At 33.9% G+C, this 72,089-nt stretch overlaps 1 protein-coding gene and 1 pseudogene across 5 annotated transcripts; both read left to right on the plus strand.

Moving 5' to 3' along the window:
• Nucleotides 1-7,369: 7,369 nt before the first annotated feature.
• Nucleotides 7,370-33,633, plus strand: LOC136226609 (protein DETOXIFICATION 43). 5 transcript variants are annotated; one of them, XM_066015185.1, is made up of 13 exons: nucleotides 7,370-7,525; nucleotides 26,487-26,646; nucleotides 26,735-26,856; nucleotides 26,937-27,253; nucleotides 27,321-27,456; nucleotides 27,538-27,634; nucleotides 27,712-27,812; nucleotides 27,887-28,050; nucleotides 32,164-32,235; nucleotides 32,776-32,892; nucleotides 32,979-33,074; nucleotides 33,150-33,271; nucleotides 33,377-33,633. In XM_066015185.1, exons 2-13 carry the CDS (start codon nucleotides 26,567-26,569, stop codon nucleotides 33,417-33,419), a joined length of 1,467 nt encoding a protein of 488 aa, XP_065871257.1. In that variant the 5' UTR covers nucleotides 7,370-7,525; nucleotides 26,487-26,566; the 3' UTR covers nucleotides 33,420-33,633. The 5 variants fall into 5 exon arrangements, with proteins under 5 accessions (XP_065871257.1, XP_065871260.1, XP_065871259.1 ...); XM_066015188.1 differs by having other exon boundaries at nucleotides 32,776-32,817; XM_066015187.1 differs by having other exon boundaries at nucleotides 26,943-27,253.
• A 29,134-nt stretch (nucleotides 33,634-62,767) lies between these two features.
• On the plus strand, nucleotides 62,768-63,411 carry LOC136227163 (protein FAR-RED IMPAIRED RESPONSE 1-like; annotated as a pseudogene).
• Nucleotides 63,412-72,089: the final 8,678 nt, after the last annotated feature.

The raw sequence follows: 72,089 nt of genomic DNA on the forward strand, positions 1-72,089 counted from the left end.
TATGGATAATCGATTGAATTGGGGAAAAGCAAATCAATACAAAGAATCGAAATGCAATAAAAATAAATTGAAATTCAACGACAAACTCGGAGCCACAATAGATATCTCGGTTGAACGTTGAACTTTGATGTCAGCTTGAAGTCTTCGGCGCACCACGGTCGGTTGATACGTGAAGTGATTTTGGAAATTTCTGACTTATGATAGGCAAAATGGGGCAGATTTAACCTTCAATTTCGGATGGATCGTATGAGTGCTTAAGAACACAGAATTGGATGATTAAAAAGACTAAACTTAATTTCAGAAAGTCAGGAACAAACTTCTATAAGGGATCGAAGGCTAAAAGGATTTGGGTTACAAAGATTAGATTGTAAACGACGTTTCTGAACACGGAATTGGGAAAATTAAAATGCTAGATTGAAATTCAAGAAGTCAGGAACAAATTTTTTGAAGGGATTAAAAGCAAAAAATGACTTTAAATGGATGAAATCTGGCTTTGAAAATAATTGGATGAATCTGAAAAATTAATTTGGAAACAGAATTCTAGCTAAGGATTGAGCAAACTAAAGGCTTAGGAATGCTAAATTGAATTGAAAAAAACTTGGAAAGAGGCTATTGGAACTTGAATTAAAACTAAAGGCAAGCTAAAAGAAGGAATTAAAGCTAAGAAAAATGAAGAACTCAAGAACTAAGAACTAAGAATAGAGAGCATTGGAAGGGACCTTAGGAAGAGGTTTTTGTTGTGTTGAGTCAGTGTTTTATGAGAGTGAGATGGTCTATTTATAGTTTTTTGGAAGGGCAATTAGTGTCATATTTTCACCCCCACTTTCCTTATATTTCTCTCAGAATTTCACCACAAAATGACACTTCATCAACTAATTAACCTTCCATCAACCAATTCCTAACTTCCCTCAACCTCTTCCAACTTCCATCAACTAACTTGCCACATCACTTAATTAAATTGAGGTTAGGGAGAGAATTAAGAATGTCCATAGGTGTGAGGAAGACTTGGGTTTCGTGGGTCAGTTTTGGATGCGGTTCGGTGCGTGTCGGAGAAGGCGGTATGGGACGAACGAAGCCCTGGAAATTAATTCTAAGGGTAGGTCTCGCCGAGACCTACTAAATTTTTTTATTTTATTTTGTTATTATTATTATTATTATTATTATTTAGAAAAATAGAAACTATACCCTAAAATTAAACATAAGCTTTCTATATGCATGAAAATAAAATTTATTCTTTTTTGGGCCAACACATAAACCTTAATATTTATTTTAATTTTATCAAATACAACAGTTATACCCTTTCCTCTTTACAATTTTTCTTTTTCCAATTATCTTATCACTTTTTTTAATCAATTACATGATGAGTTTTATGCAATTAATTAGGAATATTGGATAGTGGTTTATACAAAAATAAAAAGCATAAGGTTATAAATCAATTAGTTAAATCTAAAGAAAATCAATACATGTTAGAGCCCTAATAATAATAATAAAATATTACTTCACATTAAAAAGTTTCTTTCTTTTCTCTCTATCAGTTTCTGTTATTTGCTCTTGAGTTTTGAAATTCCATAACCACCCAGTTTCATTCTCTTCTATCTTCTTCATTTTATAAAATATTAGCAAAAGAAAGAGTCTAAAAAGACTTTTTTATATATCTATACTATATATAATTGCGGAAGTAGAGAGAAATGAAGAGAAGTGTTTTAAAGATCTTTTTGATGAGTTGCCAACGTAGTAAAAAATTAAAATTAAAAAAATTTAATTAATTAAAAAATAACAGATTTATATTTATAATATATCAAACAATTACTAGCCCATTAATTAAAATAATAAAAGAAAGTAAGAGTTACAAATAAAATATAAAACAAAGAAAATCCAAAAGTCACAAATAAACTTCTATATAAAGCATGATAGATAGTATTCCACCATTATATTCATTGGCCATGATAGATACTATTATGTTTCTGAAGGTAATTATTCGATTTTTTTCATATGTTGTAGTTATTTTGTTCTCAATTGTGTTGTTGTTTTATTTTTATTAAACAATAGTTGTTATAGTTTCATCTTTCAGATCCATTTCTGCCGTTACCCAGGTTCTATACCTCTCGCTACCTTATCCATGTTTTTTATTTGTCTTTTTTTTCCAAACTGATAACTCCAATTGAAGAAATCCGATAGAAATAAAAGATGCATGGACAACTAAAATCGGAAAACACAAAAGTGTCAAAAATTATAAGAAATTCTTATGTTTCTCAAGGTAATTATTGGATTTTTTTCATATGTTGTAGTTATTTTTGTTCTCCATTGTGTTGCTGTATTATTTTTTATTAAACAATAGTTATAGTTTCATCTTTCAGAGATGAAATTCCATTTCTGTCGTTATCACCCATGTTCCATACCTCTCGCTACCTTATCCATATTTTCTTTTTTATTTGTCCTTTTTTTCAAAATGACTAAAATTAAGATTTTGTATATTTGCATTCTTTTTAGTATATGTTGCTAGGTCTTATCGTTTCAATTGTTAACTCTAACTAAAATTTAGATTTTCGGCTTTATATGAACTCAGTTGTTAGCTTTAATTGAAGTTAGATTAATTTTTCTAATTCGAAACCTATTGAAATTCACTCATTTTTTTAGTTTGAGTTTATCTAACCGATATGGATTTTATTTTTTACTTTTATGCATTTTGGTATAAATAGATATAAAGTTTCACACAATATTTGTTCATTGAAGTTGGAGACGTATTGAAGAAAATATTAAAGAGGTATTTAAATATTATACTTACAATAAAGTTTATTTTAATTATAAATTATTATTATTATCAAGAAGTTATTTTTTCCAGTTCTCTAGACAAAGAGATTCTAAGCGTCTAATACACTTGATAAGATGTACATTAATTATGGAATATTGAGATAGTTGCTTTTGCAACATTGGCTTATAAAGTTTTTAACTATTATATTGTGGTTTATACAAAATTGTTAGTATTTCAAGAGTTTTTAAGAGATGAAAATGAAACATAATCACATGACAAGTTGTTGGAAAATATTAATTAAAAAATATTATTATTTGAATCTCTTCAGATTCTCAAATGTTGAGCATAATGATTCTAATTAATAGAATTAATTTCACATATTAATTATAAAATGTTTTTTTTGTACTGAGTGGTTACAATTGCGATTTAATTATATCTAACTAAAATTAATTTATGGACTTAATACTTCATTAAGAAAAAATAAATTTTTTAACTAATGGACAAAAAATATTATCACTCTCCTCTTTATATGCTTATATCTTGACATTCTTTCTTATTTTCGAAAAAAACGAGAGGAAGATAGTTCTCTTCTAATTATCTTTTTTGTTCCTTCATTTTTGTTTTCTATTCTTTTGTTTGTTTTTCTTGCTTACGAAATTCAAGAATATATAATTATTAGAAAATATTAATGAAGTCAAATAAGTAATATCTGCGAGCGTGAGTGATATTCTATACAGTGAAAGAATACAAAACAAATTGATTAAATATCTTGATGAGATATTACGAGATGAAAATAGAAGAAATCATCACCTTGATTTAATTGGATATATTGTGTTATTGTTGTAGCATAATGAATAATTGAATTCGAATATTTGGTGATCATGAAATTCCATCAAGCAAAATGGTTATCATCAAGATTAGTTTGTGACTAATTCTTATGAATTTTTTTTTATATGTAACACATTAAATTGATAAAGTTTCTTCATGTGCAATATTAGAAAAGTATTGATTCTAATAATTTATAGCATAATATATTGACGTTGACTTTTATTTTAACATAAATTGTAATTTTTTTGTATAGTAGATATAATATTTAATTTTAATTGTAGTTTAATTCAATTTTTGTTTAACATAGATTGTAATTCTTTTGTATCATTGATATAATATTTAATTTTAATTATAGTTTAATTCAATTTTTGGTTTTCATTATATTTTAATATATTTTTTAATTAATATTATATTTTATTATTATTATTTCACAGAATTCTAGTTATAAAAAATATTAAAATTATTAAAAAGTACAAATCATTGAATTTTATAAAAATAAATAAATCATTTACCTTTAATTAAAATTCTATAAAAAAAATTAATCAATTATTTTCAAAATCAATTTAATTTGATTTGAATTATCAATAAAAAATAGGGATAAGTACAAAAAAATGCCTATTGTTTACACTTTTTACAAACGCGAACCGGTGGTTTTTTTTTTTTTCAAAAAAAGGTCCGTGCTAAACGTCGTTAGCAAACAAAGGCAAAATTGACTATCAGTGTTAAAATTCAAAGAGAAAAGAGTTAATTTGATCCTTATATTTATTTATTTTATAAATTAACCCCAAAATCAAAAATACCATCTTCTACATCTCTTTCTAATTTTTTAATTTTCCTTCTTCTTTCTCTCTCCTCTCTCTCTCCTCTCTTCTTCTTTTCCCTCCTCCCCTCTTCTCCTTTCTTCTTCCTCATCTCTTCTCCTTTCTTCTTCTTTTTTTAAAAAAAATTTAAAATTACCAAACGTTCACATTTGGAATTGCCAGACGTTGAAGAATGTCTGGAATTTCCAAACGTTGAAGAAAAACCTCAAGATTATCCACCCCTTAAATTTATCGAAATCAATTCATAATTTAATCACATCAAATCCAAATGACGAAATTTAAAAAAAAGGAAAAGGGAACAACAAACCTTTTCTTTTATAGCTTCTTCCCGTTTAGAAACAAATTGTTCCTTTCTAGAGATTCCCGGGCTTGCTTCAATTTCATTCCCAAATTGTTGTTTCCACTCGAACTGCGAAGTAAATACAATTAACAATAGCAGAAAAACCAGTACCCACGGTCTCGACATAGTCAAATACACCTCTCTCACATGTATCTGCTCATAGCAATAAATAGACAAAGAGAAGCATATAGAAAAATGAGCATCTGTTCGATTATTCTAGTGAGAATCAATGAAAATAAAGACAATTGTTGTTATGGAAACTCACAGATCAGAGCTAAGTAAGAGCAACATCTGTGAATTGACTTTTTCTGATTCGGTTTCGCTTTCAATTACAAGAGTTGAAATCGCTTGGAAATTTTTTCTGGAAATTCTGTTAATTTTCTTCTGCTTATGTATCGCGGCTAAAATCGGTGATTTCATTTTTGTTTCACTTTTTCTCCTTTATCTTTTTGAAATTTCACTTAGTTTTTTCATTTAAGAGCATTTTTTTTTCTTTTCAAAGATATACTTTTTTAAAGTTGACTCCCTTGATTTAGTTATATTTTAGAATGAGAATAAATTTACCCCTGAACCTCAGGATTATCCACCCGTAACAGGAGGAGCTTCAATCGATTGATTTTAGAGGGAGAAATTAACAGAGCGGAGAGAGAGAAGAGAGAGAAAGAAGAAGGAAAATAAAAAATAAAAAAGAGATGGAGAAGATGGTATTTTTTATTTTGAGGTTTATTTGTGATAATTAGATAATTAGGGAGGTTAATTTATAAAATAAATAAATATAAGGACCAAATTAGCTCTTTTCTCTTTGAATTTTAACACCGTTAGTCAATTTTGCCTTTGTTTGCTAACGGCGTTTAGCACGGACCTCTTTTTGTAAAAAAAACCACATGTTTACATTTGTAAAAAATGTAAACCACATGCATTTTTTTGTACTTATCCCTAAAAAATGTATATTAAGTTCAAATATACATAATATAAAAAAATTCATCGCATGATATAAAATTACTTAAAAGTAAATATGTCAATTTATTTATTTATTTAAATTATATAAAAGTTTAATATCCCGTGCATCGCACGAGCTTTCAACTAGAAATATATTGTTGTTTTGTGTTTTTGTGTCTTTTATGGGCTCTTTTTGCTCTTTGTAGTTATTTTCATCCCTTTGTGGATATTGTATTTGCTTTAGTCTGTAATCATGTGATGTTTTATTCCTTACATTTTGCTTGTTGTACTTCTTTATATTTTATCTAATGAAATTACAAGCATTTTTTAAAAAAAACTAGTTAATATAAATATAAAAACCTAAATAATAGTAAATATTAATATGATCATCCAGGTATAAAAAACATGTGATTATTCAAAATAAAGCAGTGGAGATGTGTTGTTGGTGAATCTATTTTTATGAATATACATTTTTTTCTAAAATTATTAATAGATAAACCCACTTTTCTAAAAAACAAACTAACTAAATTCAATGGTTGTGTCGTTAATGACATATTAAGTATAGGATCTCATAGTATTTATATTTAACATAAAAGAAATAAATATCACCACTTTGAGATATTTGTATTTTTTCTCAAATGAATATGAGTTTCATGTAAAGCCCGTTTATCTGGGGGAAAATATTGTGTTCTAGAAAATTTTATGCAGGGAAAATATTGTGAAGGAAAATAAAATATTTTTCTGTGTTTGGCAACAACACCGGTGTTTGGCTACAACACTGGAAAATATTTTCCAACCACTAAAAACGTGAAAATTTGTTAAAAACATGAAAACTGAAAAAATGCGAAAATCACGAAAAGTAAAAAAAATATTAAAAACATGAAAAAAGTGGAAAAACACGAAAATGTGAAAAAAAAATTAATGTTAAAAACACAAAAAACGTTTTTTCACATTTTTGGCATTTTTGTACGTCTTCTCGTGTTATTAATGTTATTGTGTTTTTTTTTTTTTGCATTTTTTCGTGTTTTCACGTTTAGTTTTTCGGTTTTTCGCGTTTTCTTTTCTTTCGCGTTTTTTTTTAATTTTTCTCACTTTGTTACTTTTTCGTGTTATTCACGTTTTCATGTTTTTCGTCTTTTTCATGTTTTTGTATTTTTTACGTTTCCGTGTTTAGTTTGCATTTTTCGTCTTTTCATGTTTATCGCGTTTTTCAATTATTGTCACGTTTTTTTGTTTTAGCATTTTTCGCGTTTTCGTGTTTTTCGTATATTTTCACGTTTTCGTGTTTTTTTTTTTGTATTTTTCACGTTTTTGTATAATTCGCGTTTTCTCACTTTTTCGCGTTGTTCATGTTTTGTGCTTTTTCAAGTGTTTGATGTTTTTTTGCGTTTTTGTGTTTTTCACGTTTGTTCACCTTTTCATGTTTTTGCAACCCAACAAATGCAAACCAATGCAAGCAACCCGTTAAATCCTAAACAAAGGCAACCAGTTCAGCAGATCAAGCCCAAAGGCCCAAATCATAGCAAGTGGCTCAAGTGAGACAGAAAATCCTATGTGATGAGAAATTATCAAAATGCCCTTAGCTTCATTCTATAAATATAACATCATATTTCAGCACAAGGGTGTGGTTTTTGTTAGGATTTTTCTTAGAGATCAATTTTTGGGGATTTAGACATTTTTCTTAGGAAGATTCTGGAAGGCAATTTTAGACATGTTTCTTAAGAGTACTTTTCATGCATTATCGTGAACTCTTTCACAAGAGAGTTTTCCTTTCATTACCCATTTTACATATTGCAGTAGAGAGAATACTGGATATCAGAAAATCATAGAGAGACTTGTAAAAAGGTTAGTGCAATAAAATCTTTTCACTCCTTTCGTGCACATTTAGCTACTAATTATTATTACCTAAATATATTTATGCATATATGTATATATTTGTTCATATTTAGCCTATACTACATATATAATTCATATTTCTGTTACTAACACTATATTTATATTTCCGTATTAATCCTATATATATATATAAACTGTTATTGGAATTTTCTGTAATTTCGTTTTCCAAACTATACTAACTAACCAGGAAAAAAAAAACAGAGAATGAATCAAAACGGATCCTCATATGTCAATCACTCACGCCCTCACCCGCTATAAATCTTTTTATTTTTACAGATTACCAAGAAAGAAATGAATAAAACCAATTTTCTTTCAAAAAATAAAATCAAAATATATATATATTAAAAAAATCAACATTAATTGGAGTTAATTTTCCTGAATGATTTCAGAAGCCTAAAAATGCAAATTAGCAATCAAATCTATTATCATTTTTTTCATGTAAGAAATTAACACAGAAAAATAACCAGAATCTGAGCAACATAAATCAGTTTCCTCCTTTTCCAATCCATACCCACTCAACAGCAATCTTCTTAAATCTATAAGAAAAGACAAAACAAATAAAGTATCAGGGATAGGGAGGAATGAAATCTTACAGAAACAAACTTGGGAAGGGTTTACCTTATTATAAGTAGAAAAACTCAGATTCGACCTCGCCAATACCGAAATAGCGAAGTCTCACCGGAAGAAGCTGAGGAGAGATATTTTCGTCGTACAATAGATCTTCCACCGTTAGACGGAGAACCGTCGTCGGAGTTGATAGAGGGAGATGGCGCCGGAGACATTCTTAGTGTTGTTTTAAACCGGTCTTTCGAGAGAAAATAGGTGAAAAAGACTCACCGCCGTAGGAGGTCATCGCCGAATTTAACCGAGGAACCAACGCCGGAATTCAAACGAAAAAGGAGAAAGGAGAGAGTTGTAGATAAGCCGTTTGGTTTACATTCTTATTTGGGGTTCACATAAGTAGCACTTTGTTTGGATGAATGGAATTAAAGTAAGTTGAATGAAGTGAGGCGGTGTAAAATAAATTGATGAAAGGTTGGTTTAATAATATAATTATATATAAAATTAATTTTATATTTTTTTTATTTTTATAAATTTATAAAATAGAGTAATTTTGGAAGAAAAATATTCTAATCATGATTCTTTTCCAATTTGGAATGTAAAGAAAATTAGTCAAAATTTATGTCACTTATTATACTTTTTAATTACATTCCAAAACAAATAAGGTTAGTTAATTACATTTATTTTTGCACGTCTACCTTCAAATACCATGATCTAAACAAGAAGTAATGGAATATTAATAAGTTAACCTTGTTTGAGTTATTTTTTTTTTAGAGCAAATGGGTCAATGGAAGTTAAATGATACTTGCTCTAACTTCCAAACTCTAACATCTAATTGTGGGTTAATGAGAATAACGTAAAATTTTTAAGAAAAAGATTTCTTTGCAGAGTAAATTTAACTTTCACTTCTCTCCATATTTAAACCTTCAAACGAAATTAAATATTTAAGCACATTTATAATTTATAAACTTTCAAACAAAATTAATTTTTAACTTTTTTTTTTTCAATCACTTCCCTTCCATTCCCTTTCCATTACATCCTTTAACTCCCATCTCCATTAACCTCCAACCACCTAATCAAAGGCTTGGTGTGTATGTTAACTGTTTGCTTACTTATAGTTATTTTAGTGTTTATGTTAGCTGTTTGCTTGCTTATGGGTACAGATTTTAGTTAAACTTTCTGGTAAAATCAATTGTTTCCAAATTTTACCAAAAAAGAAGGTTCTGTTCAAAAAATAGAAACAGCATAGGATGCTGAGAAGGAATTCTGGAATTAGAGAGGGAAGGCCGAAAATAGAATGGGAGGAGAGAAAAGAAAGTGAGGTTTCTATAGGGTAGAGTTAGGATTTTGATCTCGACCGTTGATTATGGATTGAGATTAACGGCCTTGATATTTCATCCGGGCGAAATTACTAAAGTTTCCCTTTCATTTAAAAAAAAATGGATCCAGGTCCTCAGGCCACTATTTAATGGTAATGTATGTACAGGATTAAAGGCCCAAATAATTTAGAAATGCATACATTCATTATAATTTTGTTGCATTTTAATTTGACATTTGCTAATAAAAAAGTAATTCATAAAGCCTTTACGAATTCATTGTAAATTTGATATCGATCAAAATTCCAATTTTAAAAATATTTGTAAAATTATCATGTTTTTGTTTTATTTTAAATGTGACACTTCAAAAAAAAAAAAACATGTCGAATAAGCATGTTTATAATTATTTATCAAATTTAAATCATTGGATAATGGTTTATATAATTTAAATATTCTCTATTATTGGGTAATGATTTTGAAACCTCTAAAACGATATATAATTTGGAAAATTACATAATTATATGTATTGATTGCATCTATTCTATTATTTTTATTATATTAATAAATATGATAATTAATTAAGAGATGATCAATTTAAAAAGCGACAAGTCTTGAACCGAGAAATCGGATAAATTATAAAAAAAATATGATAATATATATTTTACTTTATGTATTGATTTTTTTTGAAGAAAACAAGCATTCATTAAAACAACTCAGAACAAATGATTTCCTACAACCAGAACGGGGCAGAAAAGGATACAAACTCGCTAGCGCTGGACAGGGCATGCCGTGCAACGGCATGGGCTCCCCTGTTTGCTAGACGTGGGGAAAAGGACACAGTATAATCGTGTCGGTTACTTAAAAGAAGCTTACAATCCTGAATAATTGAACCAAAAACAGAGAAATCCAAAGCAGTAGAAGAAATACTGTTAACCACAATCAAGGAATCACTTTCAAAACAAACATTGATACAGTTCAAGTGAAGACACCATAAGATAGCTTCGCGTAAGGCCAGAGCTTCACTTTCTCTAGTGGCTTCAATTAAAGGGAGGAGACGACTACGGCATGCCATGAAAGAGCCATCGGAAGAGCGGAGTAAGGCCCCAACCCCACTACGGGACTCGGACCTGAAAAGAGCTGCATCACAATTGCATTTTATTGCACCTGGCGGAGGACGGGTCCATCCCCGAGTAGGAAACTGTGCATTCGGTGCAATACTGACGCTGGGCTGGGTAGCGGCGGGAAGAGGGCGGGTGGGAACCGCGGCAGGAGGCCTGTGCGACGACCCCGCCTGAGTGCTAGGGGGCACCATCGACGGTGGCGGAGGGGCGGCAGCAGGCAGGAGCGTTGTCGGCGGTGTTGAAGTAGCAGTTGCATTATGACGGGAGAGGGCCGACGTCGGGTTGACACGGCTATGATTGTTGTTTCGAGTCGGCGCTTTGGCTTGGGATTGATGCCAAGCCGCTAGGTAGGTGGTCGAGAGCGGGATCGCTATCTCCGGTAGCTGTATCTTGCTTTCCCACACCATTTGGTTCCTTTGATTCCAAATAACCCATAGGGTCATTGCCACCTTCGTTAAAAAGTCATCATCATTAGACACCAGAACCTGCAACATAGAACACGTTAGATAATCAAGTTGGAAAACATCCGTATTGATCCCGGATAGGTTCCAACACTCCTGAGCATAGAGACAGTCCACAAAGAGATGGTAGTCATGTTCGACATCGTTGTGACATAGTGGGCAGTGGGTAGGTATAGTCATTCCCCTTCCAGCCAACCTATGCCGTGTGGCTAGACATCCCGAGGCAAGCTTCCAAATAAACATCTTAACTTTCGGTGGGATATGCAATTTCCAGATTCTACACCATCCCCCATCGGGAACGGGTCCATTGTATCCTCCACACTGCACTCTGTAGCCTGATTTGCTCGAGTAAAGCCCATCCTTGGTGAAACTCCACATAATCCCATCCTCCACATCTCTAATGGGCAAGATCATTCTGTTGACCGTAACCGCATCAGCAGTAGTTAGCATGGCCTCTACCTTGCCTCTGTCCCAGATTTTCCTCCCCTGGACTAACAAATCAGCCACCCTTTCCTCCCTCTGCTGCACCCTAGCCTTCTCCTGCACCATAAATGGAGCTACAGTATTCAACCACGGGTCCTTCCACACTGATATGGACTTACCATTCCCAATTCTCCATCTTATCCCACTCTTCAGCACTTCAATAGCTCTCCAAACACTCCCCCAAACAAAACTAGGATTATTGCCCAATTTGGAGGATAGGAAGGGTTCCCTAGGAAAATATCTAGCTTTAAACAACTTCCCTACCAAAGAATCTGGAGTAACCAATAACTTCCATGCCTGTTTTCCTAGCAGAGCTAGGTTGAATTTCTGGAGGCTCCTAAAGCCCATGCCTCCCTCACTCTTACTTCTACAAAGGCGATCCCAACTCTGCCAATGGATCGATCTCCTTCCTTCCGGTTTCATACCCCACCAAAAGGAATTCATTATTTTCTCAAGGTCTAGGCATAGGGACTTAGGCAGTTTAAATATACTCATACAAAAAGTAGGCAAAGCTTGAGCAACAGATTTAATCAGAATCTCCTTACCTGCAGCTGACAGGAACCTGAACGTCCAGTTGCTCAATCTTTTTCGCAGTCTGTCTTTGAGAAAACTAAAGATTGCCACTTTAGACTTCCCAATTAGCGAAGGCAGCCCCAAATATCGACCCGTATCTAGTGGATTAGAGACCTGGAGAGACGTGCAGACATCCCTGCGCAGTCCGTGATCTACGTTCGGGCTAAAGAAGATCCCAGATTTCTGCAAGTTAACAGCCTGACCCGAAGCTACCTCATAATCAGCCAGAATTGCTCCAATTTTTGCGCATTCATCCATGTCTGTCCTGAAAAACAAAAAGCTATCATCTGCAAAGAACAGGTGAGTGATGGTGGGAGCACCCCGGGCAATTTGACAACCATGAATGGAGCCCTCAATTGCCGCTCTATTTATCAGTTTAGATAAGACTTCAGCACACAGTATAAAGAGATATGGAGACAGAGGGTCACCCTGCCTCAGCCCCCTCTTAGGCTTAATTGGGCCGACAAACTTTCCATTAAGAGAAACAGAATACTCCACAGAGGTTATACACAGCATAATCCACTCAACCCATGTCGCAGGGAATCCCAATTTCAGCATAACCAGTTTCAGGAAGGTCCAGTCAACTCTATCATAGGCCTTGCTAATATCAAGCTTCAAGGCTATCTCTCCCAATCTGCCCCTATTCTTCCTTTTCATAAAGTGTAATGACTCAAAGGCCACCATTATGCTGTCAGAGATAGACCTCCCAGGGACAAAAGCCGATTGATTTTCAGAAATCAGAGCCGGTAATACCTTCTTGAGCCTATTGGCCAGAACCTTGGCAATCAATTTATAAAGAACATTGCACAGGGAGATAGGACGAAAGTCCTTCATACCTTCAGGCTTATCAATTTTGGGGATTAAAACGATAATTGTATCATTCAGATGGGCCGGGAATTCCATCCGTTCCAGATACCCCATACAAGCACTAACAACCTCCACACCAATAACCTCCCAGAAGTGCTGGAAAAAACCCGGATTTAACCCATCAGGGCCCAGGGATTTGTCAGGCTGCATTTGGAACATGGCATCTTTGAACTCTTCATGAGTGAATTGGGAGCACAACTCGTTCTGCATATCAAATGTAACTAGCGGGGACAAAACGTTAACCGAATCATAACAAGGGCTTTCAGGACTAGCAAACAGATCAGAGAAGTAAACTCTAGCCAGAGACCCAAGCTCCTGCAAACCCTGCACCCAAAGGCCACTGTTGTCCTTGAGGCGCCTAATGGTATTCCTCTGTTTCCTAGCTTTGACACAAGCATGGAAAAACTTAGTATTCTGATCCCCCTCTTTCAGCCAGAAGTTCTTAGCCCTTTGTTGCCAATGAATAGCTTCAGTTTGAAGGAGGGTGTTCAGCTTCTGCCTAGCCTGCAGGAATCTGACAACATCGGCAGGAGCGTGGCTGTCAACAAGGCGATCCAATCTGCTTTTACAACCCTCAATCTGCTTTCTGAACCGCATACGGTATTTGTTTCCCCATTGTTCCATACTACTAGCACAAGCTGATAACTTGTCTTCCAGATTGCGACATCTACTGCTCAACCACCCTGTACGAACGAATTCCCTAAAATCTGGATCCTGGAGCCACTCTTGTTCGAATCTAAAGTGACGCTGGCCCCCCTCCCTCACCGGGTTTGCGAAATTCATGAAGATCGGTGAGTGATCCGAATACGGTGACACCAGAGTTCGCAGCCTATGATTGGGGAAGCTATCCGCCCAGGTAGAATTGACCAAAGCCCTGTCTAATCTCTCTCTAACCCACAATCTCGTACCCCGGCTTCTCTTCCAAGTAAATTGACTACCCTGAGTTGGAATATCAAGAAGCATATTCTCCTCAACGGCTTCCTGAAACTTCTTCATCAACCCCCTAGGGTAAGGAAGCCCACCCATTTTCTCTGAATCCGAGAGAATGCAGTTAAAATCCCCAATAACCAGTAGGGGAAGAATCGAAATGGAGCATAACTGAGCTAATAAACTCCATGAGCCTCCATGATTAGCCCAGTTAGCGTGACCATAAAAGCCCACCAGCCTCCAATCACCCCTCTCACTATCATGCATCTGAACTTCAATATGGTGGTCCGAGAAAGAAACCACTGAAGCCATGTGCGGCTTCCTCCAAATGAGGGCAAGGCCCCCACTTCTACCTTTACAGTCAACAGAGAACGATTCTTCGAAACCAAACTTTCTTTTCAAACCATCTATAACAGAACTAGTCACCAGAGTTTCAATCAAGAATATCAGATCCGGTTTGCTTGTCTTAACTAGCTCCCCGAATGACCGAACTGCCCGAGAGTTTCCTAACCCCCGGCAGTTCCAGCTCAGGCAATTCATAATCCTCGGCGGACCTGCTCCCCAGGTCGCGCCGTTTCTGTATCAATAGAGGTGGAAGAATCTCCCGGAGAGGAAGAAACTGACACCTTCGGAGTGTTCAAAATTAAATCGGAATCGATGCCCTGTAATTTACTCACTATTGCTTGTACTGAAATTGAAACAGGACCCGCACGTCTGCGCTTACGATCATCTGCCAGTTCTAAGCCTTCCTCATCACTATCCACAGCCATGTTATCTACCACCCCATCCTGAATACTTGGCAAACTCGCACCCCCACTCCCCATCACCTTCTTTCCCTTCTGCTTCTCACTTAACTGACCCGCAGGTATGTTTTCCTTACCTGCCTCTTTTGTTTGAGTTACCTTTCCAGTCATCGACTGTTTAGAACCCGTGCTCTCATTATGACTCCTGCCTGGAGTTGGCACTATAGCCAGGTTCCCCGGCTCCCTCAGCCACTTCACATTCAAAACCTCCCCAACTCTGCGAGACGGGGCCTTCAACCAGTCCCCCCATTCCCGTGTAATCTCCTCAGGCTTCACAGTGAAAATTTTCTCACAGTATTTGTCAGTGTGACCCAGCAGCCCACAGATGTAACAGAAATTACCCAGTCTCTCATACTTAAAGGATATATACGCCCACTCCTCCTTACCCTTCCTAATCTTCTTCATCCTCTTCAATGGTTTTCTCACATCAATAGACACTCTAAGACGCATAAACTGCCTTCTCAGCGCGGCATTGTTATTAGGATCGTACTCCACATACTTTCCGATGAAATCCCCAATCTGTCTACCTACTCCTTCAGACATAGATCCTATCGGCAAATCATATATTTGGACCCAAAAGTTAGCACTGTTCAACTCAACCAGTTCAGGAGAAGGCTCGTCCTTCCACACAGCAAGCACAAGTAGGTGATTGTCAAAGGACCAAGGACCCCCTTCCATCACACGAGACATATCTACCTGATGGTAGAATTCAAATACATACTTATTTGCAGATAGCTCAGAAATTGCTACACCTCTCCCAGGTCTCCAGATAGTTGCCATCCTTGCCTTCATAGCAACAGTATTTATTGATCGATCCGAGAGGAAACGACCAACAAGGGTTAATCCACTATTCTTAGCAATAGGATTGGAAGAGGGACCTGTGAGATCAAGTTCCTCCTCCTCCCCATCAGACAAGGACAAATTGGTTATCGCTTTCTCTACCCCAGCCATAGCAAAGCACAACAGCAAGCCAGTAAGCCAAGAGCAATCAACAAATGCTAAAAACACCACCACAACACCAAACCCAAACTAACCAGAAACAAAATCCCCTGCACTTCTTGAGTTACAAGAACTCCAACAACACCAGACCAACAGAGACACTATCTTGAAGAAACTCAACTAAACACAGACACACCACCAGAGAGGAACACCACAACACAAGAGCAAGCCAATAACCACGCAGTTTATCAAGAAGGGAAGCAAAAGAAACTCACCGGGATCACCCTAATTGGGTACAGCAGATCAGGTTAATCGGTCAGGCTAGCCGGAATCAGGGGAGTCTCATAGGGCGGTTTACCGGGGCCGGAGGATTGAACCTCGCGACACAGTTTGCGCGAATCAACGAACAGGCCGAGGGAGGGAGAAGACGGAATAGCGAAACAACAAGCACTACGGCAGGAACTAACCACTCACAGCGCCGGCGCGGAGGAGGGACGGCCGACTCGCGGCGGCGAGGCGGCAGGAGTTTAGTATACGGTGGGGGCGGCGGTTATTGATTTTTAATCACTCGATAGTGATTATAAAAGATGACTAAACTATTATGTTCGCTGGATAATGAATTTAAAATCATCAGTAGATAAAACGTATTATCATCATTATTTAAATAAAATCCATATTTTCTTTCTTTTCCAAATATAACAATATCACGAGCTCTAGATACTTATCAAGTATGAATCGATGGATAAAAATTTATACATTTAAAAGGTTGGAATCACTGGATGGCGGTTCTTAAGCCACTAGACGATAGGATAGCTAAAAATAGTAAAGTATTTATGTTTATTTATTAAACGTAATAAATTATGTATGAAAGTCTTCACTTTTTTCGTTGTTATATTAACTTGATATATATAATAATAATAATAATATTATGATCTCTAGCTATTTATCGGGTATGAACCGACGGGTAGCAATTTATATGTTTAAACAGTTAAAATCGTTTATATGTTTATACAGTTAAAATCGTTAGATATTGATTCTTAACCACTATAAGGTTATATGACTAGAACTTGTAAATTATTATATTTAGTTAAGAAATATCATACAACTTATATTTTCCTCTCTGTTTTTTCTCGTTGTTATATTAACTTGATAAATATAATAATGTCACAATCTCTAGCTATTTTATCGGGCATGAATCACTAGATAACAATTTATACGTTTAGTCGGTGGGAATCACGGGATGGCGATTCTTAAATCAATTAGACAATGAATAGCTAGAAATCATCTACTATCATATTCGTCCAAATTATATGATTTAAACTTGGGTTAATATACAAATATTCTTTTGTGTTGTCATATATGCCTCTATATCAAATAAACAGTCAAATATACCCTCATATTTTTCAAATGACACCAAAATAGTCAAATATGATCTCGTAATTGTTAAGGACAAACAAGTATACCCTGGTGGTGTGATGACTACACTAACAAATTATGCCAAATAAGCTTACTGTTCGAATAAATGTATATTTGTCTGTCGTTAACAATTACAATTGCATATTTGACTATTTATTTGATACATGGACATATGTGACAAAACAGACAAATAAAAGGACATATATGTGTATGAACCTTTTAAACTTTCCTTTTTCTCATTTTCAAATTTGGAAAAAATATCACATTTAAACAAGTATACTAAACCAACTTCTGATTTTTTAATCATTTTCATAGTAGCATGGAGGGTAAGGTGATTGACTTAGTATTTATTCTCTACATGTAACCGGTAAAATGAACCCAATCTCCAACTCACATACCTTGAGCTATCCATTTTTCATAAATCTTTCGGTGTCCAATCACGTCATATATCTATTGATTGGTGGTGACTGTAAAAAATTCTTGAAGTGTTGTCCCATCACGTAATGATTTTGCACCACACACCGAAAGTAAGACCGCGACAATATCAATTTCGTATTTATAGCTATTTTTAAAATTGCATATTTAATTTTCTACTTACAAATAAGTTTTCTTTTTTTTAAGAAGAAAATCTTTATTTTTTTTAGATTCCTTTATTCTACAAACTCACTTATTGTTTGGACATTTTCAAGTTATTTCGAGGGTCCTAACTCGAGTGAACGAGTTTAGGGCTCGATATGTTAAGGGCGAATGCAAAAGGGGTCGCAGGGGTCGGGTAGGGGTGGGGGAGGCTAAACACCTACTAATCTTTGAAAAATGCTAGAAATTTCATGGAGGCTTTGTAGAGGCCGGACTTTATTTTTATTTGTTTCACAAAACACCCCAGAAATATCAATTAAGAACCTATATCTATTAGAAATTAATTTCAAAAATATGATTCATCTAATTTATTTTACTTCTTTAATGAATTTTTAGTTGGGTCTTAGGCTTGGCTAGTGCCAACTACATGGCTGCATCTCCATTTGGAGAGGATGAAATTTATGTACCCCAATCCACACTCTTTCTTTAGCACACAAATATATTTTTTTTCATTTTTAGCTAATTGGGTTTAAAATGCACTATTTTGTTTGAATATTAAAAACTGTGAGAATGAGAGGAAAGTTGTCCTTAAAAAGGGGACCAGTGGATTGGAATTTGCAAATGCAAGTAAGAGAATAGAAGTTGGCAGAAAGAGAATATTAATTGAAGCCTCTATATGCACGTATATATATACATTTTTGCTTCCTTTTCCATATTCACTTCTTTCCATCTCATGTTTATTCTTCTATTTGTTTCACATCCATCCATAAAAATTTATTATACTTAAAGTAGAACAAACTATTAATGTAAGTAAATAATCTCTTACAACTCCATTAAATAGAGAAGACTCAATATATACACCTCCATGCTTTTTGGAATAATTAGTTGCACATCATGAATAAATTGGTTTTGGTACTAACGTTAACCCTTTTCGTACATAAAGTTAGAATCTTAAGCTAAAAAAAAGATAGATAATTGATTAGGCAACCAATAAAAATATAAGAAGAATTATTGGTAAATAGTGGAGGTCACCTGGTCAGTTTGGTCGGTTAACGTTAGATCTAGGCTTATTAGAATAATCATAAGGTGATATTCTAATAAGTTATTTAACAATGACTAAACAAATTAATTTTATCAATTACTAACCAAATAAACACCATTGTATAGTTAAATTAATGTTAAGGTTTGGTTTTGGATGGTTTTTCATGAATTTATTAATAACTTCCTAATTCCAAACTATAACAATGGAAAATTTTAAATAAAAATAAATCGTAGGCCAAAATCATAGTAGTTTATAATAAAAATGAAAGATTTATATATTCATTATGCACATATTTTGTCAACTACCCATTAAATATAAAAGTTTAAATTTAAGTTATAAGTTGAAGAATGATTTTGTTATCATCTTTGATAATTTTACACACAAATCTTTATATAGCTTGAAACGTGTATAACATAAACTTATCTTACAATGTGTTGTAATTTCATTAATAAATATAGTTGTCAAGATCTGAACCTTCAACAATATTGATTTAAAAGGGTTTGAAACTATTCATATGTTTCTATCTTACCCCCAACAAGCACGTCAATAGATGAGAATTGTCTCACATCTATAAGCAGACATATTAAGCTCTCTAGTTAACATTGTGAGATATCTAATTAATACACATGTTTATACCCAGAACTCTTTGATGCTTGAAATAAATATTTATGAATGACTTAACATTCAATACAAATATCAAGTAACATTTTAATTCAAAAATTCAAGTTGATTCAGTATATTAATATGAGATGAGCATGAAATTAGGCATAAAGACTATGAAAAATCAATCATGGAATTTACGCCTTGTACTGTTTGGAAAAATTAGGCCATAAGTACTAATAGTTCATAATAATTTTGCAATGTGGTTTTCTTTTTCTCCTTTTTCTAAAAGTTAGCAAATTCAAGTGTTGATCTAGCGTTATTTATTTTTGTTTCATTTCAAGATAGTGATCTTGAATATATGATTACTATTTTGTTATTTAACTTGATTCGTTAATCTTGATTTTTTTAAACAAATCTATAATTAATTTAAAAAGACCAAAACCTAATATGGTTAGTCCTAAAAATAATAATTCCATGTCGTGCGTCAAATATAAGGTAAAATCTCTTTTGTAACAGTTTGATTTATAATTAATCTAGGCCCCGTTAGATACCACAAATCAAACAAATAAAAAATTGAATATTTACTATTTAATTTGTCTTTTTTTAAACCATGACTATGAAGTGTATAAATCAACTAAAATAAATATGGAAAAGAAATTGCTTATTCCATAAGAAATAAGATCTCCCTAATATTAATTAGGTACATTTTTCTTGAAATAGTAATGTAATAACATCATTTGTACATTATTTAATTTCTATGAAATTAATTTATATCATTACATACTTATCATAGTCGTAGTTAGAAATGAAGATTCAATCACAAGTTAAATGGAACTTTATATGCAATACTGATGTAAAGTAAATTTCAGAACTAGAATAAGGGGAAAAAGAAGAGAAAACTAAGAGGAAAAAGATAAAATATGCATATTTTCATTCATAACTGCTACAGAACAAATTCCAACCCTTTAATAGCTGTTGGGCCTAGAAATTTACACTAACACATGTCTATCCCAAATAATAGTTTACCAAATAACAAAAGAAATCAAAACACAATTAGTAAAGCATAAAACGACAACCCAATATTTTCCACATATCAATCCATCTCCCTTATAAACATTGTCCTCAAGCTTCATATCCAAGAACCTCCTTATGATATCAATGCAAACTCTAAGTACATTCTTTAGCAATCTAACTAGCCATTGTTTCAAGCCTTTAGTGGCTTTCCCATTCACTCATTGTTTCAACACATCAAACATAACTTCAAGATTTCAAAAAGTTAATCTTGGTAGTTCAGATCTCTACATTCTTGAAATCAGGGTAATAAAATTGATTACCAGACACCATCTTCCTAACTTCTTCTCAATTTTCATCTTTTATTGAAACTGGTGCTCCAAGCAAAATAACCCTTCCTACAATTCTGGCATTAATTCTTTCATTTTCAGTTAAACCTTAAAGACATTTGAAATTACTCCAACAAGCTTTTCTCCATGTTGCAATATTATTTGTAAGGTCTGCCTCTATTTAGAACATAGTTCCTCATGGCATTTGGATAAAGCAAGAAGTTGAAGAACTCTTTCATGAATATCCTCTAATATGTTCAGGCCAAACTTGTACTGTTATGTCACAAAAGAATATTGTGTGTAGCCTGAACTACTAACCCTGCCTTTACAGAATATAGCAACAAAAACAGTGATAACTTTTCCTTGATCATCCACCTGGATATCGAGAAGCCAACTATATTTCTGACCTACCAAATCCTTCTTAATACCCGATTCCCATCACTGCTCATAGTTCAATGTGACCAAAGATTTAACACAAATAAATCAAGATGAAATGTAATGCTAGAATACTTTATTTCATAATCAGTAAACACACACCTTCCATTTTCAACATCTCTGCTTCTATAGTACTTGTAAATTAATGCAGTAATAACAACAATGTAAAATTGGAATTGAATACTTAGAAAATCAGGTTTCTCATCTCTCTCTAGATTACTCTGTCCCGTATCATAAACATGTAGATTTGCGATCAAATTCTAATCATGTATTATTCTTCCCACTGCTTTTGAATAATTCCTTCAAAATTTAATTTCAGTTTTTGAGATTCAAAAGATAGAATGAATGATACCTCTTCTTGTCGATTTCGATTTCCTTTTTTCTTGTGGTTGGTACTCTCAATCGGATGTAAGAGCGGTAGATGAAGTTCCTTTCCCCTGATGCTTGATAATTTCATATTTCAATCCTTCTGAATTAGATCCATTAGTGAATCGGATAGAAAGCTGGTATGGTTAAGTTTATAGGTCAGAGGAATTTAAGTTAATCGTGAGGTTTGGGTTGGGATTAGAAAAGCTATTGGCATTGACAAATTCATTGGGATGAGAATTGCAATTTGAAAAGTTCAAATTCGAAATTAGAACCATGAGCTCTTCAATAATGGTGTTTGTATGCTTATTGATAAGCTCGGTGATGATTTGTTCTTGCCTTTTGTTATGATCTGCAAACACGCGATCCATTCTAGATTTGAGGGTTTCTTCAAATTTCTTAAACTTTTGGGCAAGAGTTTCAGCCATAGCGTAAGTTTGGATGTGCTAGGTCATATGTGAGGAAAGTTTCTCTGATACCAAATGATGCAAGGTAAATTTCAGGACTAGAATAAAGGGGGAGAAAACGAAGAGAAAACTAGGAGGAAGAAGATAGAATTTGTATATTTTTATTCATAACTGCTACAAAACAAATTACAACCCTTTAATAATTGTTGGGCCTAGAAAATTACACTAACATGTGTCTATCCCCAATAACATATTTACCAAATAACAAAAGAAATCAAAACACAACTAGTAAAGCATAAAATGACAACCCAATATTTTCCACATATCAAATACTCTTGAATCAACACATTTCGACAATAAAAAAAGTGATGCATATCACTTTTTAGGAAATAGTTTGTTTTAAGAAATAAATATTTATAAACTGACATCAATTAGTTTATTAAATGTTTTACTTCAAGGAATATTCTAGAATTTCTCATTATGACTATTCATCTTCTTTCACACATGCTTTTAATAGGTTTACTAATTTTTTGTTGAGAAATACCAAGTTAATATAGATTTGGAAACGTTCACATACGATTTTCCGATAAGACACAATTTTCCTTCTTTGCTAATTTTTATTGAAGACAATACCTATACTATTTGTTTTTTTCCTCAATAGTTGATTTTAAATTCTTGTGAAATTGGAAAATCGATATAAGCAAAGAAAATTTTCAATAAAAATATTAATAAAATAACCATCCAATAAATTTATTTAATCTTTGAGATTGAAAATGTCTTACATAATTTAGCATTTGATTAAAGAGTTAATAATAATCTTATATGTCAAGAAATCAGTTGAACCAAGAGTTTAAATTGATAGTTAAGGCTCAATAATAGCTTTTATATTAATCTCTAACACACCTCCACACGCGAATATTCCATGTGCTTGAAGTGTGTTAAACACATACCATCTTACCATGTGCTTTTAATTCGACTAATTAATGATTGTCAGGATTAGAACCCTCTACCAATTGGTCTAAGAGGCTGATATGATATTATGAAACACATTTGAACTAATAGCCTTTATTATTATCTCTAATACAACCTCGCATGTGAATTCCTTTAGAGCTTGAAGCATATACTACACATACCATCTTACCATGTATTTAAATTTAATTGACAAATGGGGTTACTAAGATTTGAAGCGTTGATCATTTAATTGACTAATATTATATTAAAGAATCAATTGACTAAAAATTTAAAGCGATAGAATAATAGTTTTTATTATTATAATTTCTGATAATATATGCATTATTAATGCAATATTACATATAATTTATTTAAATTAATTTCATAGTTTGTGCTTAAAAAGGTTTGAGTACTTGTTTTAACATTATGCTAGTTATTTATATGTATTTGTTTTAATGTTTCACTGCTGTTGATTATGTCATTAAGTATGTTTAAAACATTAACACACCCCTTTTTCCGTTTCATTGAAACTTCCATATACTTGTGGGCAAATTATTATGTCAAATGTAGGACATTCCATACATATTTTGACACGTGTAACATGGACCCACACATATTATAAAAGGTACGTATCCAAATGTGAATTGGGGGTCCTTCGAGTGACATGAAAGACCCAGTGCTTAATATAAGAACTCCTACTTATGACACATATGTGAAACCCAAAATACTTATTTATTAAATTAATAAATAAATAAATGCTCATTCAACAAGACAAAAAAGTATATGCCATTATTTCTTTTATGAGATGGAATGTTTTTTTTTTTTGAAACAAAAAGAAAATTTTATTAATGAAAGTCAGAATATAATATAGAACAAATAAAATTAGGAGGTCTTAAGGACCATTCCATCAGTCTTAACATAGATTAGGCAACCCGAGCAAGCTTATGGACTACTCTATTTAGAGAACGGCTGACGAAATTGACACTAATGTCATTTAAAGAACTTAACATAGATTTGCAGTCTTCTAATATAAAACCATAAGCAGACTTAGAAAAGCTTAGAAAACAGACCACAGAACTGGAACATCGATAACATTGATTGCAGACTGCTTGATAAAAGATACATTATTATTCTCAAGATCCAATAATATGGATTTATAATCAAATACAATCACACCAAAACTAGGAACAGACACATCGTGTCAATGTAAAGCATTTATTAGGAGTTGTGAGTCTGTTTCGATAATGACTTCTCTCATGCTAAGACCCTTGGCGAGTAAATGGTCCACATGACAAGAGATGATACTATTCTTTGTTGCCACAAAACTTCCAGATAAGTTGCGAAGATCACAACCTTTGCAAGCATGCCACATAAGATTTCGCATCTTGCTCGACACCTTCAACTCCCAAAATCTATTCCAAAAACTAGTTGGATGGTGTGTACTTTTATTTAGGCCCATACTGTATCCACTCTTTATCCTATATTTTCCATAATGCTTCGGATCCCAGAATGAAGACTCCGCCTCTTCATTGGCAGATAGAGGAATAGCTAAAATGTTATTGTAATCCTCACAGACCTCCATCCTTCGTCGTTTTGAATTAGAGATAACTACTCTTTCGATTTTCAAAACTACCACTTGATTCCCTTCTTTAAACGATTCCCCATTAATAATAGTAATTGTCATATTTATTGCCCCCCTCATTACACTTTTAATTGAGCGGTTACTACCATCAGAACTATCAATTCCGCTTTTAATTAAGTAGTTACTACCATCATAATTACCAGTTACGCTTTTAATTGAGTAGTTACTGCTATCATAATTACTAGTTACGCTTTTAAATGAGTAGTTACTGTCATCATAATTATGAATTACTCTTTTAGTTGAGTAGTTACTACCATCGTAATTATCAATTACATGGACTATCTCGGTCGGACCTGAACCATCCACCACCATTGGAGAACTATCGCCATAACCTCTAACACCCACATCATTGATATGCCAACGAGCACCCCTATTCTAAGGTTTCCATCCAGTTTGGGAAATCATTCCAATAAAGGACCAATAGAGATCAAGATGATTAAGACTGAGATTTTCATCGGGTACAGTAACCCCACCATTCTCCGCATCTTCCAACGACAGATCAACATATATCGATTCAAGATTACTTAATGATGCCGTAAATGGAAACATAACTTTTGATGCAAGAATTGAAAAAAAAAAGAAATTTGTTAAAGGACAAGACAAACCAATTACTTGATGATAATACCATTGATAGAAAAAGAACTTTTGACGCAAAAATTGAAAAGAAAAGAAGAAACTTGTTAAAGAACAAGACAAACCAAACTTGTCAGAAGACAAGACAATTCCTTTTGAGAATGGTGTGAGATGGAATGTTTTAAACCTTGTTTCTTTAGTTCTGGATTATTTTATAATAATAAAAGAAGATAATACAAAGTAAAAAACTTACATCTTTTGTATCAATTTTAGCAAGCGCATGTAAAATGAAAGATATATTATGAAATATTGTTTTTTTGTTTGGACAAGAAAATAAATTAATAAAAAAAATAATTTAACCCAAATAAAAAAAATTAAAAAATAACAATAATATATTATTATGTAAATTTTCTATATGTAGTGTGTTATATGTGAATTGTAATGGAATATTGTCCCATGCTTAGGGGTGAGCATGGGTCGGTTCGGTCCAAAAGCCGAACTGAACCAAATAGAATCAAACTAAATTTCTGGTATTTTTTAGGATCATACCAAATCAAACTATAATTCGGTTCGGTCTAGACCAAACCAAAATATTTTAGTTTGGTTCGGTCCGGTTCGTGTTTGAACCGAATAGAAAACCATCATAACATGTTCTAGATATTCAGTCAATTTTTATATTATGTACAACATAAAAATATTCAATGCACTGCAAATGTTTATATAAAAGAAAAATTACTAAGTGAAACATAATATTAGAAGCTAACCCATATATATAAATTGAAGAAGCATGAAATATAATTATAAAATTAATTAATGGAGAAATGAAAGGAAGAGAATGAGAGTTTTGGTTGGTGCAATTATTCCAAATAAATTGTACAGGCGCATCTATTAATTTTTCTCTTTTTATACTATTAATTTCACAAACAGAAACATCATATATGCTATTAACTTTTTTTCTTTTTCTTTTTTTAAATCCTATCAGATTCATGTTGTAGAGAGTGCGAATTTGATACAGAGAGATGTAAGAGGAATTATTTTATTGTATTTAGTTAAGTAAAATCCTAAAAATATATATTATAAATCGGTTCGGTTTTATTCGGTTTAAAACCGAACAGAACCAAACCAAACCAAAAACCAAACTATCTTCAAAATCAGAACCGAACTAAATTACAATTCGATTCGGTTTGATTCAGCTTTTTCGATCCGGTTTTTAGATTTTTGGTTCGATTCTGCTTAACCCTACCTATGCTTACTAAGGAAGGTTGTCTAGGTAATAGAAAAATGAACCACATTACCCAATGATTACAATTTTTCTGTTTAATAATAACAATAATAAGACACACTATTATAATAATATGATCCTAGTTTTGAGATGCATATATGTGAGAAATATCTTTTTTTTTGTGTTGGATTTATATAATTGTTTAGTATTTGCATAATTTTCCTTTGATCTTATTTGCATAATTGTAGTCAATAGTCATAATTTCATGATGTGCATGATCATGCAGGTTAAGTTTGGGTTATATGCTATAAATGATAAACAAGTAACTTAAGGACTTGTCTTGGTGTACAATTTTACAACTATATCATGGCAGAAAATGGTGCTTTGCAATTGGCAACTACGAGAAAATGGAGGATTCCTCTCCTAATTTTCTTTAAAGATGCAAGGTGCTTTCATACTTATAGTTTGTGTTTATGATCGAGTAATCAATGTGTCACATTTATAGTATGTTCTAACGTTTGTATGAAATTGTAGAAATGTTTTTAAGATGGATGAAATTGGTGTGGGGATACTAAGGATTGCAGTACCTGCTGCTATGGCTTTGGCTGCTGATCCTGTTGCTTCTTTGATTGACACTGCTTTCATCGGTCATCTCGGTTTGTTTCTGAAACATTAAATTGTTTGATCTAATTAATGTGACATAAATATATAATCTTTAATAAATGAATGGATACAGGAGCAGTGGAAATAGCAGCAGTAGGAGTATCAATCGCCATATTCAATCAAGCATCAAAGGTTACCATTCTTCCATTAGTGAACATAACAACTTCTTTTGTAGCAGAGGAAGATACTGTTCAAAGGAATGATCAGAATTCAGCTAAAAAAGAAGTCATAGAGAAAGGATTCGTGACTATCAACGATGAGGAAAAGGGGAAAAGACATATTCCTTCAGCATCAACAGCATTAATTTGTGGAGGAATTCTTGGTCTTTTACAAGCGATTCTTCTCATTTTCTGTGCAAAACCTCTTCTTAGTATCATGGGTGTCAAATCTGTAAGTAGCACTTCTCTTTTATATATGTGTGTATAAGAAATTGATTCAAAAATTTGTATTAAAACAGGATTCCCCGATGATAACTCCAGCTAGGAAGTACTTGACCTTAAGAGCATTAGGCTCCCCTGCAGTCCTTCTCTCACTAGCAATGCAAGGAGTTTTTAGAGGTTTTAAAGATACTAAAACTCCTCTTTATGCTACTAGTGAGTCTCCAAATTTCCAAATTTAAATTTTTATATATATATATTCAGTTGTTCTTTCTAAAATTCTTCTGTCTGTAATAGTAATTGGAGATGTAACAAATGTGATTTTGGATCCAATATTTATCTTCATCTGCGGGTTAGGGGTTAGTGGTGCAGCCATAGCTCACGTTCTTTCCCAGTAAGTAGTCTTCTCATGCCATATGGGCTTCTTTTTTGTGTCCTAGTAATAATAATAATGTTTTATTGCTAATTTAGATACTTGATGTCACTTATCTTGCTATGGAGGCTCATGAAAGAAGTAGATCTGTTACCACCAACTGGCAAAGATTTGCAATTCCGTCGATTTCTAAAAAATGGCAAGTGTTTGCTCCTTTTCTTTTTTTGTATGGAATTCCAGATTGTGACATGTATTTTGTTTGGTTTAAATAAGGTTTTCTGCTGTTGGTAAGAGTGATAGCAGCAACAATATGTGTAACGTTGGCAGCATCAAGAGCAGCAAGGTTAGGTCCAACACCTATGGCTGCCTTCCAGGTCTGCTTACAGGTTTGGATGACATCTTCACTCCTTGCCGATGGATTAGCTGTAGCTGCTCAGGTATGCCTCATTCTTTTTTTCACATACTTTCATCTATTAATTAATTAAAGGGTAAAAAACTCTGTGATTTCAACTATTTGCAAACACAGTTTCATATTTTAAATTGTACAAATAAGGATACGTGGTTCACGTCGTTAGCAAAGAAGAGAACTTTTTTTTAACATCGTTACAATTTAATGATCTTTCTGTCCTCTTATTCTCGTTTTTCCATGGGTTCCAAAACACATGTAATCAAAGATGAAATCCACAACCATCCATAGTTTGATCAATCAATTTATGAAATCCACAATATATATAATTTACTGCTCCGTATATGTGGCATTAGCATCACAGTCTTAAAAAAGAAAAAGGAAGTAAGTTAAGGCATTAGTGGAGGGCAAGGGGAAGCACTATTTATTTAGTTCAACAAGAGTTAGCAAGATTTAAAAATAGGGAAGAGCTGATTACCCTCACAATAGTGCCGAATCAAGGCAAATAGTAAGATTCACATGGGTTTATATATGCTTCCATTTTCCTTTTTTTTTTTTTTTTTTGAAGTAAGCATATAAACTTTTCAATGGAAATTGTGTGCTTAACCACTAGGACACTTATTTATTTTTTTTCATGTTCACTGCAAATATAGCAAAATCCAAAAAAAAAAAAATTAATTGGAAATATGTAAACACAATTTCCATGGCTGATGCCAACATAAAATCCATCAAATACTGAAAACCTCACATATAAATTAGATTATTTAGGCTAGATTCTCAATTGTAATCCGTTTTAAGAACTTGGCATATCAGAAATTGCAATTGCATGTCAAAAATATCAAATCAATCTAACCCAGATAATGGCCACAATAATTTTAGATGATAACTCCGATAGGAAACTCAATCTAATAAGAAAAAGAATAATCAATGAAAAATTGAACAATAGAAGAATCAAAGGAAGAAAAGAAAAATCAAACAATCGAAGAAGAAGAAAAAGAATCAAAATCCAAGAACAAGAGAAAAAAAAGAGAGAAGAATAAAAGGTAAAAGGATAAAAACGATCCTCCGATTTTTTTTCTTGACTTAAAGTGCCACAATAATCCAATTGTAAAAGTGTTAAAAATTTCCCTTCTTTATTAACAGTATGAACTATTAGACAAACGATTACATCTGTCTTAAGAATGTTAGATATGATTAACCAAAAATAAATTGAACACAGAAAAATCATATGAACAATTAAACTATAAATTAAAAGGAAGAAGTTAGACAAATCCGAGGCTTGTATTAGCAGTTTCCTTAAGACAGATGTCGTCGCTATTGATGATCGTCTCTCAAGATACAATAGATTATGCAAGCGAACTCAAACCGTGTGTATGCTCATTATCACCGGAGTAGGAAAAGAAGAACATTATGAACAGACAAAGAGTATTTTGAACAACCTTTTCAACCTTTTTAACAACTTCAACCACTTTTTAACCACTTTTGAATTTTGACAATCCATTCTATATAAATAGAACTTGAAAAGATATGTCATTTCACGAACAAACACGAATGTACACGGACAGACACGATTATTTACGTATGAACACGACTGTTCACGAAGGACACGACTGTTCATGAAAGGAGGTGTTTGTTGGTATTAAAATTAACAAATAATTTTATTCAAAAATTTCCAACAATCCCCCACATGAATAAAATTAGAAACGAGACGATTACGACGTGGTGATAACTTTCTACAGAAGATATCTGCATAGGATAGGTAGCTAATGTGCCTTGAACCTTCCCTTGTGAAAGTATATTTACTTTACTGGCTGACTAGTAGACGCAATGTCTTTGAGCTATTCTACCGTTTGTGTAAACGATGATATACCCCACACAGATACCAACATAACACGGTATGGTTCTCATGGTCATGAACATCGCCTGGTTCTGCGAGAGTTTAAGAGGACTATGCCCCACTAGTCTCCATCGAAACGACCCCACTTCACTCTGACATAGGTGATTTATTTGCTCAGAATTTCTGACGCACAATGTATCATTAAAAGCATATAGCTTAACCTTTTTCCCGTTGGTGTCACTGTTTACATCTAGGAATGGACGAGGGTTTAACCCCACAGTGAACGCACAAGGTTTATGCAATTAGGTTGTCCCTTTGAACCTAGATCTTGGGATGTCCAGTCAACTAGGTAGGGTTTTCCTTCACATAACGCCTCTTTTCTAATGGGCTTTAGTGTCCTTTCGATGATTTTTCAATTTGATCTCGGTTTAACCTTTAGGTTAGCAGATCCGCCGTGTTATCCTTTGAGTCTACAAAATCAATTAGAATGATACTCGTTGAGATCAATTGACTAATGGTGTTATCACACAGAAGCTTTTCTATCTGATTTCATCATTCGGAAGCTTTTTATACCGCATATTCACCAATTGATATGATATTTTTCTTCGATTCCATCATTGTGACGTACTTATTTTAACGCGATTTGATTTCTACACTTTTAGTGACTTTCATAAATTAAATCTAGCCAACTAATGTTCATCTACCAGCGTCTAACTCGGCTAGATAACATCACTGCACAGATTTGTCAATTTATGGCATTTCACATTTCTAGTGTAAATTAACTCTTACGCGCAAGAATATCAAATATGGAATTTTCGCATATCATCATCATCTCTAAAGAAAACATTTTTTCTTTTATAATCTGTCTTAAAATTCACACTAAATGAATTTTTCTAGACTTTCATTGTGGTTTACACATTGTAGGCCTAAAGCTTTTGAAGTGACTGTGTTTTTAAAACCGGATTCATCTTCAATTAACGTACATGTACCAATACATGCGAAAAGGAAATTAATAATCTATTTAAACAAATAGAGACAAGAAAACAATTAACAATTTTTTCTTCCTGAAATCCAAACAAACCATGTTAGAATCAGAAAATCACAATCTAAATATATACATAACAAATAATTAACAAAAATATAAACTATATATATATATATATTTTTATGTTGTTCAACTTGTCCCAATATAATTTCCGCTCAAAAGTTCGAAATTATATTATATTCGTCAAGATAATTTATCATCAAAGTATTTCCTGTACGCATATATCTGAACTGACGAATCGAAAATTGGAACGATTAGTCTGACACTTGCCATATGTCATTGTGTTATGCTTCTGCTGAATTAATTGATAAGTCTAAAAGAAAAGTTTTCAATAAAGAAAACATAAAATGGTTCTTGAATATATATTGTTAACAAACACAGCATATTCATCCGAAGCACTTAAAATTCATACAGAGAAATTTATTTTCTACGATTCATAGCTTCAAATTAACATCCGTAGCTTCAAATTAACATCCGTTAAGCATGTTATGTGTACAAGAAATATCAAGCCATTTAATTTGATGGTAGCCATCAAATGGACAATGACATAATATTACATGCATCAAATAATTTATATACCAGGAGTATAATTAATTATATTTTGAACCAGATTCCTGTTTATAATAAATGTCACAGCATGTTGAAAACACATTGTCTTAAAAATGTTAGATAAACGATTACGTCGAACACAGAAAAATCATATGAACAATTAAACTATAAATTAAAAGGAAGGAGTTAGACAAATCTGAGGTTTGTATTAGTAGTTTTCTTAAGACAGATGTCGTTGCTATTGACGATCGTCTCCCAGGATTCAACAGATTACGCAAGCGAACTCAAACCGTGTGTAGGCTCGTTATCACCGGAGTAGGAAAACAAGAACATTATGGACAGACAAGGAGTATTTTGAACAACCTTTTCAACATTTTTAACAACTTCAACCACTTTTTAACCACTTGTGAATTTTGACAATCCATTCTATATAAATAGAACTCAAATGGATATGTCATTTCACGAACAAACACGACTGTACACGAAAAAATACGACTATTTACGTACAAACACGACTGTTCACGAAGGACATGACTGTTCATGAAAGGAGGTGTTTGTTGGTATTAAAATTAACAAATAATTTTATTCAAAATTTTCTAACAATTGTGAACTACATACTCTTGTTTTGTACAGTAAATACGAGACAGTATTTGCAAATGGGACAAACCACGTAAATCGGTTTTTTTAGTTAATATTGCTTTTCATCTTCACAGGCAATTATAGCTTCTGCATTTGCTGAGAAGGATTACCAGAAGGCAACAACCACCGCAACACGGGTTCTACAGGTATTCCTTTTCATCAAACACTTTTTTTTATAGGGCTTTTTACATGAATATCATAATTGATTACAAAATTACAACTAAATCATATCATCAAACTTAATTTTTAATATATCTTTTTTTCTATATATACTAAATAAAATATACGTTTACACCTATTTTAAAAAGTTTAAACCCCAATTCATAAACTTTAATCTTAAAAAATTATGACTTGATATAGTTGTAAATAGTTTTTAATAAGTGGATTTACTACGTAAATTTCTCTTTTTTTTATATAATAATCAATTAATGTATTAAGGGATAGTTACACAAATATTCCCCTTTCAATAAATAAATATAAGTTTCCACAACTTGTCAAACTAATTCTTATTTTGTCAGATCTCTAAAAAGTATATATTTCCTGTATTTTAATCCCAACTGTTTTTTTGACAAAAGCAAAATAAAAAACTGCTTATTTGATAATAGTATGAATTTCTTGTGTGTATTGATAAAAAACCAAAACTGTAAAATAATATTCAAATTTTCTCATGTATTAACATGGTGCAGATGAGCTTTTTTCTTGGGCTTGGGCTTGCGGTCGTTGTTGGAGTAGGTCTCTACTTGGGTGATGGAATTTTTTCAAAAGATCCTAGTGTTCTTCATATTATAGCCATAGGCATCCCGGTGAATTAAATTAAATATATTTCTCCATTTCCTTTTTACTTTAAGATCTCCAAAAATTCACTGAAATTTGTTGTATGTATCAACAGTTTGTGGCAGGCACCCAACCTATCAATTCAATTGCGTTTGTGTTTGATGGAGTAAACTATGGAGCTTCTGATTTTACTTATTCTGCATATTCCATGGTCAGTTCATCAATTAATTCTTTCCAAATTAAAATGTTTATCTCTAGTTAATGGTTAAAAGTATGTATTCATTAGGTTCTTGTAGCCATAGCAAGCATTGGATCAATTTTTGTTCTTTTTAAAGCTGGTGGTTTTGTTGGAATATGGGTTGCTTTAACTATCTTCATGGGCCTACGCACATTTGCTGGTGTATGGAGGTAAATTTTCTATTTTATCACCCAAGTTTGAGAGAGTATGAATATATAATATTGAAAATTAAAATTTATTTATAATCAAACTAACATTTATATTTTCGATTGTAGGATGGGGACAGGAACTGGGCCTTGGCGTTTTTTAAGATGCTAACCGTTGCCATAGGAAATTCTCAATAATACACTCATGTCATATATTCTCTTATTCATTTTTGTTTATTTCCATCTCTTTCTGCATTTTGATCCAATCCTCTTGTTTGTATTATGGTATTATGATACCTATTTTAGAATATATAACTTCATGCACACATATGCAGATCATATTATCAAATTTTACATATATTGACATATTTTTGGGTTTATGGTTATTCCCCTGTATGCATTGTGTAAATGAGCCGAGCTGAGCCGAACCCTAGGTAGGTTTGGTATTGGCTCGTTAATACCTTGAACCGAGCTCTTTCTAATTAAGCTTTGACGAGTTTTGATTGAGCCGAGCTTTTATCGAGCTTCTAACGAGTTTTAACCAAATTCATCATACATACATAGAATAACTAGCGTAGAAAACAAAAAAGTCTTATAAAATACTCCATACGAGTTTAAAATATTTATAAAGAAAAACAATCATATTATTATCGAGATTCCAAAATAGTATATATATGGTACTTATGGTCGGAAAACACAAACTCGGAGAAAAATTTCAAACAATGAAATGTATACTAAACTTTGTAATGTATTTTGTTCCTTATCAAACCCTAATTGTCTAGCTAAAGACCCAAATGTCTAACCTTTTTTGTGTCATTTTTTTGAGGGGTTGAATCTTATTTGAGTTGTGAATTGTGGTGAAAACTAATAATAACCAATAAAATATAAAATATATATATATATATGAAATATATATAGTAATTAAAAATAATCGAGCATGCTTGCAAGCTTTCGAGCCGAATCTGAGGAAACTCGAACTTAGCTCGTTAGTGCTCGAGTCGAGCCCTATCGAGCCGAGCTTTGATCGAGCCGAGTTCGAATAGTTTGTGAACTACCAAGGCTCGTTTACACCCCTATATATTAATATTTCCATTTATTATAATTGTATAAATTAAACTCCTAATTAACAAAATAGGTAAGTTTTGAACATTCAACTCGCCTAAAAGCACATGACATATGGGAATAAAATAATTTCAATTAATTTCAATATTCATATTGTTAGCGATATTTTCAAAATATTCTAATTTCAACCTTAACGGGTGAGGGAAGGAAAATTGCGGATGTGCTAAAGAAGTTAATTCTTAATAATTAAATGGATTTAATGAATAAATTGAGACTAAAGGGGTGACTTCTAACAGAATGATTGACAACACACTCAAGGATTGAGAAAAAGTCCATTTTCGGGATTTAGTGCTATTATAAACAATTTACTAATTGACAATCATTCACGAAAAAGCTTAAAAAATCAATATGGAGAGATTTTTTTAATTTTCTTTTTTAATTTTTCTTTTATTGATTTATTGTAATGTCTTTGCTTACAAAGTGGAAATAAATCAATAATTACAACGAAGATCGCGTAACTCACGTAATAAAATTACGTAATTGGAATAGAAGTTGCAGAATTGAAATTGTAGCTAAAGGAATAACAACAATGAATATGTATGAATCGAAATTAAACGAACAAACTTGGTTTATCGTCTTGATCGTTGAAGTGAACCATGAATTCAAGGAGCAGAATTGTATCGTATTGATGTAGAGAGATTAGTAATCGAGTTTAGAAACAAGAACTTAAGAAAATTCCAGCATAACAGAGCATAAAAATGTCAGATTTTAGGGTTTAGAAAACTTCAGGAATCCTGGATTTTCTTGTAGAGATTTGGACTTTATAAAACAAAAATTTAATTTGGGATGTTGGAAATGTAGTCACACAAAAATCAGACTCAAAGTAGTGCTGGAAGGAAGTGAAAAGATTTTTGGAGAAGGACAGCAAACAGAGCTATGAAAATGACAGATTTTGGGGTTCAGAAAACTTGAGGAATTCTGAATTTGCTGGTAGAGATTTGGACTGTGTAAAAACAAAAAATTCAATTTGGCATGTTGGATATGTGGTCGTACAAAAATTAGACTTAAAGTAGGTTTGGAAGGAAGTGAAAAGAGTTTTGAAAAAGGATAGCTCAAAAACACTCTGTTACTTGGTCAAAAAAACTGAATTTTTGACAAACTTTGAAGACTCAAAACTATGAGATTCTGGACTAGTTTTGGAGAAATAAAAAGTGAGAATTGAAGATGGTTATGTAGTCCAATTTTAGAGCTAAAAACATTCAAACAATAGTAGTATAAGGTAGGTAAACAATTAGGCAAAATAGGTTGACCAACACAGTTTGATAAGAAACAGAAATTTAAGTTAAATGATCGTTTGAGGTTGGAAAGAAAGGAAGCACAGAATTGGCTACTAAAAGGGACTTAATAGGGAAGTTATTTGTTTTGATAGAGTTGTGTGTTATGTTGTTGGTTTGTTGGCTGATTAAGTGTGTAGAAGGAAGATAATGCCTTCTATTTATAGGGAAAATGAGCTTGGTGGGCAAGAAAATCAACATCCACTAAGTCAAATCTCCCTAATAATTAGCTCACTTCACTCTCCACTAACTTAATTGACATTATGCTCTGTTTACAAGAGAAAAATATGGCAAAAAAATATGGAGAGTGACTGCAAAAATGCTTTGCAATAAATAGCCAATCCCGTAATGCCTTGTGCGTTTTGTGCTTCAAGTTCAAAAATTCATATCTTCTTCACCACTGATCGGTTGGAGCTCCATAAATAGTCCTTGGAAACCTTGAAATGTATAGTTTCAGGTCTCTATGGTCTTAATCTAAGATCCTGATGTTTGATGCCTCAGAAAAATCATCAAAGTGATGGGTTGCACTTAGCTCAAAAATAGGAACTAAACTAAACTTTATAACTTCTTTTTTATTGTTATTATTGTTGTTTTGTATTTCTTATTTGTTTTTATTTTATATTTCAATTTCATTTTATTTTATGAATAAAACCATATGATAAAAATTACCATATGCTTTTAATGTGTACCATAATTGCCCCTTTTTTTGTGTAATTAAGCATCGAGGATGGAAAATTGCACAAAAAGAAAGTTTTTAAAAAAAAAATTTAAACCCCTAAAAGGAAAACTTTAAATCCCTCACACACTCCTAACCACTTAAGACTTTCAAATTAAACAGAACTCTTTCCCTTCCCTCTCATTTCCTTCCTCAAGCAAGAAGAACAAATTGACAGAAGCACTCTTATCTCAATAACGATCATCGTAATGAGCATGTTTGTCTTTTTTATCTTCTCTAATCCATTATGTTGCTAGATTGAAAGTTGTTATGCCTGCAAATTGGGGTTTTCGGCCATAGAAGCTTGAAATTTGAGGTTTTTTAATCTTTGATTCTTTGACTCAAAATCACCATTAGAACTTATTAAAACCTTTCTAAGAGAGGTTTGTGTGACTTGGTTTGATGGCTGAATGCTTCGATTTCACGATTCCAAATTTGAAACTTGCTTTTGCCAAAAATTTGCATGTATGAAATTGACAAATTTGAATTTGGAGATTTGGGAAAGATGATGGATTTTTGGAAGAGTATTAGGATACGAGTGATAGGGACGTTTTATCCCTATCTTTTAGGGAGGAATACGATTCATTTCGGGATCAATAACAATGCTTTAGGTTTAATTTTAGTATAAATTCAATAAATCAACGAGGTAAAATAAAAAAACACCCTCTTGTTTAAAATTCGTGTTCCAACCCTCGTCTTTACTTTAAAAATTCATAAAACCAGATGATCTCGGGTTTTGTAATTTCACTTTGCCGGAAAGAAGAAGGCACACGAGACACACCGAGGTGACAAAACGATACAAACGCACGCCATGTAAAAAGAATAAAAAATCTTTCCCACGACGTGCCGAGTAATGTGGGTCGACGTGTCACTTTGAAGAAGACAAAGTCAATCGGAATTGCCAGTCAACGAATGGGCAGAAGCAATTACCTAGTCAGCATGGCAGTGGCACGAGGTGTTTGGCACGAGATCATTTCACACAGAGTCCTAATTTGAAGCATCAAAGTTCAGGAGCGCACTTCCACGACGTGTCACCTCCTCCACGATGTGCCATGTGATGGCACGAGGATATCAGAACATCGCGCGGGCTCCTAAATACAGGTACCAGTGTCAGAAGTTCACCTCCACGACGTGCCACATTATCCACGTCGTGTTGACTCATGAAAAGGAGCAGAGGATGTGAAAAGCTGAGGATGTGAAAATCTAACTCTATAGTGGAAAAGGAGCTGCACGACGTGGAGCTCTAAATTCAACTTTAGAAAATGAACAGATATGAGATTCTTGTAATTACGATTTTACCCCAAGTTTCATTTGTGTATAAATAGCAGTGCTTGTCACTTATTTAGGCATTCAATTTTCTATGTACTAAAGTTCCTTACACCTTGAGAGCTTGTGTATTCCTCCCGTCATGCCTTCGAAATTCCGTTCCATCCACATCCACCAAGTTCGATAGTTCCACCTCCAAGTCCTAAGAGACGACTTTGAGTCCGGTTAGCTAGTTCTAAGGGTCGATTCTTCTTCCCTTTCTACTTGTTAATTAGCTTGTACTCTTTCTATGTACTAGGCTTGGTTGTATTTCGTATTTTTCGCGCTCCATATTTATAATATATGATTTACCATTTCAGTTCACTATACGTGTTATTCTTTATTACTTGCTTTGATACTTATAATTGATTATTGTGTAGGTCGCTTACGAGCTCCGAAATCTATTAGGATTCATATAGGCGTTGCCTTACCGGAGTTGACAATCCGGAAACCATAGGAATTGACGAGCCACGGAACTTACGGGCCCTAGTTTCTGATCCTAAGAGTTAGAGTTGCCTTAAGAGGAAATCACGACCTAAGAACCTCACGGAGTTGTTCGTTCTTTAGATAGTCGTCTTTGCAAGAGTAAATTATTAATCGTATATGTTCCGAGTTGTTTGTCATATGTTATAACTTATCATTATCCGCATCACTCCATAAGGGCTTGGAATACATGAAAATTGTCTCACCCATAGTTTAGGAGTAGTCTATAGTTGTCACCCAACTCAAGTCTAAAGTATTTACCGGCTTAGATAACGTATAGAACCGAATATTTTAATACTTATAGGTATAAATCCCATAGATTCGATACCCAGACTTAACCGGATTTATTACTTGATAACGACGGGGTACACTTGCCCCTACGTAGTGTCCAGTAGAGTTAAAGCACGTAGAGAGATCATAACCGTAACACACACACATAATTTACCGCTCTGCTAGAGGCCCATCGATGAGTTTAAGAAATAAATATGAAAAAGGAATGCGGTGTCAATTTTGAGTTTGCATGATCTCTAGTATGAAAACTCAAAATTATTCTTGTTCTGTTTTTTTGGTTTCTTTTACGGATATTCTGTTTTTCTCTATTTTTTGTTGCCCCCTTTTGATTTTTTTACTCACTTTCCTAATTGAATATTACAAATGGCAGTCAAAGGTTTGCACAAGTTTGATGTAAAATTTTACCCGCCAATTGCATATTTTGCTGCTAATGCCTGATTTTGTAGCTTCGGACTTTAATAAATAGAAGGTTACTCCCAGCTCTACTTTTGTGGAGCGTATGCAGCTGACGACGGTAAATTTTGAGCCCTATTGTGAATTTACTTGCTAGTCAAGTGATAACCTTCAAACTTATTTGTTTTTTGGACTTTGGTTTTATGAATTTATAATTTTTTATATATTTTTTTGTCCAAATTTTTTTTACATGTTTTGAGCAAATCAAACATAATTTCTCATTTGAATTAATAATAATGAGCTACTTACGGAAAATAAAATCGATTAAGATAATGAAAAATGCAAATTAAAAATGAACGAACTAACCAAATTCGTATTGGGCGTCAAACTGCCCCATCGCTTTATTTTTATTTCTTTTTTTGCCTCTCTTTTTCTTATTCTTCTTTTTACGTTTTTAGAGAGAGGTTGTGGGGATTTCTTTTATGGCGATTCACAAGCCATTTTCCTAGTGGTACATGGGCTGAAGGAGTAAGAAAATGTGGTCGACTTTATTTTTATATTCACCGTTATTATTTTTTGTTTCTCGTATTTTGTTTTTTCTTTGGCTTCTCCTCATTTTCCTCGATGTTGCCAAAGCTGGCACAATTCCTTTATGTACCCAAAGTTGTCGTGTTTTTGGGTGTCGGTGAGCTTTTTACGGTTGTCTATTTGAGGAGTAGTTCGCTTATATGGCTCTACTTCGATGGATGTAGTATTAACCATAACAACAGTTGGGAACAAATCGTCATCAATTTGCCTGCTTTCTTTCTTCTCGGAGAATTTTACCATGCCTTTATTAATTCGGTCCTACACGATATTCTTAAAACCAAAACAAGCTTGGGTACTATGACTATAATGTCATGATATTTGAAATAATCCCTATCGTGCACATCTTCCTTAGTTGGAATAACATGACCATGAGGTAACGTAATGAATTCCTTCTTTAACAAATAATAAAAAATGCCCTCAATTTTCGAACTATTAAATGTTACACTGAACATTTACATAACTCTTAACTAATTCTGAGACTTTTGAATTTTTTGCTAATATAGGGCATACATGTGAACTTGCACTAGTCAAGTCGACTATAGCTACTTCATGGGTTCATCTTGATGAGAACTACCTACGATACCATTTTTATGGTGATGATCTTCGTGCATGACTTCCTCATACTCGGAAACCTTAGCAACGAGTTCATAGTAATTGCGAAAATCAACGCATTGGATTTTTTTACGATGATCAAATATAAACCACGTTGAGAAATTTTCACAAATTTCAATTTCAGAAATATTTACACGACAACGGTGCTTGATTTTGTTAAATCTATTTATGGAGGTTTCATCATCTTAGCATTGGACCATCCTAAATAATTCAGTAATGTATACCTCGGGTGCCTGTAAGTGATCTGGAGAATAAGCGAGGCCGTAACATGTCAAAAATTTTTTTGCCCTTAATTTGATACATTGAAATGTGAAACGAACGATGTGTTCCATAGTGGACTGTCCTTTTTCGCCTGAAACTAAAGAATCTGGAATTCTAAAACTGCATGGAAATAGATGCAATGGGTCAAATCGTTAGAAAAAGCTTTGTAAAATTTAGTGCGGTATACTTCATGAACGACAGGTCCGTAAATCTCTTGTACAATGTTACTAATTCTTTGCCTATCTTCAACTTCAACCCTGGGTTCAGGTTGTACTGTGGATGTTTGGATAGTGGTGAAATCACGACCTCAACCATTGCCCCCCAAACTACGAGCATTACTATTGTGACCATAATCATCGAGGTGATTGTTAGGTCACGTTGTGACCTAATATAATTGAATGATGTGGGAATTGAGACATATTTTAGGCTTCTTCGATCGCCACACTCATTGAATCGGGAATTTTCCAAGTGACCGTTGAGGAACGTATCTCTCACATTGGGAATTTTCTTCCCTTTGGATTTCTTGCTCAATTTGAGAAGTTATTCTCTATGAAACATTTTTTGCACATATCTCTAGGAGTTTGTTAACTTCTTCTGTGAGATCAACAATTCTTTCTTCAGTAATTGGGATCCTACGAGTGATTGTGAGGGTCCCATTATGCACTCCCATGAGTTGCGAAAACTTGGCCATAAGTTTGTCAACATTCTCGAGGATTTGATTTGATTGTTGGTGAATTCCCTCATTCTTCTTCTGCAATTAGGTTGATTCATGGAGGATGTCTAATGCCTTCGACGTTCTGAACATTTTCAACAACAATTCCTTTGAGTAGACCTTCAGAATTAGCGCTTTGATTCTCATCCTCGTGTGGAGGTAGGTCCTTACCGTCGTTCTTCTTCGAAGGCATTTTTCATGAATAGGTAGGGACAAAAGTCATTCTTAATTGTTATGACAATCTAGAACGTTAATTAAAATTGGGTGTGTACGGAATTTGGGATTCGATATAAAGAGATAATGTCTGTGACTGAAACACTGATAGAAGAGTGATGCAAAAAATGGAAGGTAAGCAGCTAGGTAGGATTTGGTAAGAATCTATGATAGTATTTTAGACGGAAAAAATCGCAAATAACTATTTGTGTGAAATAGCAAAAGTTTTCGAAAATGATATGTAAAAAAAGAGACACGAGAACAAAACCGAATGACTACATTCTTAGGTCCTACAGTTTGTGCCAAAATTTTTAGCGTTATGGATGATAAAAACAAAACTGTAAGGATCTACTGGATGACACGAAACAAAACAGAAACTGAATGTTTTAGGTCAACTAGGTGTGCCAAAAATTGTTAGCTTTAGAGTAATTAATTGTGGTGATAGCTAAAGTGGGGCAAGTGTGACATGTGAAAATTATTGTGAAAGATGGTCTTAGGTCCCAGTGGGCATGCAAAAAAGTTCTAGGGATATTTGTTAGTCCCTAATTAGGTGGATATAGTTTTAAAAGGCGGGTGAATAAAACTAGTGGGTAATTTTAGCATAGAGACAAATCTTCAGAATCAGAGGAAACTTCAGACTACTGAGCTTTCAGTCTACTGAGATTGATTCTGCTTCTGTTACTTGCACTCAAAAGATAGCTATTTTACCAGAGCTTCTGAAGATCTCTTAGTTAGATGATATATGTTATGTGTAGTATATTCAAGGTGATCAATGTGAGATAAATATTTAGAGCATGTAATATTCAGAAGCAATAAAATGCAATAAGGTGGAAAGAAGTTACTCGACATATTTATATTGGTTCGGCCTTTTACCTACATCCAGTCCTTAAAATTGCTTTTTCTGAGCTTTAATCCACTAAAGAACTTTCTCACATGTAGAGCACAAACCTTTTGCACAAATAGACTAAGCTTGTGTAAAGTACCGTCTTTACTACAACACTCAACTATCACTCTCTTGTTACTTGCCTATAACCAAAGCAATAACAGAGTTTCTGATTTTACAACAGAAAAGGTTTCAAAAGGAAATTTAAATCTCTCTAAGTATGATTACACAAATATGAAAATGATTGTGTATTGGTACTTTGCTCTTGTTTTTCACTTTTGCAATATGTCCCTTTTTTGCTTGACGATCAATTATGAAAATGAAACTTGAGCTTGGCTTTTATAGGTGGAGCATTCAAACTTGCCGTTTGAATTAGAAGATAGCCGTTGTGAAGACAGAACTTCTATTCTTCTCTGGAGCTTCTAACTTGGCCAATTCAAGAAATAACTGTTCTACAATTCAGAGGCCAGTTGACCGTTGAGACTTATGTCTAATTATCAGTTTCTGAATCTTGAACTTGCAAACGTACAAACTGCGCATTTCCTGATTTGTGATTGTCGAGAGGGATGGGTTGTCTGACAGTCTTCTGTCTTCTGAAATTTTACCAGAAATGGGAAGTCTTCTCTTTGACTTTCGGGTGGGCTTCTACTTCTAGATTTTGAACGGTTTGGACTTGGGCCTTTAATTTTATTAAGGCCTTTTTATTTGTCTATTGCTTCAAATATGTATATAGACACTTAAACAATTTGTTAAAAAATAAAAGCACATTGATTTAAATCTGAATTTTAACACATTGATTTGTTAATAAAGATTTTTTTTTTTTAAAAAAATATTTATTTTTCCCATAATAAAAAACTTCATCAAAGTGGGTTTCAACAATATCTTCCATAAGGGTTGAGCTACTGATAGGGACGTTTTATCGCTTTTTAGGGTGAATTAAGGTTTATTTTTGAGCTAATAATGTCGTTTAATGTTTAGTTTTTTTTTGCATATTTCAATAAATCAATGAGATGTAATAAAATGTGTACTTTTAGTTAATTTTAATCATTTTGAATCTCGTTTCATTATAAATAAAGCAATAAATAAATAAAATAATCTCAAGTTCAATGGTTGTATTTTGGGTTAATACACATATTTGCCCCTGTGTTTTCGCGGAAAAACAGATTTGCCCTTAAATCAAATAAACACACAAAACTATCCTTGAATTTTCCATAAACCTGCAATTATACCCTAAACTAACAGAGCTACTAAACGGCGATGACATCAAACCTTCTTGTCTCCAAAAAAATTGGATGACGACAATCAAAATTCATTTGGTTTCTTATTGTTTTCTATTGCTATTGCTTTTGGATTAATTAGGAGGTTTAGACGCCGTTTTATTAGGTTGATTGAGCTTTTATGAAAATGAATTTTGACCAATCTGTTCTTCTAACTTGCTTTTAATCGAGATTGAATGTGCATATTTTTTCTGTTTGTGATTGGTTGTTCTTTTCTGAAGTTTTTCTGGAGACAAGCAGGTTTGATGTGAACGCCGTTTAACAGCTCTGTTAGATTAGGGTATAATTGTAGGTTTGTGAAAAATTCAGGGATAGTTTTGTGGGTTTATTTAATTTAAGGGCAAATCTGTTTTTTCGAAAAAACACAGGGGCAAATATGTGTATTAACCCTTGTATTTTAGAGGCTTAAGAAATGCACACAAGATGAAAGAGACATACAAAAAGTAATGAAGCGACGCATTACACGCCATGTGAAATGAAGAAAATTCTATTCCTGAGTCCCACATGGTGTGTGGGTGTGAAAGGGACAAGATGACAGTCAATAGAGACATATTCAGATATGTTCCCTAGTCAATAGGCATCCCACACGCAGTGTGGCTGTCCCACACGACGTGTGGGGAGCATAGAAGAGCTCTTTGATAGTTGAAATGCACCCAATTTGGGCCAGAAGCAAGCCAACACCGTGTGGGACCAAAATTCAGCATTTTATGTGTGAAATGGCCGAAAAGAAATGATATTACGATTGTGCCCAAGATTGAGTTCTGTATAAATAGGAGTGCTTGGCACTCAATTAGACATTTAGTTTTTGTGTAATAAAATCCTTACACCTTGAGAGCTTGTTGTAATTCTCCCGTTACTCCGACGAAGTTACGTTCCATTCACATTCCCCAAGCTCGAGAGTTCCACCTCTGAATCCGAAGTGACGACCTTGAGTCAGGTTAACTAGTTTTACGGGCTGATTCTTCTTCCCCTTTTCCTTGTTAACTAGTTTGTACTCTTCCTAAGTGCTAGATTTAGTTATATTCCGCATTTACACTTTTCATAGCAATAATATATGATTACAATTTTCAGTTTCACTATACTTGTTATTGTTTAATCCTTACTTTGATTCTCATAATTGATTATTATGTAGGTTGATTAGAAACTCTAAAATCCATTAGGATTCACATAGGTGTTGCCTTACCAGAATTGACAACCCAGAAACCATAGGAATTGACGAGCAAGAAAACGTAGGGGCCCTATTTTTTGAACCCAAGAATTAGAGTCGCCTTAAGAGGGAACCACGACCTAAGTACTTCACGGAGTTGGTCGGTTTACATATGACGTCTTTGGAAGAGTAAATTGTTACTCGTATATATTCTGAAATATTGTTTGTCACATGTTGTAACTTAACATCGTCTGTATCATCCTATAAGGGTTCGAAATGAATAAAAACTATCACACCTATAGTTTAGGAGTAGTTTATATGTGTCACCAAACCAGGCTAAAGTATTCACCGCCTAGATAACGTACAGAATTGAGTAGCTTAATACTTGTGGGTATAAATCCCATGGATTCGATACCTGGAGTTAACCAGATTTATTACTTGATAACGATGGGGCACACTTATCTCTTAGGTGACATTGGAGTAGGGATCACCTCGAGTGCATCGTTCCTCCTGGACTCATCAAGTTATTGGCACCATTGTTAGGGATTTATTTTCTTGCAATATTAGACCAAAAAGTTTTATTGTTAGTCTAAGCATTTTTTGTGAATAATTTTTTTATATACAGACTTATACATTAACATCATTCTTTTTATGTGTTAATATTTTTCTTTTGTTAAATTCATTTCTAGTTTAAGTTCACCTGATCCTGGGGTGGTAATCTTATTCCTATTGATCTCGAAATTGAACGCACTTTGTATAAGATAAGAAGAGGAAGAATGGCCAAAGTCAACAACGAGAACCAACATGTCGAGAACAACCAACTCCGAAAATGGAGGAGGCAACGATACAAGGACAATGTTGGAGATCTTAGCTCCCCATAGACCACACAACCGAAACAGAATCTTTCCCATTCCATTCCGGGAAACACATATGAAATAAAGATAAGCATGATTCAGCTCATCCAATAAAAGTGGCCAATTTGGAGGAGAGCTTCATGGAGATCCAAACGAACATTTAGATAAATTTCTTATGTGTGCCGACACTTCTCGGCAAAACGGTGCTCCATCCAAGGCTGTTCGTCTAAAGTTAGTTCCTTTTTCTTTAACAGGACAAGCATTGGAGTGGTTGCAATCCTTAGAAGAGGGATCTATCACGACACGGAGGAGCTCGAAAAGGATTTTCTTTCCTACTACTTCTAGCCTTCCAAAAAGGTTATGTTGAGGAATGGCATCATCTCTTTTCAGCAACTTGAATACGAGACCCTTCATACAGCTTGGGCTCGATTCAAAAAATTGCTCTGGAGTTGTCTGCATCACGACATTCCAAAGCACAATCTAGTAAGTACTTTCTATCACGATTTGACTCCCACTAAGCGTGCAACTGTGGATTCTGCAGCAGGTGGGAACCTTTTTAGGAAGTCGGTAAGTGATGCATACGAGCTTATCAATGAGCTCGCTAGAAAGAGTGTCCATTGGCAAGAGGATCGGCTCGTCGGACCCTAGAGACGCCAAACGTTCACCATGGAAAACGAGGCTCCAAAGAGTTCCATGGCTGAAATGAATAAGAAACTAGACGCCTTAATAGAACATATGAGCCTCAATAAAAGTGCACAGGTCATGTTGTTTAATCATCGTGGTGGAGATCATCACGATAGGGACTGTCAAGCCGGTAGTCCTTTCACTGGTGATGCTGAGATGGTAAGTTATATAGGAGGTAATCAAAGGTACAATTCGAATCGAAACTCTTACTCACATGACCATAATAACAATAACAGTTAATGGATGGAGGCCTCGTCACCATAATAATGATGTATTGAGGCCCCATCTAGTTTTAATCACGAGTTCAGCGAGCACGGGCTAGGCCAAGCACAAAATGCTCAAGGAGGACAAAATGCCCAACCTCCCAACAATATGAAAGGCCAAACGGTAACTTCCTTGCTTAAGGATATCTTAACCCATTTTATCGATAATGAGGCTTTTTGTAGGGATTTGGGCCACCAAGTGACTTAGTTAAATCGTCAACAGTAGGAGAGACAATTAGGGTCTTCCCGACTGACACCGAGCAAAACCCATGATCCAAAAATAGAGAGTTCGGTCAAGCGGTGACTCTACAAAATGATAAGGGTTAAAATCCATCAGTTTCCAACGTGGACTCCCTACAATAGTCGCAAACACGAGAAAGTCGAGCTATTCCAACTATAAACGTAGTGACGGTTTGAATTCCTCGAACCATTGTTCATATGTATTATATTTATATTTATTTTCATTTTTCTATTTTTCCATCTTTTATTTTTTAAATGATAACTAAGATACACACATATATATATATATAATTAAAAAAAATGAAAACCCCCATAATATCCAAAATTAATTTTGATGTGAATCTAGTTTACAGGGCGTATGGAGTCGCATATACGTCGCATAAAATAGAAGGGAAAACGAGAAGGGGTTTTTTCTTTTCATGTTTGATTTGCGTTTATGTTTTTGTTTTGTACTTTTGGAATTAGTACAAATTTTGTTCGCGTGGAGGGGTAGCGACACCCTCGCACAAGTGTTCTAATTCTTTTTGATGTTTTGAATTTTCTGTTATGTTTTTATATCATTGCACATTTTGTATGTTTCTTATGTGTTTCATAATTTTTGTTAATCATTTCATAAATTTTTAATACATAATAAATAAATAAATAAAATATATATATGTATGTGTATAAATAAATAGCTCAAGATTAAATCGAACCTATTGCCACCTCCAAAATTTAGTTTCGTTATTTATCATTAAAAATAAATAACTCGATGCGAAGGATCGATTCACACCTAACAAAAACGAATTCAATAGTTCAAAACTTATGAGTTATTTTGTTAATTAACCTTAAAAAGGCAATACAGACGGATCTTTAAAAATTTTAAGAAACTCAAAAAGCATAAAATAAACCCAAAATTGTTGTGAGAGATTTTGAGCCAAAAAGAGTTCTATTTCCTTCACAATTTTGAGATCTTTTGCTTTACTTGAGTCACAGAGTTTGCACTAAATACCGGGCTAAGTACATCTATTTCGGTATAAGAACGATAGATGATAAAATGATCCCATTTAGGCTAATTCTTTTCCATTCTTGTTTTTCATAATCCTTAGAAAACTCATTTGAGCCTATTAACCAATTTTCTTTCTCAACCCATTAACATTTAACCCATCTTTTTCCTTGTTTGAGCACCGAAAGAATCAAACAACTGCATCAATCACTTAAAAGCCAAACTTCTAGCAAAAAGTGCAAAGCCGCTACTGAAATAGTTTTTATGCCACTCGAGAAAAATAAAATAAAATAAGAGAGTTTCAATCATTTTCAAGCTCTTTCATTATGTACATGGATCAAACAGCAAAAATGGGACAAGTTCTTTGCTCTTCCGAGCATTATTTATCCTTCTCTAGTCATTGAGTTCTATGAAAATCTCAAGGTGGTAGAAGAGAACTGTGACTTTCTTCAGACCAAGGTCAATCACAACAAGATCACCATCACTCTTGCGTTTCTAGCTGAGCTTCTGGACCTAAAGAATGAAGGAACAGAACTCGGAAGGCCAGGTATGAGAAGGATGTGAAGGCTTTCCCGACAAGGTATTGCATACCAAAAGGTTATACTGGTGAAGTTATTGGAACTTTTATGGCTCAAACACCCCGTCAAAGCCACGAAAGTGTGGAAAACCCAGCTGAAAACCCAACGGAGAATAACTCTTAGGAAGAAACTAAGGAGCAACCTCAGAAGAAGAAAACCTAGTAGAAAGACAGAAAACAAAAAGGTCCAGTCAAATACACTCCTCTGACTGTTTACCCAGACTTGCCCCAAATTGATGAACCCTTAATCCAGAAGTCTAGGTATTTCTCTGCTAAATTCTTAAAGACTGCTGAACCCTTCTGTACATGGATCAAGCATCAAAATTGGGACAAGTTCTTTGCTCTTCTGAGCATTATTTATCATTCTCATGTCATTGAGTTCTATGAAAACCTCAAAGTGACAAAAGAGAACTGTGACTTTCTTTAGACCAATGTCAATCATAAGAAGATTACCATCACTCTTGAGTTTCTAGTTGAGCTTCTGGACCTAAAGAATGAAGGAACAAAACTCAGAAGGCCAGGTGATGAGAAGGATGTGAAGGATTTTCCTACCAGGTATTGCATACCGAAAGGATACACTGCTGAAGTCATTGCCACCTTTGTGGCTCAAACACCCCATCAATGCCATTACCTCATCGTTAATTATCTCTTTCCCAAAAAGAGCTCAGTAAACTCTGTGTCCAGATTTGAGATGTGCATCCTCTGGCATATGATGGAAAACAAGCCCTTTAATCTGCCTATCTTCCTCGTTGCTGCTCTTCAGAGGTGCTCTGTCCAGTACCTCTATGACTCCTTCATTATTGAAATCCTCAAGCACTATAAAATTTCACTGGTAGACAAGGAATCCTCCTCTAGAACAGAGATCGGTATGGAGGTTCTGAACTCCTTAGCAAGGTTCAGTAACCTGCTGAAGATAATGAGGAAGATGCTCATACTGAACCCAAAATGAAAGGGAAAGGAAGAAAAAGAAAGGTGGTCTCTTTTAGATGGACACTAGCAAGTATACTAGGTCAGTTGTAGTTGTATAAAGCCAAGTGTCATTTCCACAGGGATTGGGTTAATGTCAGAAGTATTATCTTAATTGCTAGATTTAATAAATTTGAAGTGGATATAGTGAACATGCAATAAAGCAAGAAAACAGGAATAGAATTGATCAAATATCAGGTTGGAATAGCTACAGGTCTAACACTATGCCAAATAGCAATTGCTCATATAACTAATCTATCAACACATGCATCATTAAAGTTCATGGCTTGAGTCTCTCCTTCGTACATCACTAAGGTCATGTGTCCCTTTTTCCATGGATTCTAATAATAGTTCTTAACAAAGTGTCCTTGAGCTAAGTTATTCCAACATTACGATCAAGGAGCCTTTATAAATGAAACCTCAGCATATGGTTATATTTATGTCTATCCAAAACAATATGCATTAAATGGTTGTTTCCATGAATTAGGAGCATGGTCATGTCATCCCTCGTCATTAGCATTTAGAGTTGATCACTATCTAAACCATTCAGTATACCATTTAGTAGCCATTCAGTGACAAAGATGCTTCATTAACAGAAAAGGAATACTTATAATCACCATTTATGGCTGGCTAGACCAGCAACAGATAAACTACTCACTCATTTCCATGAGTGAACAGGATGTTCGATCACAAAATAAACTAAAAACAGAAACTTGAAAGAAAAGCTAAAAAGGTGGCTCCCGGTAAGAATCGCTTTCACCCACCACAAAATAAACTATTTATAGGACAACGTTTTAACCCTAAACAGTAAGGGCACAATGGTACTAAAGACAAAATACAAAAGAACAATAACATCACAACCATCCATTTTCATCTTGGTGCACAAAAGTTGTTTCCCACGTTTCACTGTCTCATTGGTTCCTGCTTGGCCCGTGTGTTTATCCGAAATGTGTCTGTCCGACCCATTTCTATTACTGAACATGTTATTTTGCACTTCTTTATAGCTGTTCAAGAGGAATCCTTGGTGAACTGTTATTTTTGCCTGTTTCTCCCATTCTTTGTGGAAACTTGATCTTTGTAGCCCTTTTCCATGAATGTTTTGCCTCACAATCTTGTCTATCTTGCTCACATCAAAAGGTTGTTGAGCTAAGAAAAATCAAACTCCTAAATCTCCAAAGTCTCCTAGAAGGACATGAACAAAGAAAGTTAGGGTTAGTGCCTCCAAATCTAACTCTAACTCGGAGGGAATCACTGCTTCTAAAGAACATGATTCTGAGGCAAACCAAACTGATAACACCAGTAAGTCCTCAAAGGGAAGTGGCTTTGAGATCCCTGTTGAGGATCAGCCTTTTAAGAAGAAGTCCTCTATCAAAATCAAGCATATCTGCTTCTCCACTCATAATTGCAGTTGCTGAAGATGCACACTTTCTTCAGCAAAATAAGAAAGCTGCTGAAGTAACTCCAATTTATTAAGCACCTCTTTCCAACAATTCTCAAAAGGTCATACACTTGTCATCTAAGGACAAAGGGAAGGCAAAGGAGTAGGACCGAACTCTCACTAAAGGAGATATGACTTCAGAGGAGGCTGCAGCTCTGAAGAAAACGCTCAACCTGAGCAAAGCCAAGCTTCCAAATGCCTATGTAGGCAACTCCTCTAGACTTCAAAAATCTCCAACACCACAACCACCAAAATCCCCAACTCCACCTCCTCCCAAATCAACTACACCACCAAATGAGCCAGCAAACACTCCAACTTCTGAACTTAAACATGCTGAGCCCAAAAGACGCTTCAAGAAGAAAAAGCGCCAAGGTTCAATTCAGTTTTGCAAAGGACACCACTTCTGATCAAGATTCTAATATTGATCCTTCCACTATTGATATTTCATTTCCAACCATTTCTATTGAGAACAATTCGGTTGTTGAGCCAATAAAAGAAAAACAAGCCTCTCTTCCTAACTCAAAGGAACAAGCCGACTCTGAACTCAACTTGGGCCAAGACACTGAAATTCTAGCCTCTGCTCAAAACACTACCTCCATTATATTCTCAAAACATCAACTTTGATGTTCCTGCTTCTAGTTTGGATGCCACTCCTCCATCTAATCTTACTTCACCTCACACTTATTCACCTTCATCATCCAAACTGCCAGAACAGGCTAAGGCACCTGCCTCTGAGACTGGCACTGAACCTATCCAGAACCAAACTTCTACTAAAGATGTCTAACAACAATTTTCTTCTCCCTCATTCCTCAATGCCACTACTAAAGGGAAGAAGATACTGGAAGCTGCTTTTGCTCTTGTGGCTGACATGGCTAAGTCTCATGCCTCTGCCTCTGCCTCCACCCCATCTGCTCCATCTCCTGAGCCAAATCCTTTGAGCGAGACTCTACAACTGTTGAATGAAATGTCAAGTATCAAATCACTTCTTAACACAGTTGCTGCTTTAGTCTCTTAGCAAGGCTCCCACACATTTGCTGATCGAATGGCGACGTTACAACTCATGATGATCCAACACATGGTTCTACATGAAGCCAATATTTGAGCTCTCCCAACAAATATGCCTTCACTGAACGCATATCTTCTCAATTCTAGCAGATGAACACAGAGTTGATTAAGGTCCAGCAACAACTTGGTTCAGTACAACTTCTGCTGTTGATCAACTTGTAAAATCCATACGCCTTCTGAATATTAATAGAAGTGCAATGGAGACATTGGACAGGAAGGCCTTTGTTATATATAAGCAAAATGCTGATACATCAAGCATGTGTAGACCCTGGCCAATCAAAATCGAATTTTGGACCATGCACTCTTGAGCATCCACCAAAATTACATTGCTTCTCTTGCTTATTGCGTCGTTTGAAGATCCAAAGCTTTTCAATTTCTCATCAACAACATGTGCAACTCTGGTGCTATGCCTCCGGAATCTACTCGTGCTGGTCCTGCAATTTTCAACGGCCTGAACCAAAGCTCCTAGAAGCTTCAAACCTATACTGAACAGCTCAACTCCAGAAGTTTTGATGGACATGGCTCTCCACATGGTTCCTTCCCCATAACTGATGCTGGAAAAAGGGGAGAAAACCTCTGAGGCTGAAAAAAAAGCCAAACAAGACAAGGCCGCAACCTCTGGGGGACAAGCTTCAGTAACAACAACTCAGTAACAACTTCCATCGAAACCTAAAAAGTCTAGCATAGTTCAAGTTAACCTTAACCCACCTAAGTAGATATGAACTTGTATTGCTTAGCTTTATTTTGTGCTTATAGACTATTAAGTCTTGCTTGTTGTATGCGGAGATATGTGTATATATACTCCTATCTTTTCCAATATTGCTTCTGATACATCTCTTTCATTTTGACTTAATATCCTTCATTGTATAAGCAATCTGCTATGATCAACCAACACTTAAACAAAAATAAATCAAAGGACAAACACTCTGAGTACTTAAACTCAGATGCTCGGATATATAAGATGCTCTAAGACTTAAAATGCTATGATACATAAATGATACTAAGGACATTACAACTTAACTCTGATATCCTATCAATATAACCTTGATTCCTTAATTCTTTTTATCACAAGGACAATATCTCAGCATCATTATAATATTTCATTCCCTTGATATATTTCACTCTGATCAACATGCTTCTGACTCTAAACTTAATTTTACTATAGAACATTCAACGTCTAACATCTTGTCAATCTTAAGTAAAATCATTTTTCGGTAGCTCAACCCTTACGAGGGAGAATCCTGAAGCAAAGTAAGTCCATCTATTATAGGGGAGATTAATAATATTGTTCTTAACATCTAAATTTTTACCAACATCAAAATGGGGGAGTTTGTTGAAACACAATTTCCACACTAATTTTGATTATGACAAAAATATTTAAAGAACTGAACATTCTCATAATTAATAACATATTAAAATTAAATGTTGATTTATTTGGACTAATGTGTTTGTTGAAGTGTATGTTTAATTAAAGTGTAAGTATGAAAGAAGTAATCAAATGCCTTAAGAATGGATCATAGGCCCAAGGATCAATTTCAGCCCAATAGCAAGAAGGATCCAGAAGCACAAAGCCATGCCTAAATGAAGAATCATTTCGGAAGACAGAAGATCAAGGCATAAGAGACAAGATCAAATGTTGACTTTGTTCAACTTACAATGCATCACCAAATAAGGAGAGAAGCAGAAGCTCCAAACAGCTTGTCCCCTGGTCAACTTGGAATCTTTGCCTCATTTGGTTAGACAATAAGTCTGCCTCTATCAAGATTCAGAAGCGTGGCATCTCGAAGACAGAACGAAAAAGAGAAGAACAACCATTGGCTAAGGACAGTGGCTATTGAGGATGAAAGGGACAGAAGAGTCGTTTCCCTCCAACGGTTATTTTAAAATTCGAAATAATCAGTCTCAAAGTGTCACTATAAAGCCCCATCAATTGCTTCATTTGGACTTGATCATCAATGCTGAATTCAAGAGAGAATCCAAAAGCAAAGAAATAATATATATACACACTCATTGTATTCATTTGTGTAATAGTTCTAAGTTCTTTCATTTTGTTCTAAGTTAGAACAAAAACTATCAATAGGTTAGAAAATTTTAGAAGCTCTTCTGTTTGCTTCGGTTATAAGTAGACAACAAGAGAGGAAGATAAATAGCTGAGTGTTGAGTGTAAAGGAAGGTACTTTACAGAGCCTATATATCTGTTGTAAGGGTTTGTTACCTGTTGGAAAGAGTTCACTAGTTGATTAAAACTCGGAGGAGTGTACTCTGGGGACTGGATGTAGGCAGGAGGCCAAACTAGTATAAATCACTGCGTAAAATTTCTCTAACCCTTTCCTTCTGATATATTTATATTGCTTGCTTTTGTGCTTAAAATTATATAACCTGCACTTCTGACTATTATACTCAATAGTATATTTAATCAAGTCACACAGAGGCTACCCCAGTTGTGTGGCCTAGTGTTCAACGTTCAGAAGCAGAATCAAGCTTTGTTCCTATTGAATACAACAAACAAAGTTTGCCTCTGATTTCGAGCAGCCTTGTGCTATTGAATTAATTGTGAGAAAATCTATAAAGCATTAAATTTATTAATAGTTCCATTCACCCCCCTGTAACTAGATTATATCTCACAAGGGACCAACAAAAGCCGCCACTTCATCTGCAGGATGTTTCCCGTCCTTTTTTCTTGAAGCAGCATCCGCCTTATCATGGGCCTCTAGAGCCTTCTCTCACCTCATGCGTTCTACAATCACATTTGCTGCATTAGTCTTCCCCCTACCAAAGGGATAAAGGAAAATATATCAGACATAAAGAGGATAAAAATTCCTTCATCTGCCTTGGTAGGAGTTATGATGGATCTCTCTGTTGCGGATCTCACTAAGGGCATGCCCGCCCTCATGAACTCAAGAACTTGGTCGTACGACCAATGATTTGGCTTGACCGACCTCAAAAGCTTCACGACATCCTATTCCACCGAGTTAAGAATAAAATCTCTATTCGCCCATTCCTTAGGATTGTAATTCCAAGATGTTGGAAATCCTAAGGATACACCATCCGCCACCTTGATGAAGAAGAACTTGCTTCCCTAGTTGTGGACATTTGATATTTTACTATGGAAAGGCGAATAGTCTTTCAACTTTGAAAAGGTTATGTGGTCTTCCACCCCATGCTTAGTTAGTGTATGGAGAGAGCGGAAGACCTATGGACTAAAACTATTCCTAGATTTGCTGCCAAGAACGAACCGCAAACGAACCCGTTGGGATGAAGTGGCAAATGGGGATTCTAAAGAATTCTAACACATTCCCTATCACCTCAGGGACGGGGAATGTGAATCCCCTCTCTACGTGGCTTTGATAAACAGCAAAATACCCCCACATCCCAAAGGGCATGGCGGGACAATGGAAAGGTTCGGGAACTAAGCACTCAACTGCCCCTAGCCCCATATAGGGCTTTTCCCCTTTTTTTGGGGGGGGGGGGGGGGGCGAAGAACTGGCTTCTTCCTCCCCAGACAAAGGATTTGGCGTCCTACGCCGTGACAACCGGAGTTGTAATTGGAAGAGTCACCAGAATTCTTTCATGTGCTACCTGAATCTCATCAAGGCCTAGGGTCCTCTCCGAGGACATAGAACTAGAACTCATGACTAAAAGATTATGCGAAGACGAAGTAAAAGACAATGTATAAACCCAGAAAGAGCACTCACATGAAAATTCGAAGAGGATTGAAGAAAAGAGTTCCCCAGGCAATGGAAGAGTTGGAAAGAGGTCTGAGAACAACGAGATGAAGATGAAAGCTAGAGAGCATAAAGAAGCGTAGGAAAAAACCCATAAAAGTGGAAAAAAAATGAATTTTATAGGGCAGATGATGATAGTAGCTGGGGATTTGAGCCCCAAAATGCCACTTGTCCCCATCTCAATGGCACGAAATAGCGTGCCCATCAGAAGTGATAAAGGCGCCTGCACGTGCGTAAGACGAAAAGCCCTAAAGGCCTTACTTGACACTTTGGGGGAAGGGGCTTCTGATAACATCCAGATATTATCCTTAGGGCAAATCCATAAGAATACATAAATAGAAGGATCAATTGGTACAAAAGCATCACCGCAAGACAAGATCCGCCAAGTTAAGTCAGTGGCGTATGTCAGAAGCCATACGCCATAAAAGACATTGCCACGTGGATACGCCTCGTAAAGGCCATATGCTATAAAAGACCTACATCCACTAGGCTGGGACAAACACGTCTTCCAAGATAGATTCACCATTGGTGTCATTAAGCTGTTTTCTAGGAAACCGCTACAATCAATAACATTAAATGGTTCCATAAAGGCACTAACAGCCAGAGATAAAGAATGTATCATTAATACATTAAAGGATATTAAAGTACACAATCTAATTCCCTACTCTGTGCTTATAGTTTATTCTCAGAATCATCACTAACTTAAGCATCGGTGCGTCCCCGGTCGAACCCAACGTCGCCTCACAAGGAAGAGCTCTGGTTGAAGATTTTTCACAAGTTATCAATATTATAATCTATTGGAATTAATAAACAAATGGAAACTATAAATTAATAAACACAATAACTATAACTGTAATTATATTTAATAAATATAACTATAATTTAATAAATGAAAACAATAATTTAATGACTATTCTAAATTAACGGAATTCATAACTAAATGAAAACAATAAATATAACCCAAACCCTAAAAACCATCATAAAATTAAAGGAAATAAAAAACACATAAACACCTTAAGGAGGGCTTTAATATCATTCAGAAAGTTACCTTTTGAGCTTTGATCTAGCGTTTTGCATATAGGTAGACTCCAACGAATGCCACGAATGAGATCCGGTAGACGAAAGTCACGAACCACGACCCTTGAAAAATCCCAAACTTGGATTCTTAATTCAAAAGCCTCTCTTTTAATTGAGTTCTTAATTGAATCTAAATTGAATCCCAAAGTTAATCTCTCAAATTGAATCCTTAACTTTTAATTTCTTAAATTTAATTCCTCAAATTCTTTTACTAAAAAATGAATGCTTAACCTCTGATTTTGACGATTCTTATACAGTTGGACTCGTTTCAACGAGATGGGCATTGTATTTCTCGGTCCACGGCTGAAAATGGATTAATTTAAGGTTATTGCCTAATTTCGTCCCGGGTTTTCATCGGAAAACTTTGTATGGTCATAACTTCTTTGTTTGACCTCCGAATCGAGTCTGGAAAAGTGCGTAATGATGCTCTCAAGGGACACGACTCATTAAAGCCTCTCAAAATCCAAATCGATCAAGAAATATATATCCTGATTGGAAGATGGTTGACTTTGATTGCTAAAATTTGTAAAAGAGACTTGGGTTTCAGTCCATAATTTCATACGACGCGGTATGGAGCCCACCTCCTGCATATTGAGCAAAGGCAATATTATTTCATCATGATGGTCGGAAAAATTACGTGCTCACAATGAGTTCAAGCAGCAGGTCTCGGTGAGACCTATGTCAAAAAGGCAAAAATAAAAATAAAATAAAAGCTCATTACATGTTGGCGAGACCTTTATAAATCTGCAGGAAAATAGACGACTCCTTATTTCAAGAAATGCTCAGACTTCTCTACAATTGGACACCCATGACCATTTAATGCTCAAAAAGGTTCTGGTCTATCTATATGAAATGGGATGATATTGGGAATCCCAACACTTGCTTTCTTGCTTGATGGGAATTGACAACTTTGGAGGTTATCAATCATCAATTCCAGCATTCCATGTCTAGATTTGTGTAATTGTTGCCTTTAAATAAATGTAGTTTGTAGGGGAGATGTATCCTTTGTATAATTTAATTTGTGTAATTTCTTCTTGCTTTTGCTTTAAGTAAATTTCTGTAGTTTTCTTGTTTCAAACCTTATTTCCAATTTTAAAGTTGATTTCCTTCAAGTCTTAGTTCAAAGTTGTAAGTTGAAGTTATACTTTTGAATTAAAAGTTATCATTTTTCATTTCCATCTTATTTCTATGAATTTCAGTCATTTTCATTTCATTTCAGTTTTTGATGCTCAAATTGACAACTTTGGAGGCTACCAATCATCAATTCCAATATTTTATGTCTAGATTTGTGTAATTCTTGCCTTTAAATATATGTAGTTTGTAAGGGAGATGTATATCCTTTGTACTATTTGGTTTGTGTGATTTCTTCTTGCTTTTGCTTTAAGTGAATTTCTCTAGTTTTCTTGTTTCAAACATGATTTCCAATTTTACAGTTGATTTCATTTAAGTCTTAGTTCAAAGTTTGTAAGTTTAAGTTATACTTTTGAATTAAAAGGTTATCATTTTCCATTTACATCTTCTTATTTCTATGAACTTCAGTCATTTTCATTTCATTTTAGTTGAGTGTCCCAATGACAATGAACTAACTTCCCCAACTAGGGATGACGTGGATCTTTCTAAATGAATCTTAAGCTGATATAAAGTTTTGTCTGAGTTAAACATACTAAAATATTTGTGTTAAGGATCATTGAAATAAAGTTTATTCTGAGTTAAACATACCAAAGGATTTGTGTTAAAGAACTAAGATCATAAGCTTAAATCCATATTTCCGTCAATTACTTCTTACTCACCATAATAATAAGTGTTTGATAGAAAGTTACATTCTTATACTAAGTAGTTGGTGTGGTTTCTAGAATTCTATTATTAGGATTTCCCATTAAAGTTTAAGCTTTTTTTCGTATTTGTTATTGTAGATAAATAAGGGTGAAGAAAGCGGGGATTGGATGAACCAAAATTTTGGCACCGAATTTTTTCGGGGAAATTACCATCTTTAATCGTAAATGCTTTCGTTGTGTTTAACTTAAGTAATCTTTAATCAACTTAGATTTAAAAAGTGAACCCAAACCTTAGTATCTTTATCATACTCATTTTCTTAAAGCAACAATCATTTTTAGTCTAAAAACATCACCCAACTTTTCAATTATTTCATCTAGATTTCAATAACCTATTAACAACTAATGATTTTTATAGAATCTATGTGGGATCGATCTTTGCACTAAGATATACTATATTACTTAATATGATATGATGCACTTGCTCTAGAAGCACATATACATTTTATGCACATCAAGGGACTTATAGAGAGGTTCAAGATCTGTTAGTAAAGCACATATACATTTGTTAACGTAATTATTAATAAAGCTATTCTTTTCATAAAAAAAGCATCACCTATACAAAAGGGAAAATTGAAAATTTTTCATTATATTTATATAAAATTGAAGAAAATTTAATATGATACTAAATATATCCTTACTAAAACACCTATACAACAGAAAAAAAATTAAATCACAATTTCAGTTATTTATATTTTGGTAGAAGCTATGCTTACTTTGTTTTTGACAAAGTAAGTCTTACTTTATTTTTCCCACCATTTAATAAACTTACTTTATCAAAGTCCACCATCATCCAATGATAAAAAAACACAAAGTAAGCCTTACTTTGTCAAAAACAAAATAAGCATAATCATTTTACTTTTTAAATCGTTAAATTAAAATAATGATTACAATCTAATATAACTGCATAAAAGATGAAACCATCATTAATATTTCACTTAATCTAACTTGTGCCATAAGACACAGGTTTATCTAAAGATATTAATAATTATGGCATGGAAAATGAAAAATGAGATCCTAGAGGTATTAATTATTTGCTTTGAAAAAGGTAGTAATTACTCAACCTGTTTTTGGCGGTGAACTTCCAAAATTCCACCAATATCATTATTTGTTTTTGGCTATAAATATTGAGTTTTAACCCTTGGACTTCTTAACTCATGTTTCTTCTCCTCTTTTCATCAGTTTGTAAATTGTTTATCCAAATTACTCTAATTCCCACATTACAACTAGCATTAGATGGATAGAGACTTGTACATTTTATCTGAACCATTTGTTACTTCCAGTAATATTAGTAAAAGGTACGTAATATATTTAGTTATTTTTGTATTTTTTTATGAACTATTTTTATAATTTTCTCACGTCTATACTTTGATGAGTATATATATATATATATATATATATATATATTATTTTTATTAGTAAAATTACTGTTTTTTTATTATAGGGTAAATTTCACCAATGGTATACAACCTTTGCTCCATTTCACTCTTTGGTGTACAACCTTCAATTTGTCTCACTAATATATACAAACTTATAGGTGACCTCTCACTTTGGTGTACAACAGGTAAAATGACCTGTTTGACCGGTCAACTTGAAGTCAACCCGCTACATCAGCATTTTTCATCATATGCATTAATAAAAGTGGGACCCACATATTATAAAAAAATTAATTTTATCTATTTCTCTTTTTTATCTTTATACCTCAATCTCTTCATCTTCTCTCTATTTCTTTCTCTTTCTCCAAAATTCTCCCTCTAACTCCTCCCTCTCTAACCTCTCTCTCTCTCTAAATCTGTGATGAACCTATTTGATAACTATTTGAAGAGAGCTGGTCTATAAAACTTTTTTTTATGAATTGATTTTTTTTATAAACATAAAGAATTAGAATGTGAAGATTTATAATGAACTTCATTTAAACTACCTAAAATATCAAAAATTGAAGCACCATTCCAACAATCTAAAGGATTAGAATATAAAGTTTAATTGAAGCACTTAATTGGCAGAGAAGGTGAAGAAGGTTTTCTGAATTTTTTTTACTTTAAAATAAATAATTAAATGAGTTTTAAATGCCAAATGTTAAAAGATCCACACAATCACAAGTTTGCTTGGCTATCGGAGGTGATCCACACAATCACAAGTCTGCTTCTGACGAACCTCTTCAACGACGCTAGCCCCGGGTATCAGTGGTATATCGAACCACTCAGGAAATCAACTGTGAGTAAAAAATTGTGCAATTCTCTACATGATCTCAAATGGTGCGGGACAGAAAAGAAAAATTTCTATAAAAAGCAATCTCTCATTAACTAATAAAAAATTCAAAAACAAAAGTCAGGTAACAAGTTGGATTGATTACTCTCAAAATCAAAATTACAACATAATAAACTGAAGTAGACCTTAATCTAAAAAAGAAAATTCAACAAACCCACATTTTAATTTACAAAAAAAAAAACGAATACCCAAACAAGATAAACAAATAAAAACCAATTTGGAGAAGTTGAATTTGTTTAGGAGAAAGACGGTACCTTTCGAGAATCAGAAGGAAGCTTTTTGTAGAACATGGAATGATAAAGAGATAGAGGAGTTAGAGAGAGAAATGGAAAGATATTGAGAGGAGTGAGGTTGGTTTTAGAGAGGGAAAGATAGAGTTGGAAATAAGAAAAAGGGGAAAGGAAGAAGAAGGGTATAAAAGTAATTTCATACTAGGTGGGTCAATTTTTGACTTTTTGACCAGTCAAACAGGTCATTTTTATCTGTTGTATATCAAAGTGGGAGGTCACCTATAAGTTCGTACATATTAGTGAGACAAATTGAAGGTTGTACACCAAAGTGTGAAATAGGGCAAAGGTTGTACACCACTGATGAAATTTACCCTTTTGTTATATATTAATTTTTTACCTCAATGAGCTTCCGACAGAAGATGTAGTTACAAATTGTGAAAGTCAGAGTAGTATGGAGAACTTATTTGAACCATTTGTTGGGCAGTGCTTTGAGAGTGAACAAGAGGCTTGTACTTTTTATGAAAATTACGCCAAAACAAATGGTTTTTCAATTCGGAAAGGTAGGTTTACAAAAAGAGATGGGATTATGATTAGAAGAGACTTCTTTTGTCATTGTGAAGGATTTCCAGACAAAAAATCTGTTAACCCATTAAAAGATCAACGAAATAGAGAGTCTTCAAGGTGTGGATGCAAGGCACTAATGCGGATTATACTGAAGAAACCTTTTGAGATTTTTCCTGAACAATGGCATGTTACTCAGTTTGTCACACAACACAATCATAGGTTGCTACTGCGTGACCAAGTTCGCTTTCTTCCGTCATATCGCACTATATCTAAAGAAGATGAGCAAAAGATTCTTTTGTATAAAGAAGCTGGCCTTTCTGTTAGGCAAATAATGAGGGTAATGGAGCTTGAAAAAAAATTGCATCATGGGGATCTTCCATTTCTTAAAAAAGATATATATAACTTTTTTCAAAAGATAAGCAAAACTCTTGGAGATAATGATGTTGTGGATCTTCTTGAGTATTGTAAGCTTGCAAAGAATGAGGACTCGAAGTTTCAATATGAGTATACAGTCGATGAACACAATAGGCTAGAGCAATATTTTTGGTCACATTCTCGTTGTTTTAATTGGTATCAAAAGTATGGGGATGTTGTTGCCTTCGACACCACTTACAAGGTGAATTACTATAGCATGTCTTTCGATATTTTTGTTGGTATCGATAATCATGGAAGGACCATATTGTTTGGTTGTGCTCTCATTCGTAATGAAATAGTGGCTGCATTTCGATGGCTAATGAAGGTAAACATATTAATTTTTTTAATTAAAAAATTTCTCTTGTTTCTCTTCCTACGTATATCTTGTTTACAAAAAATTTTGGATACATGAATATATAAATAATATATATGACATGTAAATAATTATGTTGACAGAATTTGTTGCACTTATAAAGAAATCACCAAAAACAGTTATCACTGATCAAGATCCATGGATGACAAGGGCTATTGCAATTGAAATGCCACTTGTGAAACATGCCTTTTGTATATGGCACATAACTACCAAATTTAGTGGTTGGTTTACTTCAATTCTTAGAGTCAAATATATGGCTTGGTGTGCTGAATATTACAAGCTATATAAAGTTGATAATATTGAAGATTTTGAGTATGAATGGCCTCTTGTGATCTCAAAGTTTAATTTACAAGAAAACAAACATATAATGGGCTTATATGAAATTAGAAAATTTTGGACGCCATGTTATCTCCGTGGCTATTTTTTTGGTGGTATGCGAACTACAAGAAGATCAGAGAGTATTAATAGTTTTGTGAAGCATTTTACTTCTTCTCGCTTATGCTTAACTCAACTCGTTAAACAGGTAAGTTTCCTTCCTTACTTGCTTAATATTCTAAACTTTTATTTATTTATTTCTATATGCTACTATGTATATATTAATACTAGAATCTGATGTACTTTTTTTTCATGGTAAATACTAGGTTGACCTTGCTATAGAAGCCATTAGACAAAAGCAATCACATAATGTGATGTTGGACACATACAGGGGGGTCTTCTCTTAGAACTTTGCCGCCTTTGGAAGAACAAGTGTATGGAGTTTTCACAAACTTTACTTTTAAAAAGTTTCAATGAGAGTTTGAGATGGCAACTCAATACAAGGTATGTGCTGAAAGTCAAAGAGTGTTTATAGTACAACATCATGACTATCCACATTCACAGGAGCATAAAATTTTGTGGGATGGAATTGTGGGAGAATGTAGTTGTAGAAATTTTGAGTTTTGGGGAATTATTTGTCGTCATGTGTTAACATTATTCCTCCACAAAGATTGTTTCCAAATTCCATGAATATCATGAAATTGGAAGTTCTTCACTTCTTGGAGGAGCAATGTCCGAAATTAAAATATTACCAGTTGGTGTGGAAGATACTGTTAGGTGTCCCCCATCTTCTATGTCCAAAGGACGTCCCAAGAATAAACGGGATAAAAGTAGCAAGGAGTTGACACCTAAACAAGTTAAAACTTGTAAGTTTTGTAAGAGAACTGGACACAACATTACTACTTGCCGGGATAAAGAAAATTCTGGTCCAAATGTTGTTTCTTCAAATATTGGAAAAAAGAGGAAGACAAGTCAAGAAAATAAGGATTTGAATCCTGTTTACACTTTGAAGTTTTAGATGAAATTGGGTATTGATGCTTGTAATTTGATCTATATAATTTTATATAAACTTTTGTATTAGATGATGCATAGCAATGGCCATGTGGACCACAAAATTATATATTTTTTTTTTCTAATGCATGAGTTTTTTTACAGTTCTAATGCGTGAGTTAGTTATGGATATTGGTACTAATTTAATTAAAGGATTTAGGGTTTTGATATTATTTTTATGTGAAAATATTAATTATGTTTTTTTATTAATGGTATGTTTTATTAATTGTATATGATTACCTAGAAAAACTAAACCTCTTTTGAAAAAAAAAAGTATTAATTATGGCTTATCCTATGCCTTATGACATAGGTTAGCCGAATCGTTAATATTTTCCATCTAACCTCCCAAATATTAATTTATATTTAACCAATATATATTTAAACAATTGATTTACAAACTTTATTCTAACATAAAATAATAAAAAATAAATCGACACTTGACTTAATTCTGACATAAAAATAAATCAACAGTTGAATTATTACTACGTGATTTTTAAAACCCTTTTCATCATGAATAAAAAAAATTCTTGAATTCAATCCCCACCAAATTCATTTTATTTAAATTAAGCTTTATTTATTTAAATTTCATTTTTCTAAATAAAATTTTAATAAAATTTTTAAACTTATTTTTATTTTATCTTTTAAAAAAAATCAAATTCTTATTTTTAAAATTCAAAATAACTTAATTTCTGAATTAAATTTCATAAAAATTATAAATAATTTATTACTAAAAAATACTAATTTAAAACTTAAACAACTTAATTTCTAAATTATAAAAATTATAACTAATTTATAGCTAAAAAATATAAATATTAAACGAATATACTAAAACCGTAAAATTCTAATATACTGAATGCTATTCTTTTTTGCTATTACCTCCTTATAAAAAAAACAAATTCTTTCTTAAATAATTTAATTTCTAAATTAAATTTTATAAAAATTATAAAAAAAAATTATAATTAAAAATAAAAAATATAATTATTTATTAAAATCACAAAAGTTTAACCTGCTAAACTGGACTTTAAAAAAAATCTTATGATAAAATTAAAATCACAAAATTTTGGGAAAATATTCCATTAGAAGGGACTATTCCCAATCATGATCACTTTTTTTATATTATATTACCCATTACGACGCCTAAAGATGCACATGATCGGTTAACCAGTCCATTAACAAAAACCATTAATTAATCCATTTAATTTAATTAACCATATTTCGGTTAGCTTATTATTTCGATCGGCTAACCTATATTTCGATCGGTTAACCATTAATGACTTTTCATAACAAATATCACTTTAAATCTATAATTATTCACTTTAAAATAAATATATATAATTATTTAAATATTAAATAAAACTATTGAACTTCAAATTTAATTAACAAAATCGAAAAAACAAATAAATTTTAAGTTATTTTAATATTTTTAATTTAAAAATTCAATATAAATATGTATATTTATATATCGATAATTAAATTTCTACATATATTTATATTAATTTTATATGTATCGATAAATAATTGGTTTATTTTTAGATTTCGGTTAACCATCAATTTTTTAAATGAAAAACCATAAACTAATCCATCGGTTACAATGAACCTATTTTTCGATTCAATTTCGGTTTCGAAAATCGATTTTTCAGCTTTCCAGTTAGTTATATACAACCCGTCGGCGCCTATGACACCGTAATAAATAACACAACTAGACAGTGGCATAAACACCATAATAGGTATGCACAATTGGACAATAGCTAAACCATTGCCCAAAATTTACATAGTAAATATTAAAATTTTGAAATTTTATTTATATAGTAATTTTTTTAGAACTCATATGATAAAATTTTTAAAATTTATTATATTATAAAAATAAAAATAAAATTATAACCATAACGTTAAGGTTAAATTTGTATAATTCTATATGTTAGAATTAAATCTGTATTTCGTTTAAAACGTTACGGTTAAATATTTAATGCAACGTTACAGTTAAATATTTAATATAATATTAACGTGTAAAGTGCATATTTAACCCTAACATATAAAATTATATAAATTTAACCATAACATTTTAAGAGAAGTACAGATTTAACTCTAACGTATAAAATTATACAAATTTAACCCTAATATTTCCAAACAAAATCAATTTTAACCATATGTTAGTAAAAATTTAAAAGAACTTATTTAACTGTTATTTAACAACATCGAACCTTCTAAACCCGTTTGTCAATAAAACAGTTTCATAATATATACTTTTTGTAACTATATTAGTAACAAAATATATTACTGTATTAATTTTTTTTTTTGGTAGAAACAGGAAAGAAAACAAACCAACACCGAGATAAAAGCTAACCTGGGATCAGCCTAGGAAAGCTAACCCCAACTCTGTCCTCTAAAAGGAGAGAATAAAGATAGATAGGAGGATCAGAAAGGGTGGAAACACCTAACATCCCCTCGTGCCCAGCCGCCGCCAAACGATCCGCAATTCGATTTTGTTCTCTGTAGATGTGGCTGAACTCTAAGGACTCAAAGGAGGAGCCAAGACTTCTTATTGCTTTGATAAGGTTCTGGATACTAAGACAAAAAGCATGATTATTAGAGATCATACTAATAGCATCTATATTATCAGACTCCACAACAAGCCTTTTAATACCCAGATTTCTGGCAAGCTTGACTCCAGAAAGAATACCCCAAAGTTCCGCTGAAAAAGATGAGCCCAAACCCAGGTTATGGGTGAATCCAGACAACCAGGCACCTCCCGCATCCCTGAGCACGCCTCCAGCCGCGATCTTTCCATTGTTGAGACAGGAGCCATCCGTGTTCAACTTAACCACCCCATCCTTCGGCCTACACCACCCAACGAGTTGAACCTCTTTATTCTGGGTAGAATTGGCAAGGGGGTCCCCTTTGAAGCTCCTCGTAATGGTAAGGAGCTTTTTAGAGAAGAACTCAGGTAAGTTCTGAATAAAAACAGTCTTCTCACCAAAGATCTCCTCGTTTCTCCACTTCCAAAGGTGGTGGCAGATAATAGCAAATAAAATGTCTCACTGCTCCATGCTAGCCATTAATCTACCTTTAACCCCATTGGAGAACCAGTCATTCTCAGGGTAGGCAAAGAAGGAGGGGAGAATGTGGTGCGGAAGAACTTTCTGCCAAACCTCCTTACTCTTAGGGCAGTCCCTAAGGGCATGGCACAAAGATTCAACTTGGCCTCTGCATCTACTACAAGCACCTGAATCCGCCAAATGACGTCTATGTCTATCCGAATTAGTCAGCAACCTGTCCTTGACTCCAAGCCACGGGAAGCTCCTCATTCGGTAAGGGATTTTCAGAGCCCAAATGGATTTCCAAGTGTCCGAAAGAGGGTCGGATCTGTCAAGAGTAAAAGCTTCAAAGGCAGACTTGCAAGAGTAAGCTCCATTTTTTGTCAGGGCCCAGCAATGCCTATCCTTGTCCTCCTCAAGGTTACTAATCTTCACTCCCCTGATTCTGAGGAGAGAATCAAGGCTCAAGAAGGAATCAAACATAGACCAAATCCAGTCCCCATCAGAGTCCACCACATCGGCAATCCTCCAGTTGCGGAAATTGCTAGGCGGGGGAGAGCAGCAAACCTCTATAAGAGGTTTATCTCCGATCCAGGTGTCATACCAGAAGCTTATGGACTTACCATTACCCACCTCTAGGCCAACCCCCGTGCAGAACTCAGCAAACACAGCACTGAGCCCTTTCCAAAGGAAAGAACAATTGCCAATCCTCTCTTTAGGGCCCCCAAAGATTTTTTCCTTTCGATACTTGCCACAAAGCAATCGAACCCAAAGAGAAAAAGGGTTCTGCCACATTCTCCAGAGGAGCTTCATCAACAAGACCTTATTATTATCTTTAGCTTATCTGATGCCAAGACCCCCCCTGCTTTTAGGCTGGCAGACCTCCTTCCAAAGGACTAGGTGAATCTTCCTACCCTCTCCAGGTAAATCTTCCTACCCTCTCCAGACTCACCCCAAAGAAAACGCCGGTTGATTTTATCAAGCTCATTGAGAACCGGCTCAGGCAACTTACATGCTTGCATGATATGATTGGGAGCTGCGCAGTTGACAGACTGAATTAAGGTTAGACGGCCAGCCAAGAAAAGAGAATTGGCCTTCCAACTAGCACACAACCCATTAGTTTTGTCCAGAGTCTCCTTAAAGGAGGCTTTGGAAACTCTGTCACTATGAAGGGGGATCCCAAGATACTTACCCAAGGATTGGGTAAGAGGGATACCCGAAAGATCGCTAAGCTTATTACAGAGGCTTCTATCCATGTTCTTAGAGCAAAGCATCCGGGACTTGTGGACATTGATCTTCTGGCCAGAAGCAACGCAAAAGCACTCCAGGATATTCATGACCACACCAATTTGCTCCTCATTCCCTTCCACAAAGATCATCACATCGTCAGCAAAGAACAAGTGAAAAATAAGAGGGCAAAATCTGTTAATGGACACAGGATGGAGACTCCCCTTATTCACAGCTTCTTGAATTAGGTGAGCCAGCCTTTCCATTGCTATCACAAAAAGGAAAGGGCTCATAGGATCTCCTTGACGGATACCCCTAGAAGGAGAAAACTCATCAGACATATCTCCATTGATCAGAACCTGAAAAACAGGAGAAGATACGCAACCTTCAATCAAACTCCTCTAGTTCTCAGGAATACCAGCTTTACTTAAACTATCCAAAAGAAAGCTCCAGTTTAAACGATCATAAGCTTTCTCCAGATCAAGCTTGAGAGCCACGATCCCTTTCTTACCCTTCCTCATTTTCATGAAATGGACCATCTCCTGGGCAATTACCACATTGTCCATTATTTGCCTACCAGGAACAAAGCTACCTTGATTTTGGCTAATAATCTCAGGAAGAATCCGCCGAATCCTATTCGCCACAATCTTAGTGATAGCTTTGTATAAAACATTACATAGGCTGATCGGCCTCATTTGTAAAAAGGAGGAGGGCTTTTCAACATATTACTGTATTATTAATGCACTAAATATTTTTTTATTAATAATACATTAAATATTTAATTTTAATGTTATAGCTAAATCTACACTTCAATTTATTAACAAACTGAAATGTAACTAAATAATAATCAAACAGATCTTTTCAAATTTTTAATAGCACGTGACTAAAATTAATTTTGTTTGAAAACGTTATAATTAAATTTGTACAATTTTATATATTAAAACTAAATCTGTACCTCGCAGAAGGTTAAATTTATACAATTTCATATGTTAAAACTAAATCTACACTTTTCTTGAAACATTAGGGTTAAATTTATAAAATTTCAATACAAATTGTTAGTTATAATTTTATTTTTATAATACACAACCCAGTTGTTGACAGAAATCCCGTGTGGAATTCTTATATCCATTACGAAACCATAAACGCCGCAACGGGTAATATAATATGTGGCCAGAGGAATATTTCCTAACCACAGTATTTTTTTTTCATTTTTTTTCTCAATAGCCCCAAATAAGAGATTAACCTCAAAGTTTTAGCTAAAGCTGGACTTCAAAAAAATAAAAAATACTACGTATAAAGTTAAAATTAACTCTTCAAGTATAGATACCTAGGTTCGCGAACTGCATCCATCCATGTGTATAGGAAGGGAGCAGAAGAAAGGGAAGGGAAAAGAGAGAAAAATGGAAACATAATGATATTGTGGTGCATACGTTTACATTATTATAATAGGAACATTTTGGTGTGCAATTGACAAAAGGATCTATCCATTTAGGCACATGAGGAAGTTATAGATTATTCTTCTTCCCCTTGGGCTTGACTATCTTGTTAACGAGTCCCTTCAACCCTTTATTCTTCTTTTCACACTCTAGTTGGAGTTGTCCTTCCAACTGCATACACAAGTTGCACATTAGATGATTAAACTGTATCGTAGAGTTATTAAATATTTGGTACCTTATGCAAACGTTGCTCAACTTGGTGAATCCTTTGAACAAGAGTGCCTTTGATTTCAGTGTCAACCATCACGCGGTTCATAGGAACACACTCACTTGATGGTGTTGATGCATATGATGAACTCATTTCCTCCACCTGTTTATATCAAATTAATCATTCATTTTTATTCCAATCAAAGCCGATCAGAAGAGACTAATTACCATGTTATCCACACTCTTCAATCTGGACAGGATAGGTTCTTCACTCACGGCCATGCCTACCAACTTTTTTTTTCTTTTATATCACCAATCTCACCTGCATATGCTGTCTGCCTTATTATATAGACATTACCAAATTCATCAGGAATTTGACACGTTCCCAACATCCAGAAGATGCCTGATGATAAGGATAATGATGACGTATGCAACTGGTTTAACGAATAAACACGTATTCATATGCATGCATGGATTTTACTAAATCACCTTTTTTAGGCGGTTGTTTTATTTAGGATGAGATAAAAAGAACATGACTTCTGTACTTGGCTCTATTTTGGTCGTACAACTTTCCAAATGCTGCTTCTTCCCAAAATTCTACAACAATCCTTTTTATACTAGCTTTATCTTTAGCCGCTGCAATACGCGCAATTTTTTTTTTTCATTTTAGTTAATACATTTATTTATTAAAAACATTTATTCTAAAAAAAAAATATAAAATTACATAAATAATAAAATATTATTTAATATTTATATTAAAATGATGTAATTAAATATAATAAATTATTTAGTTTATATTATTAAAATTTTAGTAAAAACGATAAAAACAATATTTTTAATTATAATTATATGTTTTAGTTTTTTTAACTTTTTAGAAATTTTCACCTATAAAACAAATAAATATAATATGATAGGTAAAATAATTATAAATATCTATTAATTATTATTATTATGTCAAAACAAACAACTAAAAAAAATATTGATTTCATTTAAATATGAAATATAATTTATTGTTAATTGAGTTGAAACAAAATTAATAATTCTTCTAATTCATTTATTATTAATCGAGTACCGTTGTGTCTGAATTTGATTGTTAATCTAATTATTAATAAAATATACTATTCAAATTATGGATCTGATTATTGATTGAGTATAATATTACCACCAGTCAAAATTTCGATTCTGATGATATATTTATACAATTAAATTATTATTAACAAGATGTTATGATATTGTAAATTTGTCTAAAGTTTTTTTTTTTCTGAATAAAGAATTGTATTAAAAATTATGAATGAATAATATCCTGATTAATACAATATCAAAAAGAAACGGAGAAAAATCCTCGACAAAAATTCCATCCTGGATCAACGAGCAAGCCAACCAGCAATCGATGCGCTGCTGTGTTGGCCAAGCGGCATTCAAAAACCACTTCACAGTGTGAAAATTCCAAACTTATCCTAATAACATTATCGATAAGAACCCCAATCCAATTTGACCCTTGCCAGCACCCCATAATCAAACAAACCGCCTCATGACAATCGGAGGCCACTAATAGCCCACTAATAGTGAAGAAAAACCTGCATCGCGAGCCACCCGCAAGCTTCGTTGCAGAGCCATCAGCTCGGCCTGGAGAACAGACGAAACCACATCCAATGGCCCGCCCCTCTGCCAGTAGCACCTATCCCCGATTGTCTAAAGTTAAGATGGATTTTATCAGTTATACTCATTAAATAGTCAACTCTCACTTTGTATTTTTTTTGTTATTATCAGATTCTTAATAAAAGCACAACAACTTAAATCAAATGTGAATTTAAATAATATGTTAAGAAATTAAATTTTGTAGTATTAATTAGAGAACTTTTAGAAGAGAGAACTATTAACCTAATCTAATATGTTAATCAAATTAATAAATCTAATTTATTGATTTAATTAATGGAATATAGTTAATTATAAAAAATAATTATTCTATTATTGTATTCGAAAGAGAAAGCTACTTAAAAAGAAACATAAAATAAGCAACAAAAATTGATATCTGTATTATTTAATGTAGTTTTATTTAAAAAAAATCGACTATTATTAAGAAATACAAATATTGTCAATATAAAGAGTCTCATTTAAGTAACTAGAAACAACATCACTAAAAAAAATTAGCATTGGAACGGGAATGACGAGTAATTGAATGAGCCACTATGTTCGCTAATTTATCGACAAAAGCCACAGAAACCTGGGCGGATAAGTAATAATAACATTCGAATATTATTCATGGAGCCAAAATATAATAATACAAGGAATTGAGGAGCCGACAACAACATAACCAGCCATGTATAATGGAGCAAGGAAACGACATAGTCGGGGGATGGGCGGATAAGTAATAATAACATTCGAATATTATTCATGGAGCCAAAATATAATAATACAAGGAATTGAGGAGCCGACAATAACATAACCAGCCATGTATAATGGAGCAAGGAAACGACATAGTCGGGAGATACGCCAAGATTCATAAAAGGAGATACGCCCAATGATCTGCCATCGTATTCTTGAACTGTTATAAGAATATCAAAAGATCTTAATGTTGAGAATGGTTACACGATAATCAATAGTCATTAAATAAGTATTAAAAGCATGATTGTTCAACTATTCCTCCATTAAATTTCAAAAGGTTCCAAAAACCTATACAAATACTCCAACTCCATGGACCCTAAGGTACAAGAACTAGTTCCTCAACACTTTTGTCATTT

This window comes from Euphorbia lathyris, chromosome 4 (genome assembly GCF_963576675.1).
Source record: "Euphorbia lathyris chromosome 4, ddEupLath1.1, whole genome shotgun sequence".
Taxonomy (NCBI): Eukaryota; Viridiplantae; Streptophyta; class Magnoliopsida; order Malpighiales; family Euphorbiaceae; genus Euphorbia; species Euphorbia lathyris.

What these genes read in the sequence shown, in the direction of transcription:
- LOC136226609 (XM_066015185.1), top strand. Translation starts at nt 26,567, where the DNA reads ATGGCAGAAAATGGTGCTTTGCAATTGGCAACTACGAGAAAATGGAGG. An exon ending in ATTTTCTTTAAAGATGCAAG is followed by an intron (nt 26,647 to 26,734) that starts GTGCTTTCATAC and finishes ATGAAATTGTAG; the next exon opens with AAATGTTTTTAAGATGGATG. An exon ending in ATAGCTCACGTTCTTTCCCA is followed by an intron (nt 27,635 to 27,711) that starts GTAAGTAGTCTT and finishes TTGCTAATTTAG; the next exon opens with ATACTTGATGTCACTTATCT.